This window comes from Gracilinanus agilis, chromosome 3 (assembly GCF_016433145.1).
Source record: "Gracilinanus agilis isolate LMUSP501 chromosome 3, AgileGrace, whole genome shotgun sequence".
NCBI lineage: Eukaryota > Metazoa > Chordata > Mammalia > Didelphimorphia > Didelphidae > Gracilinanus > Gracilinanus agilis.
The window spans coordinates 197,635,726-197,707,814 of NC_058132.1; the positions used below are offsets into that span (position 1 = coordinate 197,635,726).

General features: G+C 36.1%; 2 protein-coding genes across 2 annotated transcripts in view; one reads left to right on the forward strand and one right to left on the reverse strand.

The window, feature by feature from the left end:
- The first annotated feature begins 27,849 nt into the window (after nucleotides 1-27,849).
- On the forward strand, nucleotides 27,850-40,016 carry LOC123239065 (NXPE family member 1-like). Its single transcript, XM_044666336.1, has 5 exons — nucleotides 27,850-27,945; nucleotides 34,377-35,080; nucleotides 35,549-35,610; nucleotides 38,862-39,077; nucleotides 39,481-40,016. Exons 1-5 carry the CDS (start codon nucleotides 27,850-27,852, stop codon nucleotides 40,014-40,016), a joined length of 1,614 nt encoding a protein of 537 aa, XP_044522271.1.
- Nucleotides 40,017-68,195: 28,179 nt separating this feature from the next.
- LOC123239066 (NXPE family member 4-like) overlaps nucleotides 68,196-72,089 on the reverse strand; it is a 7,605-nt gene continuing 3,711 nt past the window's right edge. Inside the window, exons 3-4 of the mRNA XM_044666337.1 lie at nucleotides 70,756-70,974; nucleotides 68,196-68,731 (exon numbers count right to left, since the gene is read on the reverse strand). Of these exons, the coding sequence (XP_044522272.1) occupies nucleotides 68,196-68,731; nucleotides 70,756-70,974 (755 nt within the window). The remainder of the gene's footprint in view (nucleotides 68,732-70,755; nucleotides 70,975-72,089) is intronic.

Here is a 72,089-nt window from a genome sequence, read left to right on the forward strand (position 1 = left end):
CTAATTCCAATACTATACAATCTATTTGACATAATAAGCAAAGAAGGAGTTCTACCAACCTCCTTTTATGATACAAATATGGTACTGATCCCAAACCCAGGTAGATTAGCAACATGGAAAATAGCAGAGTGGAATTCCTGCAAGATACAGGGTCAAGCCTCACCCAGAATTTCAGGGGACCTTCCCAGAGAACTCTGGGTGAGGGAACAATTTGAAAGCAGTTAAACAGTTGATTCCTGGGGGTTGAAGTGAGTAGGTCACTTTGCTTGCTGTTCCCAGTTTTGGGATTGTGTTGGAGGCCATCTGGGGCAAGAACCATCTTGGTTCAGCTCAGTGGTTTGCTTGTTTAGCTGAACTAGACCTTCCTAGTAATAGCACAATTGTTATTTAGATATTTTGATATTAGAAGTGATAATTACAGGCTTGAGGGCAACCTAGCTAAAAGTCTGCCACTCCCTCCTGGGGGGGAGAGGCAGTTTCTACCTAATAGTTCAGGGTTTCCCAGATCTTATCCAAATCCTTGAAACACCTTCCCTGCCTTCCCTTTTTCTTTTATCAGTATAAACTTCATCTTTTGGGAGCAGTGCCTGTTTATTATTCTAGAGATATTTACATCCAACTGCAGCTAAGTTTCCTTCAGCTGTCTAGCCCATACTAGTTAGATTCATCTGTCCCTGATAACAATAAGACATCAAGCTTCTCCTATTGTCCCTCAGTCAAACCTTTGGGGAATATAAGTGGAGAAAGTGAACATCATTAGAGATTTGCCTTGCTGAGCCTTGCCAGATGACATCAGTCCTGCCTCTATTTCCAACTTATTTCCAACTGCTTGTTGGGAGGGGTGAGAGTAAAGAGTACCTACCCCTCTCTACTCACTCAAGCCTGTGTGTGTGGGAGGAGTGAGTCATTCAGGTTTCTAGTTTCAGACCATCTCTTCAGCTTCCCAAACATCTCTGTTAAGATCAACATAACAAATCAAAAACAGAGAAAGAAAACTACAGAGCAATCTCCTTAATGAACATAGATGCAAAAATCTTAAACAGAATACTAGGAAAAAGACTGCAGCAAGTGATCATGAGAGTTATTCATTATGATCAGGTGGGATTTATACCAGGAATTCAAGGATGGCTCAACATAAGGAAAACCATCCACATAATTGACCATATCAACAAGCAAACCAATAAAAACCACATGATTATCTCAATAGACGCTGAAAAAGCCTTTGACAAAATACAACATCCATTCCTATTGAAAACACTAGAAAGTATAGGAATAGAAGGACTTTTCCTTAAAATAATAAACAGCATATATCTAAACCATCAACAAGCATCATATGCAATGGGGATAAATTAGAAGCCTTCCCAAGAAGATCAGGCATGAAACAAGGATGCCCACTATCACCTCTTTTATTTAACATTGTACTAGAAACACTAGCAGTAGCAATTAGAGAAGAAAAAGAAATTAAAGTATTAAAATAGGCAATGAGGAGACTAAGCTATCACTCTTTGCAGATAAATATGATGGTCTACTTAAAAAATCCTAGAGAATCAATGAAAAAGCTAGTAGAAATAATCAACAACTTTAGTAAAGTTGCAGGATACATAATAAAGGCACATAAATCATCAGCATTTCTATATATTTCCAACACATCACAGCAGCATGTTATTATTAAAAATGATGAGGGCCGAGATCAAAAGGGAGAATAGTATTTTAATAAAAGCCATGCTGATAGAGATAAACTGACCACGCGCCTGTAAGAAAATCCTATCGCAACCTCACCTCAGCCATTTTCCTTCCTCTCTCCTCGAGCTCAGGTAACTAAAGAGGAAGTTCCAAGTCACTACCCCCTACTTAAAACAGTCCCTCCCCTTTAATACGTCATCCAAAACAGGAAACCCATGAAACCCATTGGACCACGGGAAATGTAGTTTTAAGGACCCCCACAGGTCCACAGAAGTTTGTCAAACACTATATTCAGGTTCAATCCTTCCAAATAGTACCCCAGGTGATTTTAACTAACACAAGCAAGAGGCAGAAAGAGAAACACCATTTAAAATCACTCTAGACAATATAAAATACTTAGGAATCTATCTACCAAAACAAACACAGGAATTATATGAACACAACTACAAAACACTTTCCAAACAATTAAAACTAGATCTAAACAATTGGAAAAACATTGATTGGTCATGGGTAGGATGAGCTAACATAATAAAAATGACCATTCTACCCAAATTAATTTACCTATTTAGTGCGATAACTGTGGAGATCTCTTTATCATCTCTGATAATCTGATAAGGACAGTTTAGTTGATAAGGAAATAAGGACAGAACAAAGGAGTTGTCTTTTACCTCATGTTTCCAGCTCTGGCTCCAGGAGCATGGAGTTTGGGGTTTATTTTTATACTGGTTTCAAACAAAGAACACAAAGAAAGAGTCACAGCTGTGAGGGGGTTACAAATCATACACAACCCATTAAAGTCTAAAAAGTAGAGAGATAGGTACAAGGGCAAGGGCCAAATTCCAACTGTGGAACCTAAAAAGTGTCAGAATTAAAAATCCTGACCCCTGTATGACATTATGGGCCCGACCCTTATATGACATTATGGTGAAATAGAATTATCCACAGGAATCCCAAACCTTGCAGACCTCCAGTCTCCCAGGACTGACCTTATCTACCTTGCAGACCTCCAGTCTCCAGGGACTGACCTTATCTACCTTGAAGACCTTCCCCTTCTCCCCAGGATCTCTTCCCTTCAGGAATTCACCTTATCTACCTTAGGACATTCCCCTTATCTACAAGATTTCCTAACCTAAGGACATTCCTCTACCCTGTTCCATTCTGAGGACTACTCCATATAAACTCTTGCCCAGGCAAAGCTCGGGGTCCCTCACTAACTTTTTGTGAGAGACCCTAGCTTGAGCTACACAATAAAGTCCCTTTGCATATTGCATTGTTGGCTCAAGACTCATTTATTGGGATACTTCTCTGGGCATAACACAACCACCAATTAGTAGGGTTAATTCTGGGAGCAGAAACATATTTCATGGAGATTTTTACTAATTGCATTCTGCCTTGATTTATAGGACTGCATCTGGTCAGATAAAGTCCGGCTCCATTTTATCTAAGTAATATTTTTTAGGGTTCAGGCTTCTTAATTATCAAGGAGAGAAATTGTTAACTCAGTAGCTGCTGCTCTGATTAAGGACTCAAAGCTTTCCAATAAGAATATTGAGAAAAGGTGGGGATCTGAAAATGAGTCAAAAGAGGAGCCTGAGATTTTTACCTTAGATGGCCCATTCTATCTGCATCTGACATGCAGTGCAGAAAAATCATACACACAGTTTTACTTGCTGATGATTTTGTAATGGGATCCAGATAAAACATCTATTACAGACTCTATTTCTCTAAATGACTCCTAATAGCCTCCTGGAGGGGTCGAGTTGTTTTTGGATTAACCTACCTACTGGTACCAGAGCTTTTCAGGGCTCAGGTAACCAGGACCAAACACAAAGACTGCCTCAGCCTGGATTGGTCACGTAGGGAATCCAGATAACAGGCCCTAATTTTGACCCTTTTTCTCCAATGGCTCTCTACACATAACTATCAAACTACCAAAAATTTTTTTTATTGAATTAGAAAAAACTATAACAAAGTTCATTTAGAAGAAAAAAGATCAAGAATATCAAGGGAAACAATGAAAAAAAAGTGAAGGAAGGTGGCCTAACAGTACCAGATATTAAACTATACTCTAAAGCAGCAGTCATCAAAATGATATGGTACTGGCTAAGAGACAGAAGGGAGGTTCAGTGGAATAGACTTGGGGTAAGTGACGTCAGCAAGACAGTGTATGATGAACCCAGAGAGCCCAACTTTTGGGACATAAATACACTATTTAACAAAACTCTTGGGAAAATTAGAAAACAATGTGGGAGAGATTAGGTCTAGATCAACATCTCATACCCTATACCAAGTTAAATTCAGAATGCATGAATGACCTGAATATAAAGAAGGAAACTATAAGTAAATTAAGTAAACACAGAATAGTATAATTGTCAGATCTATGGGAAAGGGAAAATTTTAAAGCCAAGAAAGAGTTAGAAAAAATTACAAAATGTACAATGAATAATTTTGATTACATTAAATTAAAAAGTTTTGTACAAACAAAAACAATGCAACCAAAATCAGAAGGGAAAAAACAAATTGGGAAAAAAATCTTTATAACAAAAAACTTTGACAGAGGTCTAATTACTCAAATATAAAGGGAACTAAATCAGTTGTATAAAAAAATCAAGCCATTCCTCAATTGATAAATGGGCAAGGGACATGAATAGGCAATTTTCAGATAAAGAAATCAAAAGTATCAATAAGCACATGAGAAAGTGTTCTAAATCTCTAATAATTAGAGAAATGCAAATCAAAACAACTCTGAGGTACCACCTCACACCTAGCAGATTGGCTAAAATTATAGCAGTGGAGAGTAATGAATGTTGGAGGGGATGTTGCAAAATTGGGACATTGTTGCATTTCAGGTGGAGTTGTGAATTGATCCAACCATTCTGGATGGCAATTTGGAACTATGCCGAAAGAGTAATAAAAGACTGCCTGCCCTTTGATCCAGCCATAGCATTGCTGGGTTTGTACCCCAAAGAGATCATAGATAAACAGACTTGTACAAAAATAATTATTGCCTCGCTCTTTGTGGTAGCAAAAAACTGGAAAACAAGGGCATCCCCTTCAATTGGGGAGTGGCTGAACAAATTGTGGTATATGCTGGTGATGGAATACTCTTTTGCTCAAAGGAATAATAAACTGGAAGAATTCCATGTGAACTGAAAAGACTTCCAGAAATTGATACAGCGTGAAAGGAGCAGAGCCAGAAGAACATTTGTACACAGAGACTGATACACTGTGGTAAAATCGAATGTAATGGACTTCTGTACTAGCAGCAATGCAATGACTAGAACAACTCTGAGGGGTCTATGGAAAATAATGCTTCCCCCATTCAGGGGAAAAACCGCAGGAGTGGAAACACAGAAGAAAAACAACCGCTTGAACACATGGGTTGATGTGGACATGGTTGGGGATGTAGACTTGAAACAACCACACCAATGCAACTATTAATGATATGTAAATAAATCTTGATTGATGACACATGTTAAAACCAGTGGAAAAGTGCATTGGCTATGGGAGGGTGAAAGGGGGTGACAGGGAAAATAAAAACATGAATCAAGTAACCATGAAAAATTTTTCTAAAAAAATAAAATATTTAAATCTTATAAAAAAAAGAAAAGTATTGTGGCCTTATTGAAAAGCTTAAAGTTCCTAGCTAGTCAACAGTTAAGAGGTTAACATTCTTTCCCTTTGCTTAGAAATGCAGCCAAGGCTGAAACCTTAGTTTAGCATGAGAAAAGTATTCTCAGACTTAGCTTGCTGATAATCAAGGAGCTGAAGGTCCAGCCTGGTTCTTATCTTCACCTTGAAGCTTCTAAGCCTGTTGTATTGTCTATGTTAAAAATGCAGCTCTGCACAGATGTGGGAAACTTTCCTTGTGTTTTTGGGTGAAAGGGAGTTTGAATTTTCATATATAATAAACTTGTGACTCAATGGCACTTCCCGAGAAGCAGCTATGAGTTAAGTCAAGATCATCTCCTGTGCCCTGTTATTTCCTTTTCAACTAAGCTGTCCTTATCAGATTATCAGAGATGATAAATAGATCCCAACAATCAAATAAGGTTACCTCCATAATATTGTTCAAGGAATCTTGTATAATTTTGACAAATGCATGGAATATATCTTACACAAGGAAATTCTTTAGGGTGGTTTTTAAATTTTATTTTCTAATTAACAAAAAATTAGTCCCTAGTGAGACTTTGTGTTTGCTACATCTTTCAGTTAATTTTGTGATAGAAGATGTGGTTTGTCACTGAATAATTTTTAAAAACACATCTGCCTATTCCCTTCTTATACTGTCTTAAAGAATGCCCTTGATGCATAAGTAGATTATACTCATAAAATTTTATGGAGAGATGGGAGAGAGAGGTATGAGTTGATAGCTAGTGGTAGTCTCAGTCACCTTTTCTTCTCCTTTACCTTTTTTCTTTTTATGGGGTGGAGGAATAAAATCTGAGAACTTTTCCATTCCTTCCATACCTTTCCACTCCTTTACCTGGTTCACTTAGCAATATTTCTTACTTTGTAGTTCCCTCACCCAGTCGATCTTATGGTGGCTATGGTTTACCAACTATAAAATCATTCTCCTTTTCTCAAGTTTAGCCTGTTTTCTCATCTTCATCACCTCTTGACCTCCTGAACTTAACTAGGAGACTTTATTATTCCTAAAGATGCTCTTTCAAATTTCCAATTCTTTACTTTCCTTAAACCCCATGACCTTAATTTTTATGACCTTAACTCCACTTCTGACACACATAAAATTGATTATAAACTAGGCTTCATCATTAACCACTCATGTTCTTCTCCAATTAGAAACTCTGATATTCTCCCATATGACCATAAATTTTTATCATTCTACCTTTCCATATGTCTTGTCCATCATAAACACAAAGCATTTATCATTTCTGATAGGTGTGAGGTGGTATCTGAGTTGTTTTAATGTGCATTTCTCTATTCAGCAATTTAGAATATTTTTATGACTATAGATAATTTTGATTTCTGAAAACTTCCTATTCTTATCCTTTGACAATTTATCAAATGAAGAATGACTCTTTTATGCATAAATTTGACTACTTCCCTATATATTTGAGAGAAGAAGTCTATCAGGGAAACTTGTTGAAAAAATTTTTATATTATTTGATTGTCTTTGGTACCTTTTATCAAAATGTAGTTTCACTGATTATCATTTAAAATCTGGTCTCTTTTTGCTCTTGGTTTATTTTTGATCATGATTGCCATGTATAAGAGAGGGGGTATGATTAGGAGGATGGGGGTGTAGTTGGTAACCCCCTGGGTTGATGTAAAGGGCCACTTCTCCCTCTCAGGCACCCCTCCTTACTAGGGAGACAAAATGGGGTTTCTTGGAAAAATGGGGATCCCTGGACATTCCTGCCAGGGTAGAGAAGTTAAAGGAATGACTTCTCCAGGGGAAACAAGTGTGACCCCAAAAAGATGTTAGTGCCAGGCAGTGCACACAGAAGTCTCTCCCAGAGATTCCCAGTTGGAATCAGGATTAAAATGGAGGTCTGATTTCTTTCCTCCCTCAACCCACACGTTCTGTCTCCCACCAATACAGTTCACTCTGGTCTGACTAAATTAAACCAATAGGGTTTATTTCAGGAACAAAATAATCAAAGAAATATAAGAATGAAAGATTATGGGAAAGGGGGTGCAGGTAATCCCTAAATTCCCTTTCAGTTCTTGACTGGGCAGGGTACCTGCAGAGATTCTTCTGTGCTCTGTTATGAGCAGCAGGGGACTCAGGAGATGCTAGTGATGGAGCTTAAATAGGAGGGAGAGAGACTTTAACCACAGCAAGATGTGCATATAGATTTGTTCCCACACCAGCTGGGTTAAGCCTCCTTTAAGAGCCCAAGATTCTCTGCTAACGCCACAAAGCCTTAGGAACCAATCCAGTCTGGCAATTGGAAGATGTTCCCAGGAAGTAGAATGTTACTTCCTGAAACCTTACCTCGAAAGATGTATCACACTTAAAGCCAGCTAGTGATGTTATCCGGATCTGACTGCTTGAGACTAGTTGTTGTTACTAAGGTAAGCAAATGGTTTCAAAAATTATTTAGGCTTTAGGATCAAACAGGGTTTATTTGTAACCAAACCGAGGGTAGGTAAGAGGGAGAAGGTAAGGTGGGTGAAGGGTACCCTAAATGATTTTGCCTAATATTAGAAACTAAAATAAATCTTGAAACACAAGTTGTTGCTAAGACCTTGAGGGACATTCCCCAACTCCGCTGATAACAGAGGCTGTCAGGCCCATGGGTCAGATGCTGTTGTTTTATTAAAAGTAGCTGTTGTCTCTTGTTTGAATTAAGGGTTGTTGGCTATGCCAATGAAGTATTGAATTTGGCTAGCAATCAAGGTTGTTCCTACCTGCCTGCCTAATCCACCTCTCCCAAACCACCCAGGGGCCTAGTATCCACCACTTCCTCCCTAACCCTTGAGATGAGAGAAAGAAGTAAAGTCCCCAGGGGTTTGGTGGACCCAGTTTATATCCTGTCCTTAACTGTCACCCTGGCACATGCCCTGGGTGCTTTGCCAGGTTCTGTGTTCCAAAGTGGCAAACTGCTAACTTGTACCTACCGAAATATGGCTGGCCATTTCTGCATATCAGAGATTCTTCTGTGCTCCCCACATCCAAGCTTCTCTGACTCAATCCCCAAATAGTACTCCTATAGCTAAAGTTGTTACTAAACTAAAGGGAATATAGAAAGGCAAGGCCAAGGCAATTTTTGTGGGTCCCAGGGGTCAGCTCCCCATAGAAGTCCAGACACCCCTGGCCAAACTGAAGAAACTATTGTATATTTCCAATGTGATCAGGAACCAATAGAAATCAAATGATATGATCAGTCTTCATTGAAGGTCTCAGGAATCTCCAAATTTCACTTTGTGGGTTTCACAACTCCCCCAAACCACCTCCATCCTGGCTGTCAACCCCAAAACTGAGTATTCAGTTGGTTCTTCTCCTACAAGTCTTTGCATTTGCCCAACTGTCACTCTCCTCTCCTCCTTCTGTGTTCCATCTCTCACAGTTCCAAAATGCCTGGCTTGCCTATCTTCTTACACATACCTACTATTTTTTTTACTTCATTTCATCTAAAGAATAATAGATTCTACTCCATCTACTTATTTTGATTATATGTATATATGTCTTTCTTTTAAGTATGTCTCTTGTAAACAACATATTGCTGGATTCTTGTTTCTAATCCATTTTTCTATCTACTTTTGTCATAAAGGGAGCCCATTCACATTCATAGTTATGATTACTAGTTGTGTATTTCCCTCCATTCTATTTTCTTCTGCATATCTTTCTTTCTTCCCCACCCCCTGTCTTTCCACAAATGTTTATTTTGTTCCTGACCATTGGCTCCCATAATCTGCCTTCCCTTTTATCATTACTTCCTCTCTCTTATCCACTTCCTATTTCTATGAAATCTACCTTACCCAAAAGAAAACAGGAGGGGAAAGAGATAAAAGAAAGGGGGAGATGATAAAAGGGAGAGCAGATTAAGGGAGGCATTGGTGAGAAGCAAAACTTTACGTATATGTACATATGTATTTGTGTGTATATGTGTATGTATAGCTATGTGTTTGTCCATACACATATTTATACAGATATACACACATCCATATGTTTATATACATATGTAGGCATGCATATTTGTGCATATGTATATGTTAGTGTATATGTAGTAACCTCTTTGAACCAATTCTGATGAGAGTGAGGTTCAAGCATTTGCTTGATATTCTCCTCATTTACTCCTCCACTGCAAAAGCTCTTCCTTATGTGCTTGTTTTATGTGAGATTATTTTTCTCATTCTACCTTTCCCTTACCCCTTCTTCCAGGGCACCCCTCTTTCTCATACCTTCATATGTTATGAAGACCATTCCAACATAATCAACTCATATCTATATCTTCTGGCTATGTAGACTGCTTCTGTCCCCAGGACTGGTTTCAATCCACTGAGATATATAGCTGCCCCACTATGTAGCCTGCTTCTAACTACCCCAATAATGTTACAGTTGTTAGGAATTACATGTATTATCTTCCCATATAGGAATTTAAATAGTTTGAACTGTATTGAGTCTCATGATTTCTCTTTCATGCTTAACTTTTTATATTTCTCTCAAGTCTAGTGTTCGGATGGCATATTTTCTTTTTAGCTCTGATCTTTTCAACAGAAATGCTTGAAAACCCTGCATTTCATTGTGTGTTAAAAAATACAGGTAGGTAGTTTATTCTTGGTTGTAATTCCAGCTCCTTTGCCTTCTAGAATGCCATATTCTAAGAATTCTACTCCTTTTATGTGGAAGCTCCTAAATCTTGTGTGATCTTGACTGTAGCTCTATGATATCTGAATTATTTCTTTCTGGCTATTTGCAATATTTTCTTTTTGACACAGGAGCTCTATAATTTGGTTATATTATTCCAAGGACTTTTCATTTCAGAATCTCTTTTAGGAGCGCTATTCTTTATTGAATCCTTATGCCTTCCTTATTAAGTTTTTAATTCTTTTTTTCATAATTTTCTTGTATGATTCTCATCTCTTTTCTTAATGTTTTTCTACCACTCTTAGCTTTTACTTTAACTCTTCCAGGGATTCTTGTTGACCTTGTGTCCAATTAGCATTTTTCTTTGAGGCTCTGCTTATAGTTAGTTTTGCATTGATATCTTCTGAAATTGTGACTTGGTCTTCCTTGCCCCCATAGTAGATTTTAATGGTCCAATCCTTTTTGGTTATTTGCTCATTTTTCCAGTCTAGTGAGCCCAGCTAGCTCAGTCAGTAGAGCATAAGACTCTTAATTTCAGTATCATGGGCTCATGCTCCATGTTGGGTGCTGAAAAAAAAATTCAAACTATTGTAATCAGCAGGACACTGGCTGGCCAGTCCCTGTCACTTATAAGTGGTACCCAATGTGGGGCCCCTTGTAGGCATATTAAGGAATTGCAGGCAAGCAAAACCTCAATCCCTAAGGTTGGTGCACAGTGCAAGAGAGAAAATCAAGTGAGAAGAAAGAGTCCTCATCCTCCAGTGGCAGTGGAGTCCTTTATTATCCCCTGGTGGCTAGGGGGTCCTCATCAGGAGTAAAAGTAATGCACTGTGAGTGTGTACATATGTGTATTTTGGAGTCTGTGTGTATTTAAAAGAGTAAAACATGAGATAAGCTACTTCTTAAATCTAAACTGACTGTTCTTCTTTCAGAGGCTTCTAGTTCAAAAGGACAAAACCCTTTCTTTACCCTCACCCCCCTACCCCAAGAAGAGGCTATCTATTCCACATTCTTTTTGCTCATCCAGAAAAACTGGTTCTGTAGGAAATTCACACAGAGCTCCTACAGTCTTTGGAAAAGTTCCATTTACTAATAGTTCTAGAGAAAGTGCAGGTGGCTGATCTATCTATCTATCTATCTATCTATCTATCTATCTATCTATCTATCTATCTATCTATCTATCTAATTAAACAAACCAAAGTTAAACTGCTGCCAATTACCATCAGGGCAGAACATTTACAAACTCTTAATGATTTCCAAAAAATGGCTAAGAGATATTCTTGAGATTATCCCTTAATCTTACCATAGGTCAGCTGAAACCTTTATTTGGCATATTAAAAGGTGATCCTTGCCTTACCTCCCCATAGCATATCACACCTATTGCTTAGTTGCTTAGTAAATCAAGCTCTTTCTGAAACTCAGATACAGATATTTCTTTCCTCACCACCATTTTGATTTTTATCATCTCCTCATAAGTCCTTTACTTCATATTATCAATTAGTGGCAAGCTTAATAGTTCATGGACAATACAATTAAAAATCAAGAACCTGTACAATCCCCCAGAAATGACTCTTTTTCTTGCTCTACATCTTTCTCCTCTTATATTACAAGCAGCTATTGCACACTCATTTGAGGAGATCATAGTCCTTCCTCATGCTGCTTCTAAGCCCCTCAGTCAGAGACAGAGCTTATCCTTTGATGATGAATTTGACTCAAAGTTAGAAAGTATGTTTTCAGGAAAGACACCTAGAAAGCTTTCAAATTTTGAGTACAGGTTGTAATCTGCGCTAGCAGTTTGCAAGCATCTGTGACCTTCACTGCATGAAAAGAAGCAATATGGAACTGAGATTTGTCAAAGTCAGTCTTCCTTGTGTAAAAGTGAAATTTGGGAGATGTAATCTTTAAGTATATATATATATATATGTATTTCTGGACACGGGGAAATTATCAAACTACATTTCCCGTGGTCCAATGGGTTTCCGGTTCCGGTTCTTTGGGCGTGGGGAGGCCTACGTCTCCACGCAGAGAAGAGTTTAAATCTCCTGGGTTAGGAGGGAGTGGCCTCTTGGCTAGCAGGCTAGGGGGGAGATGAGAAGTAACAAAATGGAGGCGGCAGTTTTGAATTCTTATAAGCGCGTGGTCTAATAACTTTATCTATCAGCATGGCTTTAAATAAAATACTAATTTATATTATTATAGCAGCCTTTACTATTTTTCATATTTATAATTATGGCAACCAGAAGTTTGGAAATCGATTTTTCAATTTTCCAGATAGCCTTTCAGAAACGATAGCCATGCCTGCTTTTTGGCCGTCTGGCTCAGCTCTTTTGAGCACTTTTTTTAAAAAGGAAAATGGCTTTCCTTGCCATGCTTTTGCTAAAAGCAAGAGCACGTTTTTGCCTCCAGCGGGACTCAGCCAGCCAGTCCAGCCCAAACCACCTTGGGAGGGAGGTCAGGCCAGCTGATTCGGGCTTTTGGCTTTACACTAAAATGCCGGAGCCCAGCCAGTGTGTCTCTGCCGTTGACCTCCATTCCTGCTGCTGATCTCCTGACTACAAACCTGCCAGCGTTGTTCCAGTCCCAGTGATCTCCGATCCTGACTGCTAATCTTGCTAGTTCCAGAACCCTGAGCTCCAACATGGATGACCCCCGGCTGCTGCCTTTACCGAGATCTCGAACCTCCAGAGACTGCTTCAGCTCTGCCGCTAACAATTTGGGTAGTATTCCCCTTTCTCTCTACTTTCTTATAGGAGACATTCTAGCCCTCCACATGTTTCTCTAAAGACCTAATGTAGGCACCCCCAACCCACACAGACTACACGTGGGTATTTTCCTGAGCTTTTCTCCACTAACCCCGAGCCCACGTGGATGCTAGCATCTGGACCTAGCAACTAGCGTTTACCCTTAATGGGGCCAAATGGCCTATTCAGACTTGCTTGTGATTAAAAACTGAACTCAGGGGAAGAAATATTCACCCCATACCTGCTCAGAACTTTGAACTGATAACAAAGACTGATTATAAAAAAAAAATCCTTAAACTCAGCAGAATTCAATCTTTTAAACCTCTGAACTGAATGCGTTTTATTTCTGTTTTAAAAAGACTGTATCTTACTGTATTTTGCTAATTAGTGTTTTGTAAATTAATCTTGCTTATTTCATTGATTTTCCTGTTACACTGAATCATTTTAAGTTAATGTAGTTTGTGGCTGCTAGATTAATTCTGTTTATGATTTTATCGTGACTCCCAAATAATGAGAGAAAACTCTATTAGAACTGGTAAGAGGTTTTGACCAGCTTGTTAATCTGATACTACTGGATTTATAGAGCACATGTCTTTTAAAATTTATTCTGTCTTGGTAATTGCAAAGAACCTTGAAAGTTTCCATGCTTTGAATATTACCTTGTAATTTTACAAGAGGTATTTTTTAACTTTTACTTTAAATCCTTAAGAATTGTCTTAAAGGATAAAGCTTTTATATATTTTATTATAAGAGGCATTATTGCCTGGAATGGGTAGACACATTCCTACCCAGGATTTTTTTTTAAAATACAGAGAGTCAAGGAGCTCCTGTATATTCTTTGCTATGGAAGCAATAACAGCATTTGCCAAGGGTTACAGGTTGTAACAAGTATATGATTTTGAACATCATTATTTATTGTTTTAAAATGTGCTATTGGAAATAATGGTACTCTATTTGAATGTGCATTGTGAATCTGCTATTTTGTAAAACCCACTTTCTCTCACAGAAAACTCATTTTTGGGTAACATAACCCTTCTAGTTCTAAGCTATATATATATATATATATTTTTTTTTGAATTTTTAAGACATTTTTTTTAATTAGAGCAATTGATTTTTCCTTTTTCTCATCTTGTACTGGAAGTACATATATAATCATTATTTATCCTTTTTCTGATTCTACAGCAAATACCTGAGCCTATAGGACTGTGATTAAATGCCTTTCTGTCTGATTCCAGAAGGGAATATGAAAGCCGTTAATAGTGCTAAAGAAAGCACATGGTCAGAGACTTGACTGACTAAGATCTGCATAATTGCTGCAGTTCTATGACAATACTTTAGGGCTTGGAAATTGGGGTTTGAGTCCTGGAGTTCCAGTCTTTTCTAAAACTTTAGAAGACATGGGTCCCCTCGACTTAGATTCCTAAAAAGCACCTAAGATTGGTTATTTATTTGGCTCAGTTCCCTAAAAAAGCTGATGATAAGTCAGATCAGAGAGAGACATTTTCCTTAAGTCCTGGCCCTGAATGGGTAATTGCACATTGCTGAATTCACTTTAATTAGACCTCCATTCAAAGGTCTAAGTTTATTTTCCCCAGATTTTTGCACATTTTACATTTCATTCACAAGTTAATTTTTTCTTCTTTTTTCTTGAACGTTATTCTTTGTATTTTGTCATCCTTAGCTGACCTGAGGTATCCTTTTTTAGAAAAAAGGTGTGTTTAAGATTTACCTCACGGGGATATCTGTTAAGTTTTTTAAAATTCGATAATGTAAAAATATATGTATATTTAACTCTTTTAGGAGTAATTTCACGGGGAATTGTATAAATCTTAGAAGAAAAATGTATGTTTTGTAATCTATAATGTAAAGTTTAAATTCTTTTGAGAATAATTTTAGGATAAGGATCCTACCATCTCCCCAGAATCCAGACAACGAACCTGTTTGGTGAAGACACTATGAAGATGTCTGAAAAGCCTTCACTGTACCATGAAGACCAAATTTGAACTTGGGGGTGCAGTTGATTGAACTATGGGGAGTGGAAATTGAATTGTATATATTGTTTTAATTGTACACTCTTATACCAATAGGGGACTGCCCCCAAATTGGTTTTTTGTCAATGCGGCTAATTTTAACCATTTGTTCATCTATTTCTTTTATCCCCAAATTCCTACATTTTAGAAGTTGTCTATTTTTACAGGTCCAGCGAAGAAAAAGGACTAACCTTTTTTTTGCCGGACCTCACGGGGAATTGTAAAAGTGAAATTTGGGAGATGTAATCTTTAAGTATATATATATATATATGTATTTCTGGACACGGGGAAATTATCAAACTACATTTCCCGTGGTCCAACGGGTTTCCGGTTCTGGTTCCTTGGGTGTGGGGAGGCCTACGTCTCCACGCAGAGAAGAGTTTAAATCTCCTGGATTAGGAGGGAGTGGCCTCTTGGCTAGCAGGCTAGGGGAGAGATGAGAAGTAACAAAATGGAGGCAGCAGTTTTGAATTCTTATAAGCACGTGGTCTAATAACTTTATCTATCAGCATGGCTTTAATTAAAATACTAATTTATATTATTATAGCAGCCTTTATTATTTTTCATATTTATACTTGCAAGTTAACCTCTTTTCTGACTAACTTCCCTATAACCCTTTAATCTTTATGTCACATATTTTCATCCTTACTCTAAGTGAAATACCTTGAGAAACAGAGAAATTGTTAAAAACAAGAATTATTAGTAACACTAGGGGATTGTTTAAGGAATGAAATGACTCTTTCCCCATCTTTGGAGAAGAAAGACTCAGTCAGAAATTGGAATACTTAGTGAAGAGTTTCATGAATACAGAGCCTGACAAGCCAAAACAACAGATTTTCCTTTTCTCAAAGACTGGAGACCAGATTAGAAAATGAGACTCCATTGAACAAAGCTTTGAGGACATAAACCAGAAATAAGACTTCTAACTGAGACTATTATACGGAAATGTGCCAAAATACTTTAGATGAGACTTTTTTTATGTTTGTCTTATAAGTCTATGTTATGTTGCCTGTGTGCAGTGGGAGGTTTTAATTTTGAGAAAACAAGAGGTCCTTTGCACCTCTCTATCCCTCTCTCTCTCCTTCATTGGGGGCAGCTGGGTAGCTCAGTGGATTGAGAGCCAGGCCTAGAGACGGGAGGTCCTAGGTTCAAATCTGGCCTCAGACACTTCCCAGCTGTGTGACCCTGGGCAAGTCACTTGACCCCCNAAATCCGGCCTCAGACACTTCCCAGCTGTGTGACCCTGGGCAAGTCACTTGACCCCCATTGCCTACCCTTACCACTCTTCCACCTATAAGTCAATACACAGAAGTAAAAATGAAGAAGGCAGACAAGAGAGTGTTTGGGAAATGCAAAACCAACATTTTTGAGGATTTCTGCAACTCTTAAGCTGTAAAAAGAAATCTTAGTCTCTGCTCCTATTAAGGCAGAGGCAAGTAATCAGATCTGTCAGACATTTTTTCCTTCCATTCCTTACTGGCCATGAGGAGGGAAGGGTAGAAATGATAACGACAGAAAGGGGAAAATTTTATCCTACAAATATATAATCAGAAATATATTTTCAGGGGGTGGCTGGGTGGCTCAATGGATTGAGAACCAGACCTAGAGATGGGAGGTCCTAGATTCAAATCTGACCTCAAACACTTCCTAGCTGTCACCTGGGCAAGTCACTTAATCCCCATTGCCGAGCCCTTACCACTCTTCTGCCTTGGAGCCAATATACAGTATTGACTCCAAGACAGAAGGTAAGGGTTTAAAATAATATATATATATATATATTTTTTTTTTCTCAGCATTTTTTCTTCTCCTTTTTTCTCAAATGGGCCCCTGAGGGAAGGAGCCAGAAAAGATCAGAACAGAAAAGGGAAATTTGATTGAACAATTTGATTTGATTTTCACTTAGCTTTAATGTTAAAGATTTATATATATATATTTGTAACTTTGGAAAATTGCTAATAATTCAGACATGTACTAGTGGCACAGTGTAATTTCATTCATTGTGATAATTGGTTATCAGTTATAAATAAAATTGGACTTACAATGTATAGTGAATTGCAAATTTGAAAGATTAGACCAACAAAAATGTTTGTTAAACTGAATTTGAAAATTAATTGAATCTAATTAATAGCTAGCCTGACAGCAGAAAGGGAACTTTTTATTTTAGGGGCAAAATATCCAAACTGTATTGGCTATTTGATAAACATAATATCTAGGATATAAGTGTAAAATCCATTTAGAAAAAGTTATAATGTAATGCAGAGAACTTCAATAATAGTAACAAGTGAAGCCATAATGATATTAGGGAAGAAGTTCTAAACTTATTAACCTGCAAATGTGAAATGACATAGATATATTTTTTAAACCCTTAACTTCTATGTATTGGCTCATAGGTGGAAGAGTGGTAAGGGTGGGCAATGGGGGTCAAGTGACTTGCCCATGGTCACACAGCTGGGAAGTGTAAATGACATAGATATTAAGAATTTGGAATATTGAAAAAATTAAATTTCTAAATAGCATTGTTCTAAATTCTGATACATGAATTGCATTCAGAGTATGTATGCTATATAAAAAGAAATCCACAGTCTAAAGATTAACATGCATTTAACTATAAATTGTTAAAATATAATTATGTGTAAAAAACAAAGAATGTATGTGGTAATACAGTAAAGAAAATTTATTTTTCACCTGAATTGGATAAGGCTATATGTACAAATGTGCATATATTCAAACAAATATGCAAACTGTGTACATGAATAATGCCACTGACAAAAATATTTTGACCTGTCCAGAAATCAAATAGGGCTTGGAATAAGACTATTAGTTATAGGCAATTAAGTGTAGTTGCCTCTCCTCTGTTTGCTATAAGAGTAAGGGTAAAGAGGAGAAGCCACATGAGGTAGGAGTAATAGAGAAGGAAATAATGAATGAAACATTTAGTGAGAAATAGATACAACATGTCAGAATCAGATCAGAATATTATTGGTGGAATTCAATCAGTTATGTAGCACTATTCTGACATATCCATTTCAAAGTTCTAAAGTTTTAAATCAGTATCTATTCAGAGTAATTTAATATCAAGGTTAAAATGTGAATCTAAGTTGTAAAAAAGAAATAGGAAAACAAGGTTGCTAGTAATAAAAAGATATTTTTTCCTCATTTCCCAAGCAATATACACCTACTAGAAGATGAAGCTAAGATAAATCCCAAGCAAACCATCTTCAAGATAATGTTGAAGACTTAGAACTTCCTACAAACTTATTAATCCCTTCCTCAGAGTAAACTGAAATTTTGTAATGGTACATATATAAAAGAGAAATTTTAAAATAAGCAATAGCAATTGAATAAACTACTTAGATACCTACATGGAAATATCAGAAATGAAAGATTATAAATTTTATTGGAAAAAATCTAAAATATGTCTTTGCACCAAATGCAAATTGTACAGTAAGCATTTCCAAGTTTTAAACCAGCAATGCAGATTCACAAACTATTTCAACAATGACTTTAGCACAAGAATAGAAAACTACTTAAAAAAAGAAATAATGTCTAAATTTTAAGTTTTTTATTTTTGACAAAAATATGATATATTGAGTGTTAACAAAACATGTACTGTGTGCAAGCATGATTCTGCAAAACCTGGAAGCAATTTGTTGGAATTTGATCATGTTTACTTACAAATGATCTGTGATTACTACTATAAAGTAAAAGTTTAAGATGAATTGGTTATGACAATGTACAGAAGATATTATGTTACAAAAGCAGAAAAATGATCCTTGTTAGTGTAGACATTTAGAGACTAGACAAGTCAATTTGTAGTAAGGCAGAAGTTATAGTAAATGTTTTCTTTGCAAACTTGTAAGGAGGTGAGAAACCATTAGAGTGAGCAAATAGGTAAAACAAAAGTGTATTTGGAGTATGGAAATTAAAAAAAACAATTGAGTTATTAAGAGTAATTATCTCTCAGTTGTAATAGGTGAGACTTGTCATGTAAGGCAAAAAGACTTTCAAAATCTTAAACTGGGGCTATTGTAAGCCTGAAATCCAACTTTGGCTATACAAAGTGTTCAGAGGAAAGGCCTTAGAAGTCAAGGGAGGCTATCCCAGTCTGAAGTTGAGATATGGTAAAAAACTGGGGTTAACATATAGTTTATCTGGGTTGAGAAGGGTGAGTAGGAGACAGTAATGGAAAATAGTTTGTGACCTAACAAGCTGGGGAAATACAGTTCAAGAATGATTTGGGCAACTCACAGGAGTGACAGTTGGGTCTTAACTGCCACATTGATCTACCTAGCCAGGGAGTCTGTGAAACAAATAAGTGACAGGATAATACAGGGACAAAAGATTTATAAACACAGGGTTTAATAATGATTGAGGGTCAGGGATAATGGGGAGAGGCCAAACTGAATCTAACTCCTAATGACCACATAAGGGCTGGGAAAATGGGTTAATGCCTACACTGCGCTAATCAGACTATTACAGACTAGAAGGGAAATGGGTCTCTCACAGAGTCATGTCCACTTCTGCTTCTCTTGATGGTACAGGAAAACAGGTTCACAAGAAGGTAAATCCAGGAATGTTAATCAAGGAGCTTGTCTCAGACTGGGATGTCCACCACCCCAGCTAGATCTTCTTGTTCACTTGATCTTCCCTGGTAGGTCTTCCTTATCAGTGAAAACTCCACACTCCTTGGGCTCTTCACTGGGAAGGTAAAGGCGATCACACCCTCTCCCTTTTCCAGCTTAACCACAGTCCTCAAGGGCAAAGAGTTTTCTTCCCTTCATTCCATTTAGAATGTCCCTAGCTGACAGCCAAGGCTTTTTACCTTTTGTCTGTCTGCTAAGTCTGCTTTCCTACTTTTAAAGTCTATTTTATATTACAGATAGCACCCTCTTTATCTACATGTCTAATGGCCCCTCAGTAGAAGTTATGATATGAGCCAGTAACAATTTCAGCTTGTATGCTCTAGTCCTTTACAAACAAGAGGATATCTTTTTTCCCCTCTGCCTTTTCTCTTTGTGATAAATCCCTATTATCAGCACAAACAGCAAATTCTAAGAAGATTGAAAATTCTACTTTCCATTTCCCAAACAAAGTAAATTAGTAATTAAAGGATAGAGTTTAATGACCCACCCCCTAGCCAAGAGCATTGCCTATATCTCCTCAGACACATGGCCCTCTGTCTAAAATTCAACTAGACAGTCCATCATAGTTAACCATTAGAACACACACAATCCAAGCTTATAAATCTTTTATAAAAATTATAACATGGGAGTTGACTTTTGGGTCAAGTTTATGAGTTTACTTTTGAGTCAAAGTTTTGCTTTTATCCACACAGGAAATTGTGGCAAGCCAATAAGAGAACAGATAAAAATCTGAGACTCCTCTTTTGTCCCCTTTTATGATCCACACCTTTTCTTATTGAAAAACATTATAGCCTTCTAGGAAAACTAAGTTCTTAGTAAACCAGCACTTAATGAGTTAACAAGCTTTTTTTACTCAGCAGAGTAAAGCTGCAGCTGTGGGTATATCTCTCTAACTGCTCCAGGCATCCCAAGATCACAGAGTGGCAAGCTCAGGCAAAATAACTTTTAGATAAAGTGAGGCTCATTTTTAACCTTGAGACTGTTTCTTATCCGGTATTATCTTCAAAAGAAAATTCTTTGTAAAACTATAACTTTATTGTGCTTTGATGTGACATAATTTGTGTTTCTGTGCAAACGCAAGTTTTGGGGGGGTTCTTTTGTGTGAAATGAGTCTTGAAATATATATATATATATAATAAACTCCATGTTCCTGGAGCCAGAGCTGGAAGCATGAGGTAAAAGACAACTCCCTTGTCCTATCCTTATTTCCTTATCAACTAAACTGTCCTTATCAGAGATGATAAAGAGATCTCCACAGGAAATGAACAAGCCTAGATGCACAACCAATTCATCCAGCCAAAATCAGTAGACACATGCAGTCAAGGACTCTTGGGAAAAATGGAGTATGGAGAACACGAATGACCACCCCAAGAATCCAAGCCATGAAACCCATAACTTGGGGACAAGTCAAAAAAACAGTTCAAATGGACTATTGTTCAGCTACTTTGGAAAATGTAGCCTATAACTATGCAAAGACTTGTGTTTGTTGTGTAACTATTCCAATATCAATTATATAATTTCAAAATCTATGTCCTCTTCTATTATCTCTATCACTAATCAGATTGGTCAGTAGAAACATTGATCTTAATTTACAAGCCCTTCATCAGGAAACTTTAGCTAATTCTCAATCACCTAGTCCTGCCTTAAACAAAAATTAAAATCCAGCCTTTATTTACTCCATCTTCTCTTCACAAATTTAAATAAAAAGAGAGGAAATATGGCAGACTGAGATCCTTGGGTCCAAAGACCCTCAGCAAGACTCAGACCCATAGAGTAGAAAGTCCCCAGCCACCTTCCTCCTCCCTATTCTCCTTCTGCATCTATGTTATGTTTGTGTTCATTAACCCTATAAACATAGGCAAACTCTTGTGTAAGTATCATGAAACCTAGGTAAATCCTTGGTTAAGTCTCATGTAACCTATTGACACCCCCAAAACCCCCCCCCCCCATCCTCCAATCCCTGCATGAGATGTACCCTAGAAAATTACTGGTCTCCAAAAGAATCAGAGGGGGGAATTGTGCTGGAAGCCAGCCAGCAGTTTCCAGTTATCTTGGGAGGTGTGATGGTTTAGCTGAGGAGGTTGAAAAGAGAGTCAGAGACACAGTGGATTTTCCGTAAACTGTTCTCTGCCACTTCCTGTAGAATCTTTATTTTTATACCTTTCTCTCACAGTCACAGAAATGCTGGGAAAATTTACATTTCAAATTCAAAACAGAGAAAAGAAAATCAAGTTTATACTTGGTTACATAAAATTTTGGCACGCAAAACGTATTTCTGCATATTGATTGTATCCAGTAGAAAACAATTCCCAAGGGTACCAAAACTCTACTTTATCTAAGTTTTATTTTTTTTAAAAGAACCTTCAACATATTTCAAAAGTGGAGTAGAGTGTGAGAACCCTCAAATTCAGGGGGACAAGTCTAACGTTGTAAAGTGGTAAAGTGTGAGAATATTTTGGTTTCATGGGGCTAAATTCAGCTTGAGAAAGGATTGAGGCAAAAAGGTATTTTTATTTTGCCAATCTGTGACCTCCAAACTTTGAGATAGAGAAAACAGCAGCTTCTGCTATTTCACTGAGGGTATAATTATTAACTCACCAAATACTGGTTTATTATAGAGTCTTAAAGGGAATTCTATAAGGAAGTTCTATAAATGGATTTCTATGAAGAAATGTTATATCTATACTACAAAACTTAAGGCTATCCTAAAAATATAGATATTAGTAATTTTAATAATAAAAAATGTTGTTCAGAAGAGAATCACACAGAGAGATCTGATTGGGTATCCATCTATCCTTTGGCCTGATTTTCAGATAATAGGGATTGATGTAAGGCTTTGCTGTTTACACTGACTCGATGGATCCTGATGGAGACCCTTATTTCTCTGAGGGGCTCCCAGCAGAATTGTATGAAGGAAATCATTGATCTGGAGTACAGAGGCTAGCCCTGGCATCCCCTGGCATAAGCATGAGTGGCAATGTGGCAGGGCCAGCATCACTGTGGTGTCCCTAGCAAATGAGGAAGAGCCAGCAGAATATCACCATGGAAAGGCAGACTACATGATTTTTGAAAGCCATTGGGTAAAGAGGGTTCTTAAAACCAGGCAGGAAGCTTTCTCTCTTTTAGCTTCCAGACTTGCACAGGATGTTTGGCTCTTTAAGCTGTCCAGGCTTACCTTTGACCCTAGGCCTTAGCCAGCCAAAAGGAGAATCAGTTCTAGTTAGGCTGAAACCTCTCAATCTCTCCCTCTCTCTATCTCTTTCTCTTCACTAATAAATGTTTATAACTCTGGTGCCGAAACTCCAGATTAATTTTTATTTGTTACCATTGTAAATAAAAACCACAGAACTCTGACAAATGCTATGAACAATCATGACTTCAGATGATTGATGATGAAGTATGGCTCCACACTCAACACTGTACCTGGCATATAGTAGGTGCTTAACAAATGCTTATTTCCTTCATTGTCTCCTCCCCTCTTGGTAGAAGATTGGGTTCTAGAGTTGTAGAATGAAACAACTTTTTCAGACATGATCAATATGTTGAGTTATTTTGCTCGACTATAATTATTTATTATAAGGAAAAAGCTTCTTATGGTGAGGAACGAAATCATAGATAGAGATAGAGATGCAAAAACAGTTAGAGCAACGATTCCCAAAGTGGGCACTACCACCCCCTGGTGGGTGCTGCAGTGATCCAGGGGAGTAGTGATGGCCACAGGTGCATTCATCTTTCCTATTAATTGCTATTAAAATTAAAACAAAATATTTCCAGGGGGTAAGTAATATTTTTTCTGGAAAGGGGGCAGTAGACCAAAAAAGTTTGGGAACCACTGAGTTAGAGGAACAACCATGTATTCAAAAGAATTTTGAACTTGGAGTCAGTGTGCCAAAGGCTCTTTCATTTCATCCTCATCAGGTGGTGTTAAATATGTTACTGCAGGCAAGCAAGTGGGAAGTGAGAAGGCTCACAGGCTTCCTTTAATGCTGGTCCCTGAGAAAAGATGGTCCCTCCCCTATTTCACCACTGGCTGGCTACTTGAGAGTTGCAATTTTATCTCAAAAGCTAGCTAATTGGGATGTGCAATTTGCACATTGAATTATCCCAACCAAGTGAGGTTTAATCAATCAAAAAAAGGATTGAGGTTTAACCAATGAGAGGAGGAGGGGCTTATATACTGCTCTCAAGTTTCAGTTTCTACATGTCACTTCTTATTTGTCACTTCTTATCTTGGCAGCCAAATGTACTACCCTGAGAGGAGTCCATGCTGTCTCTATTCCCTACAAAGAGAAAAGAACAATAATAAAAGACATAAAAAGCACATAGAAGAAAATTAAAAGATGTTCAGAAGGAGAAATAAAAAAGGACAATTTTGTTTTACTTATGTTTAATTTTTTTAATCCAAAAACAAACCATATAATAGAAATTCATATTTATGTGCATTCTTTTATCTTTTTTGGTATACTAAAATGTTTATGTTTGTTGATAATTTTAAAGTTTGTAATAGACAAAAATATTTAAATTTAAAACAGCATCAATTACAAAAAAATTAAAAAGTAACCTGATTAATAATGAGAATCTTATGAAAGCAGAATAGAGCCCTTGGTGTGTAGTAAATTCCCTATTCCTACATTTCTTCAAAAAGAAGTAATATGAAAACTTGTCAAGACTGGTGTAAAAGTGATTCTTATTTCAAGTATGTTGTTCAGTTGTGTTCCCTTTAAGGATTTTTCTTGGCAAAAATACAGAAATGGTTTGCCATTTCATTCTCCAGCTCTCTTTATAGATGAGGAAACAGAGGCAAATGGGCTTCAGTGACTTGCCCAGAACCACATAGCTATTAAGTGTCTGAAACCAGATTTTAACTCAGGAAGATGAGTCTTTCTGACTCCAGGCCCAGAGTAGTGGATATACTGGGCCATCTAGCTACCCACGTAAGTATAATTTGTACCCAATGATTTCTAGTCTCTTACAATATTGAAATCTTATGATTCCAAAATTTTTGGATATCCCATAAAAATCTAATAAAAATGGCTAAAATCTGTAATGGCCATTTTGGTGGGATATTTTTTTATCTTTGTGTGTGTGCGCCTACATGCACAGATAAACCATTATTCTATTTATCTTCTTTACAAGAACCTTAGAATATTTATCTCTGCAAACATCAGTTAGCTTTTTGATACATTAAGGTCAGTATTTCCTGGATGGTACAGATTGAACATGTTTAATGATGTGTGTGTTTTAAAGAAATACATTATAGTGGGTTGAGTGAGGGTGGAGACTAATAACTGTAATAGTACAGCTAGAAGTTTGGTCAAAGGGCACCGACTATTACTTTAATTAATTGATGATTTACGTGAATTCTTTCAAGCTTGCTTCTTTCTCCAATAATGAAGTCATTTTATGGCCAGTATAAAGGTCAATAAAATTACTTGAACTTCCAAGGTACATAAGGTTCTATTTTGGTTCATAGAAAGTTGGAATTCAGAGTAGGTGGAGGAAGACAGTAAATAACAATGGTATGCCAGTTCTTGTTATGCACTGTGTCAATATTTCAGGTCCCTCTCTTCCTGTATCTCTCTTTGTTCTTCATTGAACCTTTTCACCTTTAGTCAGAGATGAGAATTTTAATGACCCAAACTGTACCTAAGGTGATTCTGTGCAATGATTGGGCTCTGGGTGTGTCTTAGCAATCTCCAAACTAGGAAGGATACTTACAGAGTCTTTATGAGGAGAGCACAACCCAACTAATACAATGGGAAAGCTGTGTTTATCTTAGAATCTCCAACTTAGGACTTTCATATCATTTCTTTCTTTCTTTCTTTCTTTCTTTCTTTCTTTCTTTCTTTCTTTCTCTCTTTCTTTCTTTTTCTTTTTTAAATGAAGCTGTGAAATAACAACCCACTGAATGAAAATATCCAAGAAGTCATGTCAGCCTAGAAGTTCACTCATTATAAATTAAAGTAACTCTAACCTATCAAGGTGAAGAAAGCTAATAGAGAATGAAAACTGGTGGAAAATAGTTTCATCTACAGGTAGAGTAAATTTTTGTTTCTACTTTAAAACTAAGAAAATGGAGTAAGAAGTATCTACAAGTGAAATACAGACTAGGTTGTGGAGGGGCTAAAATGGAAAATATCTAAGAAATTACATTTAAAAAGGAAATCCTATTTTAAAGCCTCAGAAAGGTTAAAATTAAGATAATGGTGTAGAAGATACTTGGGAAAGAGAGGCTGATGAGGCAAGAAAGGATTTCAAGAAGAGGAAGAGATCTGCAAATTTATAAAATGGTACAAGTGTGCCCCTACCTACTCACTTCATTACTTTGCATATTTTTTGTATTTACTTATCTATGCATATTATGTTTTCCCTAGCAGGTCTATGAAATATATCCTGTGATCATTCTCATTTGTGTTTCTTTAGCACTTAGAACAGTGTATGACAGTTTGTGGGATGGAATCAGTGTATAATTCTTAGAGTAACATTCTGGCTTGTAACCCTAATATCTTAAGTCAATTTATCTCCTTGCAGGATAGGATTGCCCCGACCCCACTTAGAATGCCAAGGTTTCTTAATCTCCTTTGGCCCGAATGAGACAGAAACAGTTTATGTTTTTACTATCACAAACAACTGGTGTCTTTACTATACGAAGTGTTTTAGGATGTGCCTTTTGAATTTGTACTTTAAAAATGTTTAAAATTGTAGTCTTATGATTTAGGAATAAGTTTTATGAACCAGAGACTAGACTAATAGCCTCTTCTCAGTTTTAAAGCTCCCTTCTCCAGTTTCTTTCACTAGCAACCTTTGACTGCTTTAATTTGCATTCTTACTCCTTTCACCTCTTACTAGCCCAGTTTGTTCAATTTGCATTCAAAGGTGTGCCTGCCTGAGAGACCAGGTCTTGGAGGCTCTGGGAAAGCACTATAGTATCTGGTTAGAGGTAACCATCAGCTCTGGCACCAAAATGCATCTGGGTTTGTATGCAGATTAAAACCTCTGACTCTGACCCTTGACTTTTTCCTAAAAATGTTAATGTGAAGGATGCTCCCTTCAGGAAAGTTTGAATGTATCAGGATGATGTCATTTGAGTTGAGGATTGTATTTTCCCATAAATTACGGAGTTTTTAAAATTAAGGGCTTTATAATAAAGGTTTTTTTTTCCTTTAAATGTTTGGACATTGTCTTAGGTCAATGACTTGAGGCATTGCCCTATACTCTCTCTCAATATAGCATTTCATTTTAATTGATGGCTTCCCCAGTCTCATTTTGAATAGTGGCTAAAAAGGGTACTTCTTGTTATTTCAAGATCCCCTTAGATTTCCACTACACACATTAGCAATTCTTTTTGAATTGAATTGCATTGCCCTGAATTAAAAGATATAAATAATTCATAATCAATGTTAAATTCTACTGAAAATTTTTTTCTGAATTCCCTGAACTGTTGATGATTTGAGATAGTGACTGAGCAAGGATACCCAATTGCATATTAGTTGCCGGAGAAGTCTACAGGGAAATAAAAAAATCATATTCCCTATAGGTAACTGATTCTTTCTGTAGTTCCAAACACACTTGTGTCATTTATCCTTTATCCAGAGTCTGTGTTAGTGACCTATTCCCAGGGCCAGAGATATGGGAATTAGAATAGCCTTGGGGCAGCTGTGAAATTGGTTAAATAAATTGGAGGTCTACAGAAAAAAAGGGGTAAATGAGAGTAAAGTAATACTCTTTTTTTTTTACTTGTAATAGTGATATGGGGGTACAGTTTTCTTTCTGGACACCTCAAACTCCAGAAGTGTTCTAGGTCAAAGGATCATAAGAAATTCCTTTCTAGGAGCATCCACTCTCACCCTCAGGCCTTCAAACTTTCCTCTAAGGATTCAATTAACATAGATATGCACTTTCTGATTCCACTCTGATAAACATTGGGTAGTACCTAATTTAATTATCCTTTGAATTCTACTAATCATCCCTTTTCCCTCAACCTCAATGAATAACCTCATTTTTGATTCACTCCACCCACCCCCCCCTTCCTTATTCTGTAAGCCCTGTTGTCAAAAGGGTATAAAAACCTCAAACCCCATCTCCTCATTGTTCCACCTGCACACAGTCTCCTGGCCTTTCAACTTGGCTTCCAAATTAATAAATTTCTTTTTTATTTTTAAGCTAAGTTTTGGAATCTGGCATTCTTAAAACAGGTAACGTGTCCTGAACCTGAGATTTCATCTCAAAGCTCTCTCTCACACAATAGGATCATAAATTCATTGTTTTAGAATTGTACTGAATGTCAGAAGTCATCTAGTTCAGCTCCATGATTTTATAAATGGGGAAAGCAAGATTAAGTAATTTATTTGATTACCTAAGTAGGATTGTAGGTGGTATGGGGACTTCAGTCTTCTGCCTCCAGAGACATGCCCTTTCCACTGTATCACCACCATCTTCCTTTTCTCATGTTCATATTTTGTAGGACTTTTACAATGGCTTTGAAAATGACTATTCAGAAAATACTGATAATACTGATATCTGCAATAGCTGCCTGGATTTTTTTTATAGATTCTGAAAACTTCTTAAAGGTAAAAATTGTATTGTCACTTCTTTGCCATGAGAAGTCAAATAAATGTTTAATTTATGGAGGAGATGTCAATGAGTCCTTAATCTATAAACACTGAATGACTCAGAGTTTTTTTCTCTCTTCCCCAACTCCTTGGTATCTGGTATTTCTTTGATGTTAATACAGAGCCCTGGAACAAATCTTTTAGGTTATGATTATTTTGACATGTTCTAAACCTAACCCTATATTTCATTCAGTCTTAGGAGGAAGTGGTACATAGTTTTGTTTCTCCCAAGTCATAAATTGATTTCAATGTGGGTACAATATGGATCATTTGACTAACTTGGGTTTGGACACAAGAAGTCCTGACATCTCTCCTGAAACATGGGGGTAGTAACTTGTTAGCAATGGAAATACTTTGTGTAGTCAGCTGTTATTTATTCTCCCAATAATAGGGATTTTAGTTGAGAAAAATAAATTACCTAATCAGATGACGTCTCTAGAGGGATGGGTCAGCATTTGGACAATAAGGCATCCTCCTTCAGGGGAACTGTGGATATGGCAAAATCCACAGGCATTATATAACGAAAGGATAATTATATGATATTCTTGAATTATAGAATTTATAAGTTGTAAAGGGACATAGAGATCAAACTCCTTATTTTACAGAGAGGGAAACTGAGATTAGAAAAATTACATGACTTGCCAGGAGTCACATAGATAATTAGTAGTAGAGCTAGGACTAAGAAACTCATGTCTTTTGGTTCCGTCAAACGCTCTTTCAATGGAAAAAAAAAAACCACAAAAATCATCAACCTCTTTTTTTTTTTTAAACCCTTGTACTTTGGTGTATTGTCTCATAGGTGGAAGATTGGTAAGGGTGGGCAGTGGGGGTCAAGTGACTTGCCCAGGGTCACACAGCTGGGAAGTGGCTGAGGCCGGGTTTGAACCTAATCAACCTCTTTTTAAATAAAAACTAAATAGTTTGGCAACTTGGACTGATCCTCATTTTCTCTCCCCACAAGGATTGCAAGAGTCCTTGAGAATCCATCCTCAGACACATAAAGGACTAATTCCCACATCCACACTGCCTTGAATGAAGTCCCAGAAGCCCCCTCATTTCTCCTCCAAAAGCTATGTGTTTCTACATGGACAGTATTTGTAGGATCAAATTCCAAGTCATAGCATTAAAAGGCCCATTTTCCCTGCTTTTATGTGCAGGCTATAGGTATTTATGGTGAACAGCAGCTGATATATTCCTAAGAGGTATTGGCCTCAGCTGTGTCCTTCCAGAATCCACAGTGCAATTACATAATTTCCTTTTCTATGCTACCACCCTGAACTCTTTTTGAGTTGTGTATGGTTGCCAGTCTTTTTCTAGGAGATGGATATGGCCAATTACTGTAAATAATATATAGAATACTTTCACTTCTATTGGCTTTTGTGATATTCATTAAAGAAAACAGTAATCAATATATTGATGAATATCATCTAGAGTTTTATTGCTATTTCTTCCAATAAAACAGTGTTTCAAATTTTAAAATGTTACAGTATGACTACCTTTATGATTTCTTTGCTTTTATCAAATAAAATAATTATCTACATGTTATGATATGAGAAGCCACAGTTCAAATTTTGATCTAGGTAAAATGAACTTTGTTCAAGCTAATTTAAATATATCAAATATGTTGAGTAACTTTGAAGGAAGGACAGTTGGCATTTGGGAGGAAAAATAAGTTAGAGTGGTAGGGAGAAAAATGCCTGGGTAGGATTTTAATCCTTTATTCTGAGCTGCTGTGATAGGATGAATCCAGAGTAATACTGACTGGATTAGTGGGAAGAATTACTAGAATGAGAGTTTCAGATCTGGATCTCATCCAGTCCTGGTTTTTGTACTAAGTGAACTTGAGGAAATCATATGAGTGAAGAAATAGAGAGATGAAGTCTATGTTCCTACCCCCTCCTTCTTTATTTTTTTTACCTTTTAATCTTCACTGATAATATAAATTATTATTATTAAGAAGATAATTGAGGAGATCTATAATTGTTGAGCCATATACCTACATTCTCATCTTTATAAAGTATTTATGAGAATGACTATATATATGTATATATATATATATATATATATATATATATATAAATGTATATTTCAAATGTATCCTTGATGGAAATATGAAATAAGGCAATAGGCTTTCACATTCACAAAACTGACTGAAAACTGAGAGCATATATGGTCCCATTGTACTTGTTTTTTTCTTTATTATAAGAAATATATGATTTATTAAAGCAAAATTAAAACTCAGAGGCTCTCCTCCAACAAAGATTGGTGTATCCTATATCAATATTATAATAAGATTCCCTGAATGATGTAATCATAGAAACAACTCTTTCAATGATTTTCTCATTATCACTGTCAAGTGAGGTATAAGATAAGGATACAAAAGCTTGCTAATGTTGCTTCCCGTTGTCATGGAAGATGAATCCCAAATTCAAAAGAACAACAAAAAGTAGCACCTCTAAGTGGCTTATGGAGTCTTCTGGTTCAGTTCCAAGAATGAGGAGGACAATGTCTAGTAGGAGGGGACTGTCAAAAACATTGGAAAATAAAGCCTGGAGGAAGGTCATTGAATTTGACAATGAGGAAATTAATGGACATTATTCAGAGAAGTTTCCACAGTTTTGAGGGCTGAAGTCATATTACAAAGCGTTACAGAATTAGACAAAAAGTTAACATAAACAAAAGGTTACATAAAAAGTTTTTTCTTTTATAAAACAAGGAATTTTTGTATTTGAAAAATTTTATTTATTTAATTAATCTAGAATATGTTTCCATGGTTACATGATTCATAAGACAAGAAGTTTTGACTGGATGATCTCCATGTACTTTCCACATCATAATATCAAATCAATTTTATTTATCTAGTGAGGAATATTATTCCTAGTTCTTTTGTTAACAAGACATCCTATAAGTAATTTAAATTCTTTTGAACTTGGTGTACCTCAAAAGCAATAAAAGGTATTAGTTATCTGGACAACAAGAAGTGTTGGGTAAATTAGTTTCTTGTAGAGGCAAGAACACTCTGTAGTTAGCAAGTTTAGGTACAAACCTTGGATCTTTACCTGTTACATGTGTAAATTTAGCAGTTCACCTGAAGTTTTTCTGAGTTTCAGTTTTCTTATCTGAAAAACAAAGGACTTTGATTAGATTATTACTGATTATCAGTAGTTAAGAATAAGTTCTGAAGCAACAGGATTTTGAAGAAAGGAAGAAGAGAAAGTGGAAACACTGTAGTAGTACTGAATGTAGATTATTTTCCTCAAGAAGTTAGCTAGTTATAGAAGAATATAACATAGAAGGATAATAGCTAGTGGAGTTGGGAGGATCTAGTGAATTTTTTTTTTTTAGGATAGGGAGAATTGGGTGTGTCTTTAGATAGTAAGGGAGGACACTTCAAGTTCTAAATTTTTTTTTTAATTTTTTAATTTTTTTTTTTTTACATTTTTAAACCCTTAACTTCTGTGTATTGGCTCCTAGGTGGAAGAGTGGTAAGGGTGGGTAATGGGGGTCAAGTGACTTGTCCAGGGTCACACAGCTGGGAAGTGTCTGAGGCCGGATTTGAACCTAGGACCTCCTGTCTCTAGGCCTGACTCTCAATCCACTGAGTTACCCAGCTGCCCCCTAAAATTTTAATATATAATGAACTGACTGGAAGCCTTAGGGAAAAGTGAGAGTGTAATTTCAGCATTTATAATGGTCTCCAAAGGTCAATATTAAACATATTCAGAATTGTACCATTTATTGTACCATTGTACTCTGTACCATTTATTGTAAGGAAGCAAATTAAAAACAAAGAAAGAAAAAGTCCTTTTACATCCTCATGTACTTTGATCAAGTGTCACTTGCTTCCTTGCTGCTGTTTTTTCCTTAGATTATTTTTACTGGCTGTCCCCAAGCCTGTACCTTTTCCCCTTCTTTTTTCTGGTTTCTGGCCTTCTTCAAGTTTCAGCTAAAACCCTACCTTCAGCAAGAATCAGTGCTCCTCAGTCTTAATACCTTTGAGATTTCTTTAATTTATCCTGTACATAATCTAGTTTGTATACAGATGTTTGCTTATTTTCTCTTCTCAGTCTGTGATCTTTTTAAGGGCAAGGGCCATTAATTTTTTTTTTTCTTTGTATCCTCAGTAATACAGTACATGGAACATTCTTTTTTGTTTGTTTAGGCATTCAGTTGTATCTGACTTAGTGATCTCATGGGGTTTTCTTGGCAATGGTACTAGAATAATTTGCCATTTTCTTCTAAAGTGGATTAAGGCAAATAGTGAATAAGTGACTGATCCAGTCACATAACTAGGAAGTGTCTGAAGAGAGATTTGAACTCAGGTCTTACTGACTCCACGTTCTATGCCCTATCTAATGAACCATCTAATTGCCTTTATATCAGCATAGTAGATGCCTGATAAATTCTGATTGACTCAGTGATTGCCTTTTCTATCTGTCCTTTGTCAGACTTTCATCCATGACAATATTATGAGTGTTCCTCAAGACTGTCCTGGGCCATCTTCTCTTTTCTCTGTCTTCTTACTTGGTGACCTCATCATCCTCCATGAATTCAATCATCACTTCAAAGCAGAATACTGCCTGATTTAAAAATTCTGCCCTACCCTCTTTCCTAAGTTCTGGTCCCATAACACAACCCCACTCTGGGACATTTCAAATGAGAAGTCTCATAGGCATATCAAATCTAAAGCAGAAGACATTATTTTTCCCTAAAATTTTGTCTAATCATCCAAACTTCCAGTCACTTAGCTTTACACACTTTTTGTCATCTTCAACTCTTTTTTCTCACTCTCTCCATATATCCAAATCAATCCATTTCCAAACTGTGCAAATCCTATCTTCATACCATCTCTCATGTAGGCCACCTTCTTTCTACTGGTATAGATACTGCTTTTTTCATGGCTCCATCCCCTCTAATTCAAGTTATTGCAATAGCCTTCTAATAAGCTGGCCTATTTCAAGTTCCTCCCCTTTCCAATCTGTCATCCATATATCCACCAAAATGCTTTTCCTAAAGTACAAATCTTACCATGTCATTTTTTAGGATTAAATAAAAAATTAGGTTTTTTTTGGCACTGGCACTCTTTCCTAACCTTCTTGCTCCTTATGTTTCTTATCTTCTTATAAATTATACCTGTCCACCCAATCTATGGTCCAAGTAGTGATAAATAGAAATAAATAGGACATATATAGATATAGATATAGATATATATATAGATATAGATATAGATATAGATATATACACACGCACAAATATTTTTGTCAAATGATGCCTCTTCTAATGGCAGAGAGAAGGGAGTGAGTTTAATTGGCTATTGTGATGTAACAAACATTTTTTTAAAAGCATTTATTAAGCACCTACAATGCTAAGTTTTGGAGATACAAAGAAAGTCCAAAGACAGGCCTTTCCTTGTAGGAGTTCACAATCTAGTGGGAGAGACAAAATGCAGACAACAATTAGAGTTATCCTACATTGAAAGGTGATAGGTTACCCTTCACTGGAGATATTCAAGCTAAAGATGAATAACTATTTGTCAGGTATGTTATAATGGAGATATCTTTCAGGTATGTTTTGGACTGGTAGTTGGGGTCCTTTCTAGCTCCCAAATTCTGTGATTTTATTCTAAGAGAAGATACAAAAGTACTTACGAAACGCAGAGTCTTTACCTTTAGGTAACTATAATCTAGTTATAGCTTGGCTTATTTGGCATAATTTATGGCAATCTAAATTTAGCTCCAATTCTTTCTTCATTTTTTCCCCTTTTTGAAGGCTTCATCCCAAACCTCTGCTAATGGGTTTACTTGTTTGCATAACTATGTCTGATAAATAAGTCAATAAATGTTCATTAAGAGCCAGGCTGCCTTCTATTGGGCATGGGAGGAAATGGAGACAAAAATAAAATAGTCTCTTCCCTCAATGAATTTATATTCTATTTAGAATTTTTTTTGTGCACACAATATTATACTATATACAATCCAAATACATAACAAATAAAAAGCTTTTTGTTTGCTTGCTTTTGCAGGATTGGAGGAATAGTAATAGCCAAGGAGATCAAGAAAAGCTTAATGATCTCACAGCTGGTCACCACTGGACTTCTTCCTGTTTTCTTTTTTTTATCACTCTCATTAACTTTCAAGTTGATTTCTTGCCTGCTGGCATGTCTATCTAATTTATCCAAAAGCTCTCTTTTCAGGTGGCTATTTCTAAGTATGAGGGATTAAGAATAATATAAAAAAATGTGGATTTAAGATGAGAAAGTTGTTATTCAGAACTTTGTCGAGTCACTCACGATGATGGCCAAATTGGAGTAGCTTCTATGGTTTGCACACAATTAATTACATTTCTTCTTGCTTTAGTTTAGGATTATACTAAAACTTCCTATCTTTCAGTGTCACTGGAACACTTCTAGAAGGTTCTTTTCCACTGAAACACCACTCCGCACAGCCATTGCATTCACAGAAATTGAACTGAAAACAAACAAAATAATCAATCAACTGGACCAACTCATTCCATACAGGCCATTCTCCCATCTGAACACTACTACTAGTGCAGCCCACAGTGTGGCCACTCTCTTTAATCCTAAAACTACCTACTGCAGAGGAGACCAGCTAGATATTCTTCTAGAGGCGAGAGACTACTTGGGGCAAAAAAAGAAATATGGAGGGGATTTCTTAAGGACCAGGATTTCTTCCCCAAAGCTGAAGGCAGGGGCTTCAGGAAGAGTGACAGACTTCAACAATGGCACCTACCTCATCAGCTTCACTTTATTCTGGGCAGGTAAAGTCTCTTTGTCTCTTCTGCTTATCAATCCCAGTGAAGGGGTATCTGCCCTCTGGAGAGCCAGGAACAGAGGCTATGATAAGGTGATTTTCACTGGCCAGTTTGCCAGTGGTGGTACATCCTCGGTCTTCACTGAATGTGGCCTGGCTTTAAACACAAGTACTGAATTGTGCCAGTACCTGGACTTCCGAGATCAAGAAGCCTTCTACTGTAAGAAACCTCCACATGTATCCTGTGATGCATTGACACATATGAAGACCAAGAATAGTAAAATTTCTTATCTTAGCATAAAGGAGAAAACCCTTTTCCAAAGGTAAACAGAGCTTCAAATATACACGTAGATGTGGATAGAAGGTCAGGGGTTCTATACTTCACGTAGATATTCTTTTCCTGAGTCATAGTACTGCAGAGTTAGATTCCTATGAAATCGATTGATAGAAAGGGAGATTCCTGGGAAGGTGTTCTCTTTCATACACACCTATAGTTTTCAAAAGTTACTGATTTCTCTGGATTCTTATAAACAAGTCTTAGTTTTCTAGTGTCTGCGAAGAGAGATGGTAAGCTAGAATTGTACATTAGGATCTTCTTAAAATCTGATTAAAACAAAAGGAATAGATCACACACAAAAACTTGGAAGTGTTGATTGTAGCTGTCCTTGTAGAAACGTATAGGTAAAAACTAAAAAAGGACAAAGTATGCGGAAGTTTAGGAATGAATGGATGTGGGTTGGTCATTGAGTCTGGGCCTGCAACTGATTAATTTATCTTTCTGTCTTTTGAAGGTCCAATGTTGGGGTTGAAATTATGAAACGTTTTAAAGACATCGAGGTCTCAAATTGTAACAGTAAGTCTATAATGAATGGGTGACGTTTTGTTCTTCATCTTTTTAAATGAAATTTTCTACTTACATAATTTTCACTCAGAATTAACTGTTTGCAACCAGGAGACCTTGGTTCTCCTGGAACACAAATCAGAGGAATTATCAAAGTATCCTTTATAAAAAAATTTTTCAATTTAAATTAAAACCAGTCTTCATTCTTTGACCAACTATCCCTCTACCATCATCACCATTTGAGTATATAAAAAACCAACCAAATGGAAAAACTAAAATTTCAGTCCTGTTTATATCTAATGCTCTCCTAAATATTTTATATGGAGGCACTCACAAGCAGAATTAGAAAGCACTGATATATATATATATATATTTTAAACCCTTACCTTCTGTCCTGAAGTCAATACTGTGTATTGGCTCCAAGGCAGAAGAGTGGTAAGGGTAGGCAATGGGGGTCAAGTGACTTGCCCAGGGTCATACAGCTGGGAAGTGTCTGAGGCCAGATTTGAACCTAGGACCTCCCGTCTCTAGGCCTGGCTCTCAATCCACTGGGCTACCCAGCTGCCCCCACTGATACATATTTTTTAAAAGTCTCTTTTAGTGAAACAACATCTATTTGAGAGTCTATAAACTTTTCTTCTGAGTTTCAGTTTTGCCATGTGAATTTCACTGATAAACAGAGACCTTTCTTTAATCAACAGGGAAATTTCTGCTAAATTGTATATAAAATGAATCTCATTAAATTAAATTCCATTTAGCCAGTGGCTTTCATTATTAAATCTGAGCTCTGTTACCTAGAAAAAAAATCTCCCAAAGATTAGATTAAAAATTTTTAGTGAATTCTAATCTCTGCTTCTCTCCAACTCCCTATAGTCAATCTTTGGCTATCTTCTAAAATTTTTATCTTTTTAAATAGATTTATTTTTGTCTTCAATTTCTAATTATGATACTCCTATCCTTCCAAGGGAATTTTAATTGCCTACTAAACCATCTTCTCAACTATAATTTCTATCCAATCTATGTTTCCCACAATTGGCAGATTGAGATTCTTTATGTATAGTTTCTGTTATTTGTCTATTCCAAAGTGCTTCAGCAAGATCATGAACAACCAGCATCCATCTTACAATTCCAATCAATGCCATCCTGCTCTTTCCACTTTTCCTGATTTAGCCACATGACTATATATCCTCTATGTATGGCCCGAGAAATGGCCATTAAATGCATAAATGAAAGAAAAAGCATTTATTATGTGCTCATGTCCTAAGTGCCTAGGCTACAAATATCAAAGCAAAGAGTCCTTGTTCTCAGGGACCTTATATTCTAATGGATGAAAAACACACATTGGGAAGCCGTGGCCAGGGAAGGTACTTTGATTTGGAAAGGTAAAGGTATAGTGAGATGGGCCACTGAGAATACAATTTAACACACTCTATGAAAAAACAATAACAAAGTTAATTACATTATGTTTTATAATTCCAGAACTGGAAAATTAACTGGAGAAGATGTAGAGAGATGAGAGTGTCAAGGAAAGAGTGAATGTAGTGTCAAAAATTGTAAAGAGGTCAAGGAGAGTGAGAATTGAGAAAAGGCCATTGTAATCAGCAACTAAGAGATCATTAGTAATGAGCAAGAGAAATTTTGAAGAAATGATATGGTCAGAAGCCAGATTATAACTATGTATATATATATATATATATATATATATATATGTTCATACATGGACACATATTATATATACTTATATAGTATTCACTCAAAATTCCAATATTAAGTTTCATGTGTATACATGCATATTTATGTGTGTACATATATAAGTTACATATAACATACAATATGAGGGATGGAAATCTTAATGAGCAAATATGTACATACATATGCATGTATCTACACACATATATTTCATTTTTTTCAAATTTCAAATAGAGGACTTAAAAAAAGGTTGGTGAAACCTTGCCATATTTGTAAGAAGAAGGGAAGAACAATATTAAAGATGAAAGAAGACAGAAATGTTAAGGGGGAAAACTCTATGAGGAGAAGGATGAGAACTAAATTCTAGGGCATGAGCAAAAAGATTGGTCTTGCCAAGAAAAAGAAAGAATGAAAGAAGAAGAAAATAAAAAATGATGTCAAGGAACTTTGACATGGAAAACACGAAGGAAGAAGGAATATGTGACAAATGAATTCATGTTTCTATTTAACAAGAAGGCAAGGTCTGCTGTTTTTAAAATTAATTAATTAAGAATATTTTTGCCATTTTTCCATGATTCATGTTCTTTCCCTCCCCTCTTCCTTCTTGCCTCCTGGAGTTGATGATCAATTCCTCTGGGTTTTACATGTGTCATTGATCAAGACCTATTTCCATATTATTAATATTTGCAATAGAGTGATCTTTTAAAGCCAAGATCCCCAATCATATACCCATCAAACCACATGATTGATCATATGTTTTTCTTCTGTGTTTCTATTTCCACAATTCGTTCTCTGGATGTGGTTAGCATTCTTTTTCATAAGTCCCTCAGGATTGTCCTGGATGATTGCATTGCTTCTTTATTACACTTGGCTAAACTGTTTCTCCAAAGTTGCCAATGATCTTGGTAGTAATAAGCCTTCATCCTTACTCATTTCTCTATATAATACTAATTTTTCTTTTATAGTCTCTTCATAAGCATTTTATGCTTATACATGAATATTATTGTTAGGTAGCTAAGTAGTATATTATATAGAGAGTTGAACCTGGAGTTAGGGAAGATCTGAGTTCAAATCAAACTTCATACATTTACTAGATATGTGATTCTTTCAGACAATAGAAGACAATAAAGGACAATGTAGTCATACCTCTGAGAAGTTTCCCTTTCTTAGGAATTGGAGATAGTACTATAGAACAAAGTGTTTTTTTCTCTGCCCTCTCTTTAAACAACCAAAGACAATGTACTCTCAACAACTCCCAACAGCATTGCTTTTCCCAATTAGATCAGCTCTCCAGAATCATTTAGAGAAACTCTTTTATCTGTTTTAGTTCCTTGACTTCTTCCAGCTTCTTAAGTTATTTAACCTTTATTTGCCTTAGTTTCCTCATTTGAATGTTTAGTAATAATAATACATACCTTCAGGATTATTTATAGTGATCAAATTAGATAATATTTGTAGAGTGTTTTGCAAACCTTAAAGTGCTACAGAAATGCTAGCTGTTAGCTATTATTATTTTATCTAGTTGTATGAAGTATTTGGTTGGTAATTTTATGTAAAGCAACATCTTTTATCAGACAGGGAAACAAAGAGCGACAAATGCCAGATTGGAATGAAAGTCCCTGTTCCCAGTGGTTATACTTTGCAGGGGAGATGGATTCCAACATCATGTAATCTTACTCAATTTAATGCTATGAATATAATCAATAGTTGCTTGAAGGGGAAACTCGTTTACCTCATGGGAGATTCAACACTGCGCCAATGGATATACTACTTCCCTAAAATTCTGAAAAGTATGTATTTCTCTAATATTAATTTCCAAATGAAAGCTGAATTTCAGTCATGTACATTTAAAAATTTTTGGACGTATGGACAAATATGTGTAAACTATGGAAATATAGTTTTATATAGTTTATGAATACATTTTCTCATGTATGAATTATGAGGGAATTGAAGTAGACTCTAATGTAGACTCTAATGTATCTCTCTACAAGATTGCTCTGCCTTTGATGGTTGGGAATGAAACTCTTACCAATCAAGATTTTGAGAACAGGATATATGGTTGATTATGTCCTTTTTTAAGTTCAGTTAATTAATTAATTAATTAGGAATGGTTGATCATGTTTTAAAAAGTGTTACAGATTTCTTCTTTTTCTTAAATATATATACACATACATATTCACTTGTTTTTATCAGCCCTGAAATTTTTTGATTATCATGGAAGTGGAAAATTAAAGAAATATGTACTTTTGGATATAGAAAGACATATTCACCTTCAGTGGAAAAAGCATGGACATCCATTTGTCACTGAAGAACTCTTCTCAATTAAAGAGGATGAATATGTTACCCGTGAAATTGACAAAATATCAGGAGACAAAAACACAGTCATCGTCATTACCTTGGGACAACATTTTAGACCCTTTCCCATTGATATCTTAATACGAAGAGCCATCAATATTCGAAGAGCCATTGAGCGATTATTCTTGAGAAGCCCAGATACAAAAGTCATCCTCAAAACTGAAAACATAAGAGAGATGTACATTGAGGCTGAGAGATTTGGTGACTTTCATGGCTACACTAATTATCTTATTTTGAAGGAAATTTTCCAAGACCTTAATGTAGGTGTCATTGATGCCTGGGATATGACCATTGCATATGGCACAAAAAATGTACATCCACCCAACCATGTTGTTGAAAGTCAGATTAACATGTTCTTAAATTATATCTGCTAAGGGACAGATGCACACTATCGTGAGGGATCACTCTCTGCAGATATCCCTGTTGATAATGTGATAGATTTAACTCTTGTTCCACAACTGGAGAATAATATCACATTGGAATAATCTAAGAAAAGAAATATCTAAAGTTATGTTGCATGCATTTTCCTCCCCTATACTCAAGGAGAAGTTTGGGAAGGAAATTGATACAAGACAGAAGGCCCCTGATTTAAGGACAACAAACAACTCAGTTGTTCCCCTTCCCTCACCTGAATTGGGTTAGAAGCACATGTGTTTTAGATTGCAAATCACAGCTCAATGCAGGGGTCTGCAGGGGTCTGACAGGGAAGGGAGGAGGAGTATATATTACCTGCTTACTGCCTAGTGAAGTCAACACTTCTTAGACCATCATTTAAGTGCCCCCTTTCATGAAAGGAATAAACAACTGCCTTTTTAAAAATTTCTACCTTATGACCCCAGGTTTTGTTTATTAAGTGAGGGAGACACGTGCTCATTTTTGTCTCACACAGTTGAGTGGGGCATTTGTGTTCATTTTCATCCCTCCCCCACATATATGTATATATACACACATATATATCCACCACCCAAATATAAGCCCACACCATCTCTAGCCTGGACTACTATAATAGCTTCAAAACTGTTCTCCTTATATCTAGTATTGCCCCATCCCAGTCCATTTTTCAAACAGCTGCAGATTTTTTTTCCATAAGTGTACATTGAATTGTATTCTCTCATCTTCAACAGACTTGAGTGGCTCCCTATTACATTCATTATCAAGTAAATAAAATATCTTCTCTTTAGTCCCTCCTTACCTTTCCAATCTGTTTATGTTTTATTTCCTTCTATGACATTCTAAAATGTGCCATATTAGTTTAAATCTAAAATCCTGCCATGTTAGCCAACTAGTTCATCTGACATGACTTTGCACTGATTTTTCTTCATGTCTGGAATGCCCTCCCTACTTGTTGTCACCTATTATTTATTATTACTGCTTCCTTTAAAGACTTGGCTTAAATGACTTCTCTAGGAAGTCTTTATCAGTTCTCCATGCCTTACCCTAAGCCATTGGAATCTTCCCCTCTAAGGTTACTTCCAATTTACTCTGTTTAAATTTTTCAAGCACCAATTATTTATAATTATTTATCCCTCTAAGAATATAATCTCCTAGAAGGCAAGGTCTATATTTTGACTTTATTTTCTGTCAAACTTAATCTTTTTTTTTTAACTAATAAGCATTTACTTTCTCTCTATCTCTTCCATTTAAGGATAAAAAAAAAAGAAAGATAGAGAAAATAATTGTATAGTGAAGAAAAAAAAATCCACATTGACCATATCCCAAAACACATGACTAATTTTTTATTTTTCAATCTATTACCTCTCTTCCAGGATGTAGGTAGTACATTTCACCTTTGATTCTCTAGAATCACAATTGTCATTTAAATGATCAATGCTAAAGATTTTCAAAGATTTTTTTTGCTATAATGTTGTTGTATTTTAAATTGTTCTCCTTTTTCTGCTCATTTCACTCTCTATCAGTTAATAAAAATCTTCCCAGTTTCTTCTGAAATTGTCCATTTTATTATTTCTTATGAATCAATAATATTCCATTATATTTATATACAATAATTTCTCGAGATCTATCTATCAACTCCAGATAATCTGATAAAGACAGCTTAGTTGATAAGGAAGCAAAGGACACTGAAGATCTTTTAGCTCATGCTTCCAGCTCTCTCTCTTGCAGCATGGAGTTTATTATATATACTTCAAGACTCATTTCACACAAAAGAACCCCCCCTGAAACTTTGCATTTGCGCAGAAACACAAATTATGTCATATCAAAGCACAATAAAGTTATAGTTTTACAAATAATTTTCCCAAGAAGATAATGCTGGATGAGAAAAAGTCTCAATGTTAAAAATGAGCCTCACTTTATCTAAAAACTATTGTGCCTGAGCTTGCCATTCCATAACCTTGGGACACCTGGAGCAGTTAGAGAGATATATTCACAGCTGCAGCTTTACTCTGCTGAGTGAAAAAAGGCTATTAACTCTTTAAGTGCTGGTTTACTAAGAACGTAAAGTTTTCCATGGGGCTATGATGTTTTTCAATAAGAAAAGGTGTGGATCATAAAAGGGGTCAAAGGAGGAATCTTAGATTTTCATCTATTTGAGACTCTGTTTCTCTAATTGGCCCCCCACAATAATTTGTTTCGTCATTCCTAAATAAGTTACTATCTCCTTAGTTTCTATTCTTATCCTACTATGAAAAGCACTACTATAAATTTATATATGTATATATGCATGTGTGTCTCTATCCATCCATCCATCCATCCATCCATCCATCCATCCATCCATCCATCCATCCATCCATCCATCTATCCATCTATCTATCTATCTATCTATCTATCTATCTATCTATCTATCTATCTATCTATCCTTTGATCTTTTGGGGGCATGTTCCTCTTAGTGGTATTACTAGTTCAAAGGGTATATAGACACACTTTTGTGACTTTTGGAGTAGAGTTCAAAAATGTTCTCCAGAATGACTGATCAATTCCTAGCTTCACTAACAGTGCCATTAATGTGCCTGCTTCCTTGTGTACAATTATACCAAAATCCAAAGCTTAAAATTTTGGGAGGGAGAAATTTCAGGAAAAGAGACTTGCCAACACCCCAAATCAAGAAAGTGGATCCTTTGGAGAAGGTTCCATAAAGAAACCTGCGGAAACCATATACTGCATCAAAGATCCAGAATGAATTTTGGGATATAATGAACTGAACTGAAGGATGTTGAACACATTTATTCTGAATGTAAACTCTTATGCCAAAAGGAACTTCTCCCTAATTCTTTTTGCCAATGCACCTATTAATCATTGTTTTTGCTTTCTTTCTCTTTCATTTCCTTCTTATCTCCAACCATTGTAATTCCCTCTAGAGAAAGTGCAATATTATATGCACCTCTAGCTAGAAGAGGTGTAAGCTGGTTATGTGAAATGATACATTGGGGAGACTAAGCATGTAAATCTGTGAGATTTCAACTTGATTGTCTCCCAATAGAATCACAGAGAGGTTTATGAAATCAAGAATTTGGAGTCCCCCAGCTTTTACACTAACTTAGTCATTAACACTTAGTTGAAAAAGACCACAAGCACTGCCCCCCCCCCCACTGATTGGGGCACTGATTAGCTCCTGAGAGATGATAGACCAGCACACAATGAAAAGAACTAGAAACTAGAGAGGTAGGAAATGATGTGGATAAAACTGCTTATAAAAGCCAGCCAAGGAGATTCTGAGTCATTCTGTTGCCTTGGTCCTTCTTGCCAAGTTCCATTTGGATTTTTGATTTTCTTCTTTGAGATTGGTAATGTTGCATCTTTTTTTAGATTAATATGATAAGTTTCATGGATATGGCACTAAATCTGTAAATTATTTAGGGTGTAGCTTTCCTTTGACTTTAAAAAATGAACTCTTACTTTCTATCTTAAAATCAATACTAAGAATTCTGGGGGTGGAGCCAAGATGATGGAGATTCCAGAGTAGCTCCATGTCACTATAAGAATCCTCTCTGACCAAGATTAAAATATTGCCACAAAACCAATAGGGGAGTGAAAGAACCAACAAAGAGACAGAGTGAAAAAACTTTCAAGAAATGAAAAAACCCAAAAGGTAGGCAGAGAACATCTGGGGCACTGGGGTGAGGGGAGAGCAGAGTAAGTAAGAGGCTGTAGAAAGGAAGGAAAAGGAAGCCAAGAGCAAGCCACACCCTACTTTGTATATATTCAAAGACTGACCATGTACTAGGGCATAGAAATATTACAAACAAATGTAGAAAAGCAGAAATAATAAATGCAACTTTTTCAGGTCATAACTTCATTAAAGAGAATGACAATGAGGAGACAACATATCAAAACTTATGGGACATAGCCAAAGTAGTACTCAAGGGAAAATATAATATCACTGAGTGCCTGTAAAAACAAAATCAAGAGGAAGGAGATCAATGAATTAGGTTTACAACTTAAAAAATTAGAAAAAGAACAGATTAAAAATCCCCAGAAAATACTAAATTGGAAATCCTAAAAATTAAAGGAGAAATTAATAAAATTGAAAGTAAAAGAACTATTGAACTAATAAATAAGACTTGAAGCTTGTATTTTTAAAAAGCAAATAAAATGAATAGAGTACTAGTTAATCTAATTTAAAAAAATGAAAAGAGAGAAGCAAATTAATAGTGTTAAAGATGAAAAGGGTGATCTTACCTCTCATGAAGAGATAATTAATGTAATTATTCAGAACTATTTTGCCCAATTATATGGCAACAAATATGACACTCTAGGTGAAATGGGTGAATATTGACAAAAATGTAAAATGCCTAGATTAACAAAAGAGAAAATAGAATGTTTGAACAATCCCATATTAGAAAAAGAAATTAAACAATCCATCAAGCAACTCCCTAAGAAAAAAATCTATAGGGCCAGATGGATTCACAAGTGAATTTTATCAAACATTTATGGAACAACTAAGCCCAATACTATAAAATTGTTTGACAAAATAAGCAAAGAAGGAGTCTTACTAAATTCTTTTTATGACACAAATATGGTATTGATTCCAAAGACAAGCAGACCAAAAACAGAGAAAGAAAACTACAGACTAATCTCCTTAATGAACATAGATGCAGAAATCTTAAATAAAAGACTAGCAAAAAGACTACAGCAAATTATCAAAAGGATTATTCACTATGACCAGGTGGGATTTATACCAGGAATACAAGGATGGTTTAATACTAGGAAAACAATCCACATAATTGATCATATCAATAATAAAACCAACAGAAATCACAGGATTATCTCAGTAGATGCAGAAAAAGCCTTTGACATAACACAACATCCATTCCTATTGAAAACACTAGAAAGTATAGGAATAAAAAGTCCTTTCCTAAAAATAATAAACAGTATGTATTTAAAGCCATCAGCAATTATCCTCTATAATGAGGAAAATGCAGAAGCCTTCCCAGTAAGATCATGCCCATTATCACCTCTATTATTTAATAGTGTACTAGAAATGCTAGGAGTAGCAATTAGAGAAGAAAATAAATTGAAGGGAATAAAGTAGGCAATGAGGAAACTAAACTATCACTATGCAGATGATATGATGGTATACTTTAAAATCCTAGAAAATCAACTGAAAGGCTAATGGAAATAATGAAAAACTTGAGCAAATTTGCAAGGTACAAGATAAACCCACATAAATCAGCATTTCTGAATATTTCCAATAAAACTCAGCAGCAGGAATTAGAAAGAGAAACTCCATTTAAAATCAGTCTAGCCAAGTAATGGGCAAACTTTTTAAAGAAGGGGCCAAAGGAAAGGAAATGCTCATCTGTCCGTTTGTTTCTAAGGCAACTCTTTCGAAGTTTCATTGTATTGTATATTATTCATTGTATTCGTCAGATTAGGAATAATGTCACAGCCAGATAGAACATTTCAGGGGGCTGTATCTTGCCCACAGGCCATAGTTTGCCCATTACTCGTCTAATAATAAAATATTTAGGAATCTATCAAAACAAACAGAGGAATTTTATGAACACAACTACAAAACACTTTACACAATTAAAACTAGTTCTAAATAATTGGGGAAAAATTAATTACTCATGGGTAGGATAAGCTAAAATAATAAAAATGACAATCTTACCCAAATTACTCTATTTATCCAGTGCCATACCTGTCAAACTACTAACCACTTTTTTAAAGAATTAGAAAAAATTATAACAAAGTTCATGGAAGAACAAAAGATGAAGAATATCTAGGGAAATTTAAAAAAAAGTTAAGGATGGGAGCCTAGCAGTACCAGATCTTAAACTGTACTATAAAGCAGTGATCTTCGAAATAATATGATACTGGCTAAGAGACAGAAGTATGGATCAATGGAATAGACTTGGATTAAATGACCTCAGCAAGCTAGTATTCAATAAACCTAAAGATTTCAGCTTTGGGGACAAAAACTGCTGGTAAAATTGGAAAGTGCTAGGGGAAAAATTAGGTTTAGATCAGCATCTTACATCATATACCAGGATAAATTCAAAATGGGTAAATGACTTAAATATAAATAGTAAAACTGTAAATAAGTTAGATGAACATAGAATAGTATACCTGTTAGATCAGTGGGAAAGGAAGGAATTTAATATCAAGTAAGAGACAGAGAATATTACAAAATGTAAAATGAATGCCTTTGATCATATCAAATTAAGAATTTTTTGTACAAAGAAAGCCAATGCAACCAAAATTAGAAGGAAATCTACAAACGGGGAAAACATTTTTATAATAAAACTCTCTGGCAAAGGTGTAATTTCCCCAATATGTAATGAACAAAGTTAAATTTGCAAAAAATCAAGCCATTCCCCAATTGACAAATGGTCAAGGGAAATGAATAGGCATTTTTCACATTATGAAATCAAAACTATCGATAAGAACATGAAAAAGTGTTCTAAATCCCACCCCCACACCCCCGATTAGAGAAATGCAAATAAAAACAACTCTGAGGTTCCATATTACATCTAGCAGATTGGTGAATATGAGAGCAAAGGAAAGTGATAAATGTTGGAGTGGATGTAGCAATATTAGGACACTAATACACTGCTGGTGGAGTTGTGAATTGGTCCAACCATTCTGGATGACAATTTAGAATTATATGGAAAGAGCTTTTAAAGAATGAGTGATAGGACTTCTGGGTTAAGATGGCTGCAGGGTAGAACAGGGCACTTAACTCTCCTCACCACCAACCCATACAGCATACCTCCAAAGGACAAAAAACCCCCAACAAGTCCAGATGAAAGAAGGGACCCCACAATAGAGTGCAGTATCAAAGGTACATGGGATTTGGGCATTTCCATGCAATAAGGGGGTGAAATAGCTCCCATAAAAATGTGAACTGATCAACCCTCCCCAACCCCACCCACAGTACCAGAGTTAGAGGCTGCGCACCAGAGTTAGAGCAAGTGGGTGGCAAAATCTAGTTTCTTGGCATCTAACTGGCACCAACAGGAGCTTGCCTTTGAGAGCAGCAAGACTCAAAACTCCAGGAGGCTAGAGAGCTCAGACCTTGTGCACAGGAGTAGAGCTGAGAGAGGCAGTGGACAGTGGAAGCAGCGCAGTGTGCTGAGGATCAGGGGAGAACCTCAGGCAGAATAGCAAGCGTAGACCAATTTCCAGGTTCCTGGCAGCTGACTAGGACCACAGGGGGCTTGACCCTGAGAACAGCTTCACTAGAGACCCCAGGCAACTGGAGAGTGCAGACCTTGGGCTTAGGAGTGAAGATGAGAGCGGCTGTAGACAGCAGAAGCCTAGAAGAAAGTGGAAGCTAGGAGACTCTCAAAGTGTCCTCAGGCAAAAGCTGCTCCTTAGCTCTATACACAGAGATATTGCCTGCCTCACTCAGACTTCTGGCTGAGAAAGAAAAACTAGCATAATGATGACAAGCAAGGCCCAGGAAATAACCACCAAAAATAACAGGAAAAAATCTCCAACACTCTATAACTTTTATGCAGAAAAAATCCAGAAAGCAGAGGAGGACAAACAAGTGAAGACATCCAAGTCTTCCAAAAAATTGAAAATTGGTCACAAGCACTTGAAGAGTTCAAATCTGAGATCATGAGAAAGATGGCAGACATCTGGCAAGAAAAGTGGGAAATAGCTCAAAAGGAAATTAACAGTCTAAAAGACAGAAACTCCCAATTGGAGAAAGAGGCCCCAAAATCAAACAAAATGATAAGCAAATTGGAGACCCAAATTAAAGAGCAGGAAACCATGAAAAACAGGAGAGACCAAATCAAAAAGGGAAATCAAAAGATTATAGCAGAAAACCAGTCTCTAAAAACCAGAATTGGGCAAGAAGAAGCCAATGATTTTGCAAGACAGCAAGAACTAATAAAGCAAAGTCAAAAGAATGACAAAATAGAAGGAAACATGAAATATCTCACTGAGAGAATGTCAGATCAAGAAAACAGGTCTCGAACAGACAATTTGAGAATCATTGGTCTTCCTGAAAAATAAGAAATTAATAGAAATTTGGACACCATACTACAAGAAATTTTCCAAGAAAAATGCCCTGATGTTCTTCAAGAAGAGGGCAAAATAGGCACTGAAAGGATCCATAGATCACCCTCTACACTAAACCCTCAAAAGTCAACCCCCAGGGATATAATTGCCAAATTCAAGAATTTCCAAGTTAAGGAAAAAATTTTACAAGAAGCCATAAAGAGACAATTCAGATATCAAGGAACACCAATCAGAATTACACAGGATCTGGCAGACTCCACGTTAAAAGACCTCAAGGCTTGGAATATGATATTCAGAAAGGCAAAAGAGCTGGGTCTACAACCAAGGATCACCTACTCATCAAAACTGACTATATACTTCCAGGGGAAAGTATGGCCATTCAGCAAGATAGAAGATTTTGAAGTATTCGTAAGGAAGAGACCAGAACTATATGGAAAGTTTGAAATGAAACCACAAAAATCAAGAGAAACATGAAAAGGTAAATAAGAAAGAGAGGAGAAAGAAAAAAACCCCTCTTATTTTTATATTTACTTAAGGACTTCAATAAGATCAAATTATTTGTATTCCTATATGGAGAAATGCTATGTGTAATTCTCAAAAATTGTATTCACTATAAGAGTAATTTGAAGAATTATTCATAGGGAGAGGTTGGAGTACTAAATGGTCTAAGATGATATGGGAAAAAAGGGGGGGGGAATAGAAGATGGCACCAAGAAAAACTTGAAGGAGTAAGAAAAATAGGATAATCTATACCACACAAAGAGGGCATGGGAAGGGGAGGGGATAAATACTATTACAAGAAGAAGAGGAAGAGAGCCTTAATAAGAAATACTTAAACCTTAAGAGAATTCTATATTACCCTATGGAGAAAGTCAGAAGGGATAAACCAAGGAGGGCAGTGGGGTGAGGAGTTCAAAAAGGGAGGGAAAGAGAGGGGAGAGGGAATTCATTAGACCTTAAAAGGTAATAAGGGGCAGCTGGGTAGCTAAGTGGAGTGAGAGTCAGGCCTAGAGACAGGAGGTCCTAGGTTCAAACCCGGCCTCAGCCACTTCCCAGCTGTATGACCCTGGGCAAGTCACTTGACCCCCATTGCCCACCCTTACCAATCTTCCACCTATGAGACAATACACCGAAGTACAAGGGTTAAAAAAAATTAAGAGGGGAACAAAAAGGGAAGGAGTGGAAAGGGAAGTAAACTAAGGAAGGAAATAAGGGGGACTGAATCATTCATTCATTCATTCATTTATTTATTTATTTATTTATTTATTTATTTATTTATTTATTTATAGAAACATTTTTCATGGTTACATAATTCATGTTTTTACTTTTCCCTTCACCCCCTCAAAATCCTCCGCCCCCAATTCCTAAGTCGCATTTCCACTGGTTTTAACATGTGTATGGTCAGTCAAGACTTATTTACATATTATTGATAGTTACATTGGTGTGGTCCTTTTGGGTCTACATCCCCAATCATGTCCTCATCAACACAAATGTTCAAACAGTTGTTTTTCTTCTGTGTTTCCTCTGCTGTAGTTCTTCCTCTGAATGTGGGTGACGTTCTTTTCCATAAATCCCTCTGAATTGTCCTGGGTCATTGCACTGCTGCTAGTACAGAAGTCCATTACATTTGATTTTACCACAGTGTATTAGTCTCTGTGTACAACATTCTCCTGGCTTTACTCCTTTCACTCTGCATCAATTCCTGGAGGTCTTTCCAGTTCAAATGGAATTCCTTCAGTTTATTATTCCTTTGAGCACAATAGTATTCTATTACCAACAGATACCGCAAATTGTTCAGTCATTCCCTAATTGAAGGGCATACCCGCCCTTTCCAATTTTTTGCCACCACAAAGAGCGTGGCTATAAATATTTTTTTTAATTTAATTTAATTTTTTTAAATATTTATTAATATTCATTTTTAGCATGGTTACATGATTCATGCTCCTACTTTCCCCTTTGCCCCCCGCACTTCCCCCACCCATGGCCTATGCACATTTCCAATAGTTTTGTCATGTGTCCTTGATCAAGACCTATTTCTAAATTGTTGGTAGTTGCATTGGTGTGGTAGTTTCGAGTCCACACCCTCAATCATGTCTACCCCGACCCATGTGTTCAAGCAGTTGTTTTTCTTATATGTTTCCTCTCCTGCAGTCCTTCCTCTGAATGTGGGCAGCGTTCTTTACCATAAATCCTTCTGAATTGTCCTGGGTCACTGTATTGCTGCTGGTACAGAGGTCCATTACATTCAATGTTACCATAGTATATCAGTCTCTGTGTACAATGTTCTTATGGCTCTGCTTCTTTCGCTCTGCATCAGTTCCTGGAGGTCTCTCCAGTTCGCCTGGAACTCCTCCAGTTTATTATTCCTTTGAGCCCAATAGTATCCCATCACCCGCATATACCACAGTTTGTTCAGCCATTCCCCAATTGAAGGACATACCCTCGTTTTCCAATGTGTTGCCACCACACAAAGCTCAGCTATAAATATTTTTGTACAAGTCTGTTTATCTATGATCTCTTTGGGGTACAAACCCAGCAATGGTATGGCTGGATCAAAGGGCAGGCATTCTTTTATAGCTCTTTGAGCATGATTCCAAATTGCCAGCCAGAATGGCTGGATCAGTTCCCAGCTCCACCAGCAATGCATTAATGTCCCAATTTTGCCACATCCCCTCCAGCATTCATTACTCTCCCTTTCTTTCATTTTAGCCAATCTGCTAGGTGTGAGGTGATACCTCAGAGTTGTTTTGATTTGCATTTCTCTAATTATTAGAGATTTGGAACACTTTCTCATGTGCTTATTGATACTTTTGATTTCTTTACCTGAAAATTGCCTATTCATGTCTCTTGTCCATTTATCAATTGGGGAATGGCTTGATTTTTTATACAATTGCTTTAACTCCTTGTATATTTGAGTAATTAGACCCCTGTCAGAGTTTTTCGTTATAAAGATTTTTTCCCAATTTGTTGTTTCCCTTCTGATTTTGACTACATTGTTTTTGTTTGTACAAAAACTTTTTAGTTTAATATAATCAAAACCATTTAATTTACATTTTGTAATTTTCTCCAATTCTTGCTTGGTTTTAAAGTCTTTCCTTTCCCACAGATCTGACAAGTAAATTATTCTTAAATATTTTTATACAAGTCTGTTTTATCTATGATCTCTTTGGGGTACAAACCCAGCAATGGTATGGCTGGATCAAAGGGCAGACATTCTTTTATCAATCTTTGGCCATAATTACAAATTGCCATCCAGAATGGTTGGATCAGTTCACAACTCCACCAGCAATACATTAACTTCCCAATTTTTCCACATCCCCTCCAACATTCATTACTCTCCCCTGCTATCATTTTAGCTAATCTGCTAAGTGTGAGGTGGTACCTCAGTGTTGTTTTGATTTGCATTTCTCTAATTATTAGAGATATAGAACACTTTCTCATGTGCTTATTGATACTTTTGATTTCTTTATCTGAAAATTGTCTATTCATGTCTCTTGCCCTTTTATCAATTGGGTAATGGCTTGATTTTTTATACAATTGATTTAGTTCCTTGTATATTTGAGTAATGAGACCTCTGTCAGAACTTTTTGTTAAAAAGATTTTTTCCCAGTTTGTTGTTTCACTTCTGATTTTGGTTGCATTGTTTTTATTTGAACAAAACCTTTTTAATTTAATATAATCAAAATTATTAATTTTACATTTTGTAATTTTTTCTAATTCTTGCTTGGTTTTAAAATTTTTCCTTTCCCAGAGATCTGATAAGTATACTATTCTGTGTTCACTTAATTTACTTACAGTTTCCTTCTTTATATTCAAGTTTTTCACCCATTCTGAATTTATCTTGGTGTAGGGTGTGAGATGTTGATCTAAACCTAATCTCTCCTATATTGTTTACCAATTTTCCCAGCAGTTTTTGTCAAATAGTGGATTTTTGTAACAAAAATTGAGCTCCTTGGCTTTATCATACACTGTTTTGCTGATGTCACTTACCCCAAGTCTGTTCTACTGATCCTCACTTCTGTCTCTTAGCCAGTACCTATATTGTTTTGATGACTGCTGCTTTATAGTATATCTTAATATCTGGTACTGCTAAGGCACCTTTCTTCATGTTTTTTTTTCATTATTTCCCTTGATATTCTTGATCTTTTGTTCTTCCAAATAAACTTTGTTATAGTTTTTTCTAATTCAGTAAAGAAGTTTTTTGGTAGTTTGATAGGTATGGCACTAAAAAAGTAAATTAATTTGGGTAGAATGGTCATTTTTATTATGTTAGCTCTTCCTTCCCATGAGCACTCAATGTTTTTCCAATTGTTTAGATGTAGTTTAAATCTAGTTAGATTGTTTGGAAAGTGTTTTGTAGTTGTTTTCATATAATTCCTATGTTTGTTTTGGTAGATAGATTCCTAAGTATTTTATATTGTCTAGGATGATTTTAAATGGTGTTTCTCTTTCTAAGGGGGACTGACTTAAAACAAACCACTTGTTTAAAAGAAAATAGTGTAAGAAGAAGGGGTAGAACTAGGAGAGGATACCAAATGTTGGGGAATACACAGCTGATAATTATACCTCTTAATGTGAATGGGATGAACTTGCTCACAAAATGGAAGTATATAGCAGAGTGTATTAGAAAACAAAATCCTACCATATGTTATCTATAAGAAGCTCACATGAGGGAGGTGGACATACACAGAGTTAAGGTAAAGGGCTTGAGCAAAATTTATTGGGCTTCAAAGAGAAAAAGAAGGCTGGAGTTGCAATCATGATTTCTGACAAAGCCAAAGTAAAAATAGATCTGATTAAAAGAAATATGGAAGGTAATTACATCCTGATAAAAGGCAGTATAGACAATGCAGAAATAACAGTACTCAACATGTATGCACCAAATGGTATAGCATCCAAATTCCTAAAGGAGAAACTGGCAGAGCTCAAGGAGGAAATAGATAGTAAAACTATACTAGTGGGAGACCTAAATATTCCTTTATCAGATCTAAATAAATCAAACCAAAAAATAAATATGAAATAGATAAGAGATGTGAATGGCATCCTAGAAAAATTAGAGTTAATAGATATGTGGAGAAAAATAAATAGGGACAAAAAGAAATACACCTTCTTTTCAACTGTACATGGTACATTCACAAAGATTTACCATGTAATAGGGCATAGAAACATTGCAAACAAATGCAAAAGATCAGAAATAATAAATGTAACCTTTTCAGATCATAATGCAATAAAACAATAATTAGTAAGGGCACATGAACAGGCAAATCAAAAATAAATTTGAAATTAAATATGATTCTCTAAGATCAGTTAAAGAAGTCATAGAAACAATGAATAGTTTCATTGAAGAGAATGACAATGATGAGACATCCTACCAAATTCTGTAGCAAGTAGCTAAAGCAGTACTGAGTGGCAAATTTATATCCTTGAGTGCATATATTAACAAATTAGGGAGGGAAAAGATCAATGAACTGGGCATTGAAATTAAAAAACTAGAAAGGGAACAAATTAAAAGTTCCCAGTTAAAAACTAAATTAGAGATTTTAAAAATTAAAGGAAAATTCAATAAAATTGAAAGTAAAAAAATATTGAATTAATAAATAAGACAAGAAGTTGGTATTTTGAAAAAGTAAATAAAATCGACAAAGTACTGGTCGATCTATTTTAAAAAAGGAAAGAAGAAAACCAAATTATTAGTATCAAAGATGAAAAGGGAGACCTCACCTCTAATGATGAGGAAATCAAGGCAATCATTAAAAATTATTTTGCCCAATTGTATGGCAATAAATATAGCAATCTAGGTGATATGGATGAATATCTCCAAAAATATAAATTGCCTAGATTAACAGCAGAAGAAATAGAATACTTAAATAATCCCATATCAGAAAAGGAAATTGAACATACCATCAAAGAACTCCCTAAGAAGAAATCCCCAGGACCAGCTGGATTCACAAGTGAATTCTATAAAACCTTCAAAGAACAACTCATTCCAATAGTATGCAAACTATTTGACATAATACACAAAGAAGTAGTTCTACCAAACTCCTTTTATGACACAAATATGGTACTGATCCCAAAGATAGGTAGAACAAAAACAATGAAATAAAACTATAGACCAAGCTCGATAATAAACATAGATGCAAAAATCTTAAACAGAATACTAGGAAAAAGTCTCCAGCAAGTGATCATGAGGGTTATTCATTATGATCAGGTGGGATTTATACCAGGGATGCAGGGATGGTTCAACATTAGGAAAACCATTCACATAATTGACCATATTAACAAGCAAACCAAAAAACACATGATTATCTCAATAGACGCTGAAAATGTCTTTGACAAAATACAGCACCCATTCCTACTGAAAACACTAGAAAGTATAGGAATAGAAGGGCCTTTCTTAAAAATAATAAATGGTATATATCTAAAACCATCAACAAACATCATCTGCAATGGGGATAAATTAGAAGCCTTCCCAGTAAGATCAGGAGTGAAACAAGGATGCTGATTGTCAACTCTATTATTTAACATTGTACTAGAAACACTAGCAGTAGCAATTAGAGAAGAAAAAGAGACTCAAGGTATTAAAATAGGTAAAGAAGAGACTAAGCTATCACTCTTTGCAGATGATATGATGGCCTACTTAAAAAATCCTAGAGAATCAACTAAAAAGCTAGTGGAAATAATCAACAACTTTAGCAAATTGCAGGATACAAAATAAATGCACATCAGCATTTCTATATATTTCCAACACATCACAGCAGCAAGAGTTAGAAAGAGAAATTACATTTAAAATCACCCTAGATAATATAAAATACTTGGAAATCTATCTGCCAAGGCAAACACAAGAATTATACCAACACAACTACGAAACCCTTTCCACATAATTAAAACTAGATGTAAACAACTGGAAAAACACTGATTACTCATGGGTAGGATGAGCTAACATAATAAAAATGACCATTCTAGCTAAATTAATTTCCTTATTTAGTGCTATACCTATCAAACTACCAAAAAACTTTTTTGCTGAATTAGAAAAAACTTTAACAAAGTTAATTTGGAAGAACAAAAGACCAAGAATATCAAGGGAAATAATGAAAAAAAAATATTAAGGAAGGTGGCCTAGTAGTACCAGATCATATACTGTATTATAAAGAAGTAGTCATCAAAACAATATGGTACTGGTGAAGAGACAGAAGTGAGAATCATTGGAATAGACTTGGGGTAAGTGACTTCAGTAAAACAGTCTATGATAAAACCAAAGAACCCAGATTTTGGGACAAAACCCACTATTTGACAAAAACTACTGGGAAAATTGGAAAACAACATGGGAGAGATTGGGCCTAGATCAACATCTCATCCTATGCCAAGATAAATTTAGAATGGGTTAATGACTTGAATATAAAGAAGGAAACTATAAATAAATTAGGAGAGCATAGAATAGTATACTTGCCAGATCTGTGGGAAAGGAAAGATTTTAAAAACCAAGCAAGTGTTAGGAAAAAATTACAAAATGTAAAATAAATAATTTTGATTACATTAAACCAAAAAGTTTTGTACAGACAAAACTAATGCTACGAAAATTAGAAAGGACGCAACAAATTGGGAAACATCTTTATAACAAAAACCTCAGACAAAGGTCTAATTATTGAAATTTAAAAGGAGCTAAAGCAATTGTACAAAAAAATCAAGCCATTCTCCAGTTGATAAATGGAGAAGGGACATGAATAGGCAATTTTCAGGTAAAGAAATCAAAACTATCAACAAACACATGAAAAAGTGTTCTAAATCTCTTATAATTAGAGAAATGCAAATAAAAACAACTCTGAGATACCACCTCACACCTAGCAGATTGGCTAACAGGACAGCAAAGGAAAGTGGAGAATGTTGGAGTGGATGTGGCCAAATTGGTACATTAATGCATTGCTGGTGGAGTTGTGAATTCATCCAACCATTCTGGATAGCAATTTGGAACTATTCCCAAGGGCCTTTAAAAGACTATCTGCCTTTTGATCCAGTTATAGCACTGCTGTGTTTATACCCCAAAGAGAAAATAAGGAAAAAGACTTGTATTAAAATATTTGTGGTGGCAAAAAATTGGAAAATGAGAAAATGTCCTTCCATTGGGGAATGGCTGAACAACATTGTGGTGTTGGTGATGGAATACTATTGTGCTTAAAGGAATAATGAACTGGAGGAATTCCATGTGAACTGGAATGACATGCAGGAATTTATGCAAAGCGAAAGGAGCAGATCCAGGAGAACATTGTACAGAGTCTGATACACAGTGGTACAATTGAACATAACGGAATTCTCTACTAGAATCAATTCAAGGAACCAGAGCAATACTGAGGAACTTATGAGAAAGAAAACTTGCCACATTCAGAGGAAGAACTGTGGGAATAGAAATACAGAAGAAAAATAACTGCTTGAACATATTGGCTGATGGGGATATTATTGGGGATGCAGACACTAAACAACAACTCTAGTCCAACTATCAATAATATGGAATTAGGTCTTAATCAATCATACATATAAAACACAGTGGAATTGTGTGTCGGCTACAGGGTATTAGGGGGAGAGGGAAAGAACATGGGAAAATATTCAAAATTAAAATAATAAAAAAGAATGCGTGCCCTTTGATCCAGCCATACCACTGCTGGGTTTGTACCCCAAAGAGATAATGGGAAAAATACATGTACAAAATATTTATAGCCATACTTTTTGTGGTGTAAAAAATTGGAAGATATGGGGATGTCCATCAATTGGCGAATGCCGGAACAAATTGTGGTATCTGATAGTGATGCAATATTTTTTTGCTGAAAGGCATAATGAATTGGAGGAATTCCATGTGAACTGGAATGACCTCCAGGAATTGATGCAGAGTGAAAGGAGTAGAACCAGGAGTACATTGTACACAGAGATTGATATAGTATGGCACAATTCAATGTAACAGCCTTTTCTAATAGCAGCAATGCAATGACCCAGGACAATCCAGAGGAACTTATGAGAAAGAACACTGTCCACATCCAGAGAAAGAACTGTGGGAACAGAAACGCAGAAGAAAAACATATGATTAATTACATGGTTCAATGGGGATATGATTAGGATTTTGATGTTAAAACATCACTCTACTGCAAATATGAATAACATGGAAATAGGTTTTGAACAATGATACATGTATAACCCAGCGGAACTGCTGATCAGTTCCAGGAGCGGGGAGGAAAGAGGGTGGAAAAAATCATGACACATGTAACCATGGAAAATATTCTGAATAAAAAAAATGAATTCTAAATATCAGATCCAAATTTCAAGTATTGTCTTAGAATCTATACTAAGTAAGGCAAAAGAGTAGTAAGGGGTAGGTAGTTCAGGTTAAGTGACTTGCCCAGTGTCTCACAGCTAAGCAGTGTCTTCACTTCAGAACCTAGGACCTCTTGTCTCAAGGCCTGGTACTCTATCCACTGAGCTACTTAACTGTTCTCCTTCACTTCTCTTTTGCAAAAAGTACTTTGGTGTCAATATTTTTCAAGATATAAAATTATCATGCTCTTTTTTCAATTTCTAAAGCCTTTGTTTTAGTCTTCTGTAAAAATGGAGAGAATAATAGCACGTGTCCCATAGGGCTGCTGTGAGGATCAAGTGAAATGTTATACAAGAAACAATTAGCAAACCTTCAGATAATATAGAAATATCAATTATTATTATTTTTATATTTTCCGTGTTTTAAACTGACCACCAATTTGCCTTATTGCTTCGTTCTTTGAGAACTCCCATTTCTGCCTTAATATTGGTCCTAATTTTCTATCTTGAACCATTCTATAGATACTTCTTGTTGTTCCCTTATTTGGAGAGTCTCAAAGAATTTGTCTTCTGGCTTTCTCTTTTAATTAGAATTTTTAGATCACTTTTTTATTAGAGTATGTAATTTCTTCAGTGACTTTTCCTAGTTTACTTATTTTTCACTTAAAAAAAACTTTATTTATTTATAATATTTTCCCATAATTACATGATTCATGATTTTTCTCACCCCTCTTCCCTCCTCCCTCTCTGAGGAGATTGGTCTGTAGTTTTCTTTCTTTCTTTTGGTCTGCCTGGCATTAAGAATCAGTACCATATTTGTGTCATAAAAAGAATTTGGTAAAACTTGCTTATTTTGTCACATAATTTGTATATTATTGGGATTAGTTGTTCCTTAAAAGTTTGATAGAATTCACTTTTGAATCCATTTGGCCTTGTGGATTTTTGGATTTTTTCTTAGGGCATTCCTTGATGGCTTCTTCAATTTCTTTTTCTGAGATAGGATTATTTAGCATTCTATTTCCTCTTTTGTTGATATAGGCAATTTATATTTTTGTAAATATTCACCCATTTCACCTAGATTGTCATATTTATTGCCATATACCTTGGCAATATAGTTCTTCATAATTACCTTAATTTGCTCTTCATTAGAGGTGAGATCATCCTTTTCATTTTTGATATTGTTAATTTGATTCTTTTCTTTCTTTTTATTAATTAACCAGTACTTTAATCTTTTTTATTTTCTTTTTCAAAGTATTAGCTCCTAGTCTTATTTTTTAGTTCAATAATTGTTTTACTTTCAATTTTATTAATTTCTCCTTTAATTTTTAGGCTTTCCAATTTACCTTTTATCTAGGAATTTTTAATTTGTTCTCTTTCTAATTTGTTAGATGCAAGCCCAATTCATTGATCTCCTCCCTCTCCATTTTGTTGCTATAGGCCAATGGTCAGCAACCTTTTTGGCCATGAGAGCCATAAACGCCTGCAGAAGGAGGAGGATGGAGGCGGAAGGCACTGGAATATGGGGCAGGGGCTGAAGGGCCCCCTGGGGCACATCCTGGGGCTCTGCCCAGACTGGCTGGTCGGGAGGTGGAGCCAAATATGGCTCAAGAGCCATACGTTGCCGACCCCTGCTATAGGCAATCAGCTAAATAAAATTTCCACTGAATACTGCTTTGAGTGTATCCCATAGATTTTGATATGTTGCCTTCTCATTGTCATTCTCTTTGATGAAGCCTGTAATTGTATACTTTATTTTTTGACCCACCTGTTTTGAAGAATTAGATTATTTAGTTTCCAATTAATTTTAAATTTGCCTTTCCATGGACCATTGTTAATTATAACTTTTTGCCACATTATGATCTGAAAAAGTTGCACTTATTATTTCTGCCTTTATACATTTGTTTGCAATATTTCTATGCCCTAGTACATGGTCATTCTTTGTATATGTACCACATACTGCTGAAAAGAAGGTCTATTCCTTTTTATCCCTGTTCAATTTTCTCCTTATAACTATTAACTAATTTTTCTAACATTTAACTTACTTCTCTTATTTCTTTCTTATTTCTTTTTTGGTTTGATTTATCAAATTCTGAAGGGGGAAGGTTGAGATCCCCCACTAGTATGGTCTTGCTATCTATTTCCTCCATAAGCTCCTTTAACTTCTCCTTTAGAAATCTAAATTCTTACCATTTGGTGCATAAATGTTTAGTAATGATATTACATTATTGTTTATAGTACTTTTTTAGCAAAATGCAATTTCCTTTCTATTCCATTTTAAACTGATCAATTTGTACTTTAGCTTTTTCTGGTATTATGATTGCTACTCCTGCTTTTTTACTTTAGATGATGCATAACAAATTCTACTCCAGCCTTTTATCTTTAATTTGTGTGTGTGTGACCCTGCCCAGATGTGTTTCTTGTAAACAACTTATAGTAGGATTCTGATTTTTAATCCACTCTGCTATCTTCTTCCATTTTATGGGTCAGTTCATCCCATTCAAGTTCAGAGTTATGATTACTGTGTATTGTTCTCCATCGTGTTATCCCTTTTAGATCCTGCTCTTTTCTCTTTCTCTCTGTTCCTCCTTACTAGTATTTTGCTTTTAGTCACCCCCCTCCAATTTCTCTCCCTCTAATTACCTCCCTTTTCCCTTGTCTTATTCCCCTTCTACTTCTCTGTAGGGTAAGATAGAATTCTATACCCCACTGAAAGTGCTTAAGATAGAATTCTGTAACCCACTGACTATACTTGTTTTTCCTTCTCTGAGCCAGTTATGATGAGAATAAAGTTTAAGCATTGCCCATCATCACCATTATACTCCCCTCTCTATAATGCTTTCTGAAATCTCTTTATATTATATATAATTTACCCTATTCTATTTCTCCTTTCCCTTTTCTCTCAGTGCAACCCTCTCTTTTCACCCTTGATTGAATTTTTAACATATTAATATGCATACATATATCACACATACATATCACGTTTATATACACATCATCTCATCATAGTCTGCTTACTTCTCCACCCTTAAATTTATTCTATCTTCTCTACTACTAAAAGTAATTTTTGAGAGTTACAGAAATCCTCTTTCCATTTAGATATATAAACATTTTGACAATAACCAGTCACTTAAATTTTCTCTTTCTTATTTACCATTTTATGCTTCTCTTTTGTCTTGTTTTTGGACTTCAAATTTTTGTTTAAGTATGTCTTATTCCTCAGGAATGCTTGGAAATCTTCTATCTTATTGAATATCCATTTTCCCCCCTGATAGAATATACTCAGTTTTGTTGTTTAAGTGACTCTGGGTTTTAAACCCAAATCTTTCGCCTTCCCAAATATCATATTCCATGCCTTTCAATCCTTTAACGTAGAAGCCACTAGGTCCTTTGTGACCCTGATTGTAGCTCCATGATATTGCAATGGGTTCTTTCTGGCTGTTTGAAGTTTTTTCTACTTTGCTTGGTGGTTCTTGAATTTAGCTATTACCTTCCTGGAGCTGTTATTTGAGGATTCATTTTTGGAGATAATCTGAGAATTCTTTCCATTTCCATTTTATTTTCTTGTTTGAGGACTTTTGGGCAGTTATCTTTGATAATTTATTGTAATATGATGTCCAAGATTTTTCCTGATTATGGTTTTTGGGTAGTTGAATAACTCAAATTGTCTCTCCTAGATCTATTTTCTAGGTCAGTTGCTTTTTCAATAAGATATTTCATTTCCCCCCTCTATTTTTTCATTCCTTTGATTTTGTTTTATTGTTTTTTCATTTCACATGAAATCATTAGTTTATAGATGATTAGTTTATAGATCATGATTTTTAAGACCTGTTTTTCCTCTGTCAGTTTTTGGTTCTCCTTTTTGAATTGGCCCACTTTTTCTCGCATCACTTTCATTTCTCCTTGCATCACTTTCCTTTCTTCTTGTATCACTTTCATTTTTCTTCCCAAATTTTCCTCTGCCTTTCTTAATTGATTTTTGAAGTCTTGTAGCTCTTCCAGAATCTGTGTCCAATCCATATTTTTCTTTTGGACTTTTGCTTTCACCGTCACCTTCTGTGTCTGTACCTTGCTTTTTGCCTCCATAAAAATTCTTTTGAGTTAAGTGCTTTTTTTGTTTTTGCTCATTTTTCCTATCTAATTATAGGTAGGCTCTGTTTTCTGGAAAGTTGGGGTACTCTCTCAAATTTAACTCCTTCCTTGATGGTATTTTTAGCTTATTTTCTGTGTTTACCAGTTTCAATTCTTGGAGGCTGATGTGATGGTCTGAGGGCTGAGAGCTCTGAAAGCCCCCTCCCTCTACTGATTCACTTGACCCTTGAGAAGCTGGTGGCTTAAGGACTTGCCTCAGCCTTGGACATTAGCTTTTGATTTCTCTCCGAACTTGATCAGGTCAGGGGCTGATCAAATTCTGGCCCCAGGCTTAGGTTCAATATTTTGGTCTCACTATGTGCTTGATCCAATCAGGCATATCCTTGATTGCCCTGTCCTAGAGCTCTGCCCCTAGTTTTGGGCAATAAGGTCTGGGGGGCCACCCCTGGGGACTGTGTCCCTCACACCAAAGTGTGAACTATATCTCTATCCCAAGCCCAGACTGGTATTCCTGGCTTTACTCTGGGCCCACAAGGATCAGTCTGCTTCAGCCCAGACTACTCTGGACTGGGACTCTGGACTTCTCCACAGGTTTGAAACCTCAAGTGGTGTGGGTTGGCTTGTACCACTATTTGCCCAGTGTAAAGGTAGTATGGGTTAAAGCAACCTTTTAGAAGTGCTGGCTCCTTTCTCTGATCAGGTATCTTTATAGAGAAATCCCCTCCATTGTCCTAGTAATATTGATATGCTGAGAGAGAGAGCTGACAGACACTCACACCCTAGTCTGTCTTCCCTTCACCATAAAAATATTCTCCAATATATCCCTCATTACACCAGGCATGATCTTAAGGTTTAAATGTTTGCTTGGGTTTAAGTTCTGAACCTGGTACTGCAGATATGGGATGTAAGGGTATGTGGCTTGCTCTTGGATTCCTCTTACATCCTTGCTACAGCCTCTTGCTGGCTCTGCTCTCCTCTCACCCCAATGCCCCAGAGGTTCTCTGCCTACCTTTCGGATTTTTCTTTTTTTGAAAGTTGCTTCACTCTGTCTCCTTGGTTCTTTCACTCATGTATTTGTATTTGTTAAATCTTGATTTCAGAGGATTCTCATGGTGACATGAAGTAGCTCTGGTTCATTCTGCCATCTAGGGTCTGCCTCCAGAAGTCCATTTTAAAAATATATGTTACTACTGATTTTTCTATTTAGAGGCTTGACTTATTCCCAATCTTTTTCTTTGGCTCCCTTGCCTTCTTCCCCCTTTTTTCTTCATCAGATAGCATTGCATCTGGCTTCCACAAAACTTGATCTTTCCTCAACCAATGTGGTAGCATTTTATACTATTCAGAGCACAAATTTTAGGCAACTACTGTTGTGAGGAAGATTATTAAATTATTATTTAGGAGACCTAGCAGGCAGGCCTGGAGAATTCTAAATGGAATGGGAAAGCAGGAAGTGTGGCCTCTCTCTCTGAGATGGACTCCATGGTGGTTGGGACAAGTTGTAACTGATCCTGGGAGACCTCAGAGGAAGTGGAGTTTTCACCCTGATTTCCTGATATCTGGAAGGATGATTTTGCCTGTGGGGAGTTAGGTAGAGACTATGAAATCTAATCTGGGTTGCTGGTCAGCTCAGGTTGTTTTAGCTCCCTGAATTACCCAATTGAAGGTGTACTGGCTGAAGACCTGGGAAAGCTGTACCATCGCTGGATTGTGACAGGACTCAGCAGTGAGGATATCCCACTTTCCTTCCTGATATCCATTGTGCCCTGTCCTGCTTTTGATTTAGTTCAGTGTAGATAAGTCTTTCCCCTGACCCTGTGGTTTGCCCAAAGTCTGGAAGTATAGAAACCCCTATTCCCATCCTTTAGACCATAGTTCCCTTAATTACATTTGTTTACAAGCCCTCTTGTCATTTGCTTGCTGGTTTTTACAGACCCCTTGTCTGGGTGGGGCAGGGTGACAGTTAGGGCCTAACTGACACTCCTGTCGACAGTCATTTCCTTTAACAGCTAAACCCAGTTTCCCTAACTTCTTTGGTCTCACCTATTGTCCATTCCTGTCTCCTACTCAACCTTCTGAACCCACATATAATATTTAAGTTAACTCCCCTGTTTTTCCCCATAAGACTACAAAGCTCCTTCATGGGAAAGGGTGGAAATATCTGGATTGTTCTTTGACATATGAAAACTCTTATATAGGGGATCAATGCATTTGTACTTCACCCTTTCAGCATAGAAGATTAGCTCTATGCTGCTGGTTTTCCATCATTATCATATACTAGTAATGGGAAAGTAATTAATTAATTTTAGTCATTGATCTCTTAATGCTCTCCACATATTAAGGGATAAGGATGGGGTCGTTAGACTATGTTAATGCTTAGAGGGAAATGATAGAAACTACTGCAACAAAAGCACAAAATGGAAGTCTGTTCGGTTGCTGGTAATGGGCACAAAGAAGTCTGGGGAATGGGTTTTTCACTGAAATCTTTTTACTTTAGAAGTCTGGAGATAAGAAACATGGAAATTTTGCTGCATATCAACTCTGGAATAACCTATATCAGATTGTTCACTGTCTGCAGAGGGGGTAGGGTAGAGGAAAGGAATTTGGATTAGAAAAGGCCAGAAAATAATTGTTTAAAAATTGTTTCTACATGTAATTGAAAAAAAAGGAATAGAAAGTGAAAAAATTGAGATATTTCTCACTTTTTCTGTGACAATTTTAATGACTATTATCTAGAACATTGTTTGTTGACTTGAAGTTGTAGGGGGCAAGGTAAAAGAATAAGCATTTATATAGTGTCTGTTATATGGCAGGCACTATGCTAAGTGCTTTTCAAATATTATCTTATTTTATCTTCACAGCAATTCTGTGAGGTAGATGCTTTTTATTACTGTATTTTTATAGTTGAGGAAACTGAAGCAAATATAGGTTAAGTGTTAAGTTAGTAAGCGTCTGAGATCATTGTGAACTCAGGACTTCCTGACTCCAGGTTGAGTGGCTTGTTTGCTGTACCACCTAGCTGCATTGTAGCCTTTTGGAGGTATACTGAGAAAGTATTTTCATATGTTTATATGCCCCATAAGGGTAAGGCATATTTTCATAAATTTTTAAGGATGAGATTAGGGCAAAAGTGAAGGGATAAAATAGTGGCAGAAATCTATAACTTTCATAAGCTGCTAAAGATTTTTGGTCATCATTGATATCATTGTTCTTCTACCTTACTACTTACTACTGTCAGCCATTTTTTGCCAACTGTTGCAAGAGGGGGTTCAGATTTTAGAATCTTCAAAGCTGGCATGAGACAGTGGAAGACAGTTGGAGTATCCCTATAAATAGATCACCCCAAGCCAAAGTGACTCAGTTGTGAGTTAGGTGGGTGGAAGGGTGGTAGGGGAAAGCTCTCCAATTGAACCCAGAAGCTTCACCAGAGACTTATAGCAATTGATTCTCCTTAGGGTCTAGCTACTTAGGTCAACCGTCTTATCCTGCTATTAGCAGCTTACTTCATCAACAACATCATCAATATTTAAGAACATCAACACAAGAAATCAACAACTATTCTTTGTCAGTCAAGTTCAGCTTTGTCATCTAGTAGGTAGACTAAGCCAGAGACTGCCAAGCCAGCCAGTGTGTCAACGTTCTGGTTGACGTTTTCCCCCAAAGGGAACTGCCAAGCCATCAAACTAGTTTCAGCTTAGATTATCCTTATACCTCTGTGCTTACCCATTATCTTTATTTCCTTTACTTCCAGTTATTCCTGTATCCATCAATTAAATAATGTTATCTGTTACCTGAGATCTGTTGTTTGGCCTAGTTCTCCAACTCCTTCAGGATCCTCACTGCCAAATCTGACAGTTGAGAGGCAGTTCTCTGGCTAAGAAGAATATACAAGCTTACTACCAACTATTGCTTGAAATTGATTCCCATCTGTTCAAGATCTTCAATACCAATTTGCAGTCAGGTAAGCAGTAATACAAATAACATCAAGAAGATACAAAACTACAAATCCTTAAGGAACAGTGAGCTTAAAAGAGCTAAAGTTTAGAATCTTCACAGTATCAGTTCACTAGTGCCCCCTCTGTTGGGAAATGCTGTCCAGTTGCTGAACAAGAAGCAAGCTGTGAAAATAATCCCAAAGATATGAAACAGATGTCCTTTGGACTGCATTTGATTTTCCTTAAGGTATGATGACATTTTGTCAAGTTGGCTGGATTTAGGGTCAGAGGATCTAGGTTTGAATTCTGGCTCTGCCTTATAATTCATGACTTTTAAACTTCTGTGAATCTCAGTTTCTTCTATAAAATTGGGAGTATTTATTGGGTGATCTTTATCATGTCTTCCAGGTCAAAAACTATGATCCCAGAGTTATCTTCTTCTTTTTTTTTAAACCCTTGTATTTTGGTGTATTGTCTCATAGGTGGAAGGTTGGTAAGGGTGGGCAATGGGGGTCAAGTGACTTGCCCAGGGTCACACAGCTGGGAAGTGGCTGAGGCCGGGTTTGAACCTAGGACCTCCTGTCTCTAGGCCTGACTCTCACTCCACTGAGCTACCCAGCTGCCCCCCGAGTTATCTTCTTTTAAGCTTGGTTAGTTTATTTTTGACATGACTCAGCACTCAAATTGTAGTTAAAGAAGCACATTCGGATATATTCTCGATATAGAAATAGCTGTTTATATTTGTGTTTGGATAGACAAAAAGAAGAACTTCTGACTAGTAAACTTTGATGTATATTAATAACTTTGATAGAATAGTTTGATAGGAGACAAGGTTGAAGAAATTGGCTGAAGTGAGAGGCTTAGAATTTTTGTGCAATTTTTATACTTTGCTTTGTGAGCCCAGTCAAGGGGATAGAGCTAAAAATACTCTTTGGTTCCAGACTGAAAGTTATGATTTGAATGAGCTTAACACTTCTTTGGTAGCCCAGAGGAGGAGTGTCCTGGGCACAGTATCCAAGCAGTCCTGCCCAGAAGAAAGTGATGAGGATGAGCAAAGGAGCAACCTGAGTGTAGCATCCAGCAGAGAAGATAGCCCATCATCCCTCAGAAGAGTAGAGAAGGTCAAAAGATGAGCAGTTAGTTTCTTAGTGATTTTTGATGCAGACTGTGTCTGAGGGAGACCTGAGTCACGATTCAGAGTTGTGAGTTGCTTCAGGTACATATGGTCCCTAGTCATGTACTCCCATGCTATGGCTTTGCAAGTTTGTGTTCATTTTCTCTCATGCACATTGTATACATTGTGGAGTTAATGTGTCTCAAGTTTATTAGTGTAATGATATGTTTTAATAATATCTATTTTGCCTTCTATTTAACAAATGTTTCTGATTTAAGAGTTAATGTGCCATCTTGGCTTGCTAATGAAGGCTCAAGGGTTATAAATGTGAGCATTATGTATTTATTTCCCCTATGATGGTTCCTTGTTGGACCTTGATGTGAGTTGTAGCAGTAGGACCATATTCATTGAGAAAACTACCTACTTGCCAGCATCAGTGCAGCTGGGTGAATGAGCCAATCACAGTCCAGAGAAATGAGAGATAATAATGATATTCATAATAGCAACTCCAATTTATATAGTGCTTTAAGACTTGCAAATAACTTTACATTTGTTCATTTATTTTATCTTCACAACAACTCTGAGAGTTAGGTGCTATTATTATCCCATATTCCCATTTTACAGATGATGAAACAAGCACAGAGAAGTCAAGTGACTTATCCAGGGTCCCAGCACTAGTAAATGCCCCAGACATGATTTAAACTCATGTCTTCCTGATTCCAAGTCCTGCACTCTATCTATTGTGGCACCTAGTTGCCTAAGAGTCAGGTACCATGCCTACTATACTTCAACAGCATCATCTACTCTGCATGTGCTTCCTTTTCATTAGCTTTCCCTTTCATTTTTTTCTCCCATACCATCCATCAGCCTTGTTCTTCTTCCCTTATTTCTCCTTACACTTTCCTTGTCAAAATATCAGATAAGGTGTTTTCAGCACCCCCTTTTTTCTATTCAATGCTCTTTGTCTCCTCTTTCTCTAATTCCTAACCTTCATCTTTCTTCTCCTTGGGCATTTAAATTCAGATTGTCCCATGGTATTTGTGGTGAGATACTGACAAGGTTACATGGGATTTTTGATGTGTGACTCAGTTACCCTTAATTTTCTAGGAACTTTGCAACTGAAAAGGAGAAAGCATGGATTATCTGAGTAAGAAGATGACAGTTTTCTGGGTAGGAAAATATGTTCTTCGACATTCATTATTTTTTGTTGAAAACCTAATGTGCTAGGCATTGAAGAATTTTATGAAATGACACCATCCTTTGACAAAGTATACTTTTTAGAGGCACTCTCCTTTGTTTACACCAACATTGAGTCCTAAACAGTTCTTTTAGTGTCTAGGGAAAATTCCAAATACTCCTACCTCAAATTGAGTGCTGAGTTATTCAATGAATAAGAGTTACTTGGAGTAGAAAGGAGAAAGCAGAGGATTATAAGGCTCATAATCTAGAGAGGATTATGATGCAATGGTCACCGAGATAAAAACTGAAAAAATATAAGACATAATTTGGCTATATCAGGAGAAATGTATCCTCTCAAATAGTTTTCTTTTCCTATTTTAAATTCTGCCTAACTGATTTGATATGTATTCTAAGGTAGTAAAATTTTGACTGGTTTGGTACTACCTGGTTAAACCTTTGCAGAGATAATATGTTCATGGATAACTGGAACTCGACAGGATCTGTTTTCTTTAGCAAATATAGTTTAAAAACATGTTAATCTGATTTTCAACCACATGCTGAGGTGGGTGTACATTATTAGTGCCAAAGGCAATAGCCATATCCCAGGCATCAATGAAACTTACATTGAGATCCTGGAAGATGTCTTTCAAAATCTGAGCCTGAATATAGCCATGAAAGTCACTAAGTCGCTCAGGATTATCACTCATTTCCCTAGTATTTTCTCCCTTGAGGATTACTCTTGTCTCTGGGCTTCTTTGGAATAGACGTTCAATAGCTTTATGAATGTTGATAGCCCTTCGGATGAAGAGATCAATGGGAAAAAACCTAAAGTGCTGGCCCAGAGAAAATATGATAATGGTGTTTTTGTCCCCTGCTATTCTGTCAATGACACGGGCTATGTACTCATTCTCTTTTGCTGAATAACTATTTGAGCCAACCAAAGGGTAGCCATGTTTCTGCCACTGAATGTAGATCTTCCTTTCCAAGTCTACAACAAGTTGACGTTGGAGATTCCCAAATCCATGGAGGTCAATAGACTTCAGTGCTGATAAAGGAATCAAAAATGGAATTTTAAAAAGTTACAAAGATTGGTTAGACAAAAGCATAGAACAGAGGTGAGTGGGAATATAATTGACTTTATGAAGCAGTCATGTGGAGGACTAAATGATACACTAGTTGGACAAGAGTGGGGAATAATGAGAGATGTGCATAAAGGTATTTACTCATAAACTAGCTATTGTTTAACTTTGTCATGTAATCACACTTTCTCAAGAGATACAAATTGGATTTCTGATTCTTCTCATGTAGGCCACTCCCTGTTGAGGTAATGTCCTCTACTAATGCAATTTGGAACCTTCTGTTCAAATAATGTTGTGGATAGAATGCCAGGACTGGAGTCAGGAGAATCTGGGTTCAAATGTGGCCCATATTTACTAGCTGTATGACCTTGTACAAGTCACTTAATCCTGTTGATCTCAGTTTCCTCATCTGTAAAATGAGCTAGAGAAGGAAATGGAAAACCATTACAGTATCTGTGCCAAGAAAACCCTGAAAGGCATCACGAAGAGTCGGACATGACAGAAATGACTGAACTATAACAAAGCATTAAGAAGTAACTTACTTATGATCATATACCATGTATCAGAAATGGGACTTGAGCTCAAGTCCTTGACTCTGAGCCCAGCTTTCTTTACTCTTTCTCACTTTAAAAATATCATCTTACCTATATAACTCTGAAATCCCATAAGGATCCCTAGCACAATGCCAGGCACATGGCAGGCTTTTGATAAAAACTCCTTGACTGATTAGTTTATAGAACCATCTCTTAGGCTTCTTTTGATTGCTTATATTCACTGCCTAGCATGGGTGTGAATCCATAATTTTCATGTAATATTTTCTTGTTGAATTGAAGTAAATGAACAATCATTGAGGAAAAAAAATCATCCTGAATTGAAGCTCAAATATTTAAGTAGAGAAGTAATATCTGTGCTTTAGAGAAGTAAAAGAATGCTTCTTTAAGCTATGAAAGTTTGGCCACCTTAAAAATATCAAGAATAGCATGGACATAGTTACAAATGATTGTCCCCAAGAAAAATTCAAAACTGCTTTTTCAGTTGCAAAATATAAAACCTTCAAATCCTTTTACAATGTAGTGGTTATAAGGACAATATTAATCCTATTCACACAGAAATCAAATATTTAGAAAGAAATGTTTCCCTTATTTTAGTTCTAGTTACTCCCTGGTCCTTTTTCTGCTTTCCCCAAGCAGGCCAGAGACACAAGAACTATTTGAGAAAGAGCTTAATGATATTTATCAATGGGGTACTGATAGTATTTTTATAGAATTTAGCTGAAATGGCTATTTACATACATTTAATATTTTAGGGAAATGAAGATTTCTTATAATATTTGTGAGCAATGAAAATTTATTTTCTCTATCACTTCTAGGAAGTAAAAAAATAAATAAAATAGCTGGAGGGTTTTGATTTCTTGGCTTGTTTATTTTTCTATTCAGTATTAGTTTCCTCAGTTTCCCCAACTATAAAATTGGGGTAGGATAAAGTCATAATTCTTCTGACTTCTGCGGGAACACTGAGTGTGAATTCTCTTTGTGAATAGTGGCTCTACAGTAGAATTTGTCAATGGAGGCAATAGGGTATCCCATTCCTAATTAAAAAAAATAATGGAGAATCATTCTCCTATATTGTTTATGAATCTCAGAACATCTCCAATGCAAGGGAATTGTAGCAGAAACCTATTGACGTTTCTTCTCCAGTTTAATTATATATGTCATCCTATTTGAATTTTAATTTGAATTCATTCACTGTGTGAATAATAAAGTGAGAACTATCTGTGAAGGAAGAGAGGCAGCTTATCCTCACTGGTTCCCATTAACTCTATGAAATATAAAAATGCAAAGGAATGGTAATCATATCTTAGAAAAATGTTAAAAGACTTGAAATTAAGGAATATGAAAAAATGCAGTATATGATCATATTCCCTTCCCTGTAAACCCAAAGAAGCATATTCTGAAAGAGATTTGAGGATGAGCTCAATACTGAAACTCACTTTTGATGTTCTTTATGAAGTATTCTATCCACTGACGGGTGGTGGAATCTCCCAGGATATAAATGAGCTTTCCCTTTAAACAGATATTCATTTGGGCCTCAGTGTGGAAATGAGACAAATTACAGGTGACCAGATTCCATGCATTATTCCAGACATAGCCGGTAGGGACTGGAGACCACATCCCAGGTTTGCACTTTTTTTTTAATGATATTGTTCTCTCTGTCAATAAACACAATAGTGGTTTCAAAAATATTATAGAAACAATCAATCTAGAAGTATTGATTATTTTGGCTTAATTTCATTTGTCAGAATTCACTTGCATGCTGAGCCATAGATAATCTTGGAAATTCATAACATTGTCTGAAAACTCTGTATGACCAAATGCTATGATTGCTACCTTAGTTGTTGGGGTTATAAAGAAATTACAATTTTTACCTGAGAGTACCTTGCCTGGTTTTTGTTAGCTAGGTGTGGTAGCTATGATTCAAAAAGATATTAGCCTGCCCTTATCAGAGATAGGCTAACTACACTTTAGCTGACTGGACCTAGCTTTAATCAATTAAGCATCCAAAAAGCATTTATTAAATATCTACTATATTCTGGGTTCTAAGGATGCAAATACAAATAATTTAATTAATCTTAATTAATCTCTTTTTGGAGAGAGTTTATATTTTAATTTAGAGAAGATAATAAAACATATAAAAATATAAGGAAATGCCAAATGGGATAAAGAGATAAAATACAAATTTATATATACACATATATACATATATACATATATGTACATATATATATGTGTAGCAATTAGATATAAAGTTATAATATGGAAGGTACTATCAGATTAAGAGTGGAGGATATATCAGTAAAAGTTTTATGTAGAAAGTGGTGATTAAGCTCATACTTGGAAGAAGAAAGAGAACTTCTTGAGGTTGAGAAGGGAATGCTTTCTAGGCATGAGATATGGCCAGTACAAGAACCTAGAGATAGGAGATAGAATGTTTTGTTCTTGGGCTCTCTGTGTTGGTCATATTGGATAGGGAGACACAAGGCAGGGGGAATAATCAGGAGACTGCTTTGATAATCTAGAGAGGTGAGGTAGGACTGAATTAAGGTAGTGGCTATATGAGTAAGGACTGGATATGAGAGAGGTTGTGAAGGTAAAAGTGGGGATATTTGACTGCTTATTTGATATGAATGTGGAGTGAAGGATATGGAGGAGTCCAAAACAATGCTTACAAACATGGGACAAGAGGAATGATGGTCTCTTGGATAATAATAATGTAGGTTAGGAGAGGAGTGGGTTTTTTGGGAAATATAGTGAGTTCTGCTTTGGA

Excerpts from the sequence above, each read along its gene's own strand:
- LOC123239065 (XM_044666336.1), top strand. The coding sequence starts at position 27,850 with ATGGCTTTGAAAATGACTATTCAGAAAATACTGATAATACTGATATCT. Across the intron at positions 35,081-35,548 it reads GAGAAAACCCTTTTCCAAAG|GTCCAATGTTGGGGTTGAAA; the intron begins GTAAACAGAGCT and ends TGTCTTTTGAAG. Across the intron at positions 39,078-39,480 it reads CTTCCCTAAAATTCTGAAAA|CCCTGAAATTTTTTGATTAT; the intron begins GTATGTATTTCT and ends TGTTTTTATCAG.